General features: G+C 37.7%; 1 protein-coding gene across 1 annotated transcript; it reads right to left on the reverse strand.

The window, feature by feature from the left end:
• Positions 1-50434: 50434 nt before the first annotated feature.
• Positions 50435-56068, reverse strand: LOC126815522 (millepora cytotoxin-1). The gene is made up of 5 exons (XM_050541214.2): positions 56020-56068; positions 54470-54680; positions 53468-53602; positions 50790-50907; positions 50435-50532 (listed from the first exon to the last, which is right to left on the reverse strand). Exons 1-5 carry the CDS (start codon positions 56026-56028, stop codon positions 50490-50492), a joined length of 516 nt encoding a protein of 171 aa, XP_050397171.1. The 5' UTR covers positions 56029-56068; the 3' UTR covers positions 50435-50489.
• Positions 56069-72089: the final 16021 nt, after the last annotated feature.

Genomic DNA, 72089 nt, shown 5'->3' on the forward strand with positions numbered 1-72089 from the left:
TTCTTTATCCTTTTCCTTTTTCGCAATGTCTTTATCAACTTGTGGCTTTTCTTGTAACTTTGAGTTTTGATAAAAAAAAAAAAACAACCTAAAAATCTTTAATTGTGACATTCTAATAACCTGAATACGTATTTACGACGCCATTGTGTTTGATAACCTAAACGTGATTGTAACACTAGCTTTGATTGGTCTTTATTGGTTCATGTTACTAAGTATGGCCAATCACGACACAGAAAACTTAAAGGATAATATTGGTGTCAGTCATTATTACATATGTGATAGAACTGGTTAAATACATTCCAAATATAATTTTGACACAGACATCATTGCTACGGGAGACGTGTAACAAGCACGTGAAGAAACGGGAAGTGACGTCAAACATGACAAACACGAGTTGTCCTATATAACTGGCTGAAGTAACGAGCTATAACAGACAAACGATCGAATTTCATTTCACTCATAATTCCGTTGAAGTTGAAAAGTTATTTTATGGGACGGTGAGAGGGTATCGTACAATTCAAAAATAGAATTGACTGTCACTAGATAAGGGACACGAGAAAAATAGAAAAAGCCCATGCATTCCCCCGTTTTTATTCATTCTGTTCTTAATAAAAACATGGTAATGCACGGACTTTTTCTAATTTGTTAGACAGTAAGAATTCTAAAATGGCCTTATAACAAAGGTGAAGGTAAAGCCGTATTTTCGCATTGCAGATTAATAGGGACGAATAGGTACGTTTAGAGGGCATCGTTAGATCAGACACCGTTTCTAAAAGAGCTATGTGACTTGATTTCACGTCTATTTTGTGCTTTGGTCTACCGGACATTTCACAAAGTCGCTTAGTGTATGTACATAATATTGCCAAGACATGCCGTGATAATAAACTGAGAAAACGTCTATTTTACATACCATTATATTCACTTATTTATATTCACCTATTATTTTGCATTTAAAATGGACCAAATTCTCATGTAATTTTGAATTTGATGTTTTCTTTAATTCAAACATATGTGTGTTAAGTTTCTTTATTCATTCGAATTCTCTGAAAAAAAAACCCAAAAAACAATAAAAATTATCCAGTTCGTTTCGTTTCTTTACTGAAGTAGTGAATACCCATTTTAATCATATACAATACCAGAGTGTGATGAACAGTAAGACGTTTAAACTCCATTTCATTTCATTTTCGGGGGATCACGTGGCTAAGTGGGTAAGACGCTAGCTCGCTAGCCTGGGGGGATCACGTGGCTAAGTGGGTAAGACGCTAGCTCGCTAGCCTGGAGGTCGGGTGTTCGATCCCTGCATTGGCCGAGAAAGTTCATCCAGATTTTCCGGCGTGGTTCTCCCTTGTCAGTGATGCAGGACGGAGGGGCTGACAAGGAAAGCTGTCTAGTCGTTCGGATGGGACGAAAAACCGAGGTCCCGTGTACACATTGGCGTGCACGTAAAAGATCCCTTGGCAGTTGGAATTCGATATAAGAGTAGGCCGTAGTGCCGCTGTCCGGGCCAAATTTCCCTCATTGCACACTGTATGGCGTATGCCCGTCTTCATTAGCCCAGGTTAGGAGCAGAACAGTAGGACGTTAAACTCCATTTCATTTCACTTCGCTAGCCTGGAGGTCGGGTGTTCGATCCCTGCATTGGCCGAGAAAGTTCATCCAGATTTTCCGGCGTGGTTCTCCCTTGTCAGTGATGCAGGATGGAGGGGCTGACAAGGAAAGCTGTCTAGTCGTTCGGATGGGACGAAAAACCGAGGTCCCGTGTACACATTGGCGTGCACGTAAAAGATCCCTTGGCAGTTGGAATTCGATATAAGAGTAGGCCGTAGTGCTGCTGTCCGGGCCAAATTTCCCTCATTGCACACTGTATGGCGTATGCCCGTCTTCATTAGCCCAGGTTAGGAGCAGAACAGTAGGACGTTAAACTCCATTTCATTTCACTTCGCTAGCCTGGAGGTCGGGTGTTCGATCCCTGCATTGGCCGAGAAAGTTCATCCAGATTTTCCGGCGTGGTTCTCCCTTGTCAGTGATGCAGGATGGAGGGGCTGACAAGGAAAGCTGTCTAGTCGTTCGGATGGGACGAAAAACCGAGGTCCCGTGTACACATTGGCGTGCACGTAAAAGATCCCTTGGCAGTTGGAATTCGATATAAGAGTAGGCCGTAGTGCCGCTGTCCGGGCAAAATTTCTCTCATAGCACACTGTATGGCGTATGCCCGTCTTCATTAGCCCAGGTTAGGAGCAGAAAAGTAGGACGTTAAACTCCATTTCATTTCATTCATATCATTTCATTTTCAGTGTGTGATGAACTCCTTGAAACCCATTATAAAATGTTTGAGAGTTGCAAACTCCCCCGACCCGAGCATCGCCAAAATATGGTTTTATAAATCGAGGCCAATAAAAACAAAAATACTAATGAAACTAAAACATAATTCCCAATATGAGTCTAATTGTGATAGTTCCGTTTTAATTTTTAATATTGATTATAGTTAATCTCAAGATTACTAAAACATCTAATCAAAGGAAAGGGTTTGAATATACACTTTCTGCCAGGTTTTGGTGAACATTCACGATTTTGAGGCGGAAGGATAGAGTTGAGAGAGAGATATGGGGTTAAACGTACACTCGACACAAACTAGGTCATTTCGGGACTAAGATAGAGTTAAGGGGTTGGTTACCGCACACAGGGAGCTTCAAGTTTTTGTCCAATCCGACCGACAATTGGCACTGTAACCTATCCTGAATCACTGACAAGGTTAAGCTATTTTAAAAACTTCCGGGGCCTCTTGGTTAGTGGGGGGGTTGGATGGCTGAATGGTTAGCGTGCGCGCGCTGTATCATAAAGTCTGTCATTGAGTCGACTGGCGTGGTTTCGAATCCCCGGTTGTACGTGACAAGGAGTAGGGTCGCCTGTCCAACCTCGTGGGTTTTCTCCGGGTCCTCCGGTTTCCTCCCACTACTAAAGACCCCTACGCGCAAGCGAATTATTGAAATAAAATTAAAACCATATGTTAGTCCCGAAATGACCTAGTTTGTTAGTTATCCAGCATCTTACTCACTGAGACATCGTTACTTCGTAGTACTTTTGCATAGTCACATCTATTTTATAGAATGGTCACCAATTCGATGATTGCATAGTACTACCTACTCAATCTACATCAGATAATTCGACCACTCTTTTAATGGGGATCGAAACTATACTGTCTTCTTTCTGTATATATTAAGAAAATATTGTCAGGTCAACTGGGTTTTAAAAAAATACTATTTTACCGCCTCGAATTATTAATGAAACATCAATCGATCTATTCGTATTTACCAGATCGAACAAAAAGGAGAGGGGTTCACTCTAGTCCGCTGCTGCACTAGTCTGCGGTTGCACTAGTCCGCCGGTGCACTAATCTACAGAACTAGACACTATCCTCTGCCAGGATCACTGTAAATAATCATACTATATATTGAGAGGAAGATGGCCGACATCACGACATTATAACTCGACATTGCAACATTTTAAATGTCGTGGTGTCGGGTGAAATGTTGGATTGTCTTGTTAAAATGTCGTGATGTCGGGTTGTTGGGATGTCCCCTTATAAAGGTCGACATCAGAACGTGCTACCAATCAGCCACAATACCTTCTTTTTTTGATACCCATATTTATAGTATTTTTTAGAACGGCGGATTAGTGCACCCGGAGACCAAGGAGCATTCCCCACAAAACGTCTTTGTTCCTTGAACACCCTACGATCAACGTCTTTGACCAAGTATGCCCGTGGGATGTTAAACATAATTCATTATCCCCCGTCTTTCCACAACAAAGCCTAGGCACTAACGACAATACGACAAAAGTTTCTGAAAACCATTGTTTATTGTGTAGGTTGTTCGATGAAAAACACAAATTTGACATGCATAAATAGGGGAGATAACCCCCTTATGATTGAATAGGGGAGATAACTCCCTTATGATTGTATAAAGACGCGAATGGTAAGGGGAACTATAAATATTTTTAAATAATGTTAGTTTGTTCGAAGTAATATTTAAATAGGGGATATAACTGGCCTTCAATTCTTTAATATACCGGAACATAAATATACATATATCGTCATACAGTACTGACAGGCCAGTTACTGGACTTAGTAAGGGATCCTAACTAGTGACTGCCTTCAATGAACAAATTTTGTAATATTTAAGGAAAATCAGATAAAAAGATCAAAGTAAATGTAATTAAAACTGACATGTCGATAGATGAACAATGCATAAAAGATTAAACAATATAATAAATCAACAAAAACAATAGATGGGATTAACGTCGTTACCAATGACGGCATGAAAGATGGTTATTTTAAGAAGCATTTATGCTAGCGATTGGCTGATTATCACACCATTATAATATACTGGAATTACATAGTGAAAATATATATATATGTAATGCCAATATATAGAGATATGTAAACTTTTGAAAATATTTAGCCTACTGAATTCAACTTGTAGGTATTATATATATATACTAGACATTAAGTGTTGTTTAATGGCCGAGAGCGAGACATTAAGTAATATATTGATACTGCACGAGTGCTGTTTCAATATATTACGCAATGTCTTAAGCGCGAGACCATTAAACAACTTAAGATACAGACACTCGCACATGCTTTGCAATGATATACGTCACACGGGTCCAAAATTTTACTTGTATAAATAATGTACGCTTGGCAAATTGACCGTACCGTTATTTGAAATAACGGTACGCCAACATCAAAGGATGGCGTCACATCTATATTTTAAATATGAAAGAACAGCAGAATGTGGTACTTTGACAGTGGTCGGTGATAATCTTAAGATGCTCATCATGTGCATATACTAAAAGTAAGGGACCTTTGTGACAGACAAAATAAACTAGCCGTTTATCTATACTTAAAGCAATATTTTACTTGCTATCTACATATTCATTAATGATGTCAAGAAAGAGCCAATTATCGAAACAGAATTGGGGATTCAAAAAGAATTCTGATAGAAATATGCAATGATGCGTTATGTGGAAATATTATAACAATTCATATAGAAGTAAGTTAAAAATGTTTATTCTGGCTATTATGTATGGACGAATATATGTAATCTAATAGGACGCCGTAATTCTTTTAGCCAAAATCGAATTTAATAATTCTAGAGTAACGTCTCTTTTGGACATAAACCGTTTGTCGCAATTTTTCTGAAACATTCAGAGAAGTTGCACTGGGGAGACGAGGATCCCTATTTTTTATCGGCATAAATTAGATTGATATTTTATGTAGAGTCACGGTCCTTTCTGCCGAAACCCACCACACACGCTACTTGTAATTCTTGTAAAACGGATTGAAACAAGATTCACATTTCATAATTTAATTAAAAAATGGATAATCGAGACCCTGTTTAGTATCGTAACATTTGTAGCAATTAAAATCTAGACTACATAATTATTATCAAAACTTCAAAAGTTGAGAATGAAGTAATTTAAAGTTTTCATATATTCACTTTTAAGCTATTAAGAACATTCGGATTTTGATCTAAATATTACATAATGCATCTTTAACGCAAAATGACGGTTTTTCCTACTATGGTAGCAGTCTAACAGTTATCCTTCAATTAGCGTAAGTGTAAGAATCGTCTAAAAGTTGTAGACCGGGAGCCCAGGGGGTCAACTTAGCTGAAAAGTGTACCAATTTTCTCCTATATGGTATCAATGTATGTATATCTGGTATCATCAGAATGTAAGTCTGTCGGGTTTCTGGTGGTGGGTGTGGTATTCCACGCCCTAATTGACATGATCCCAAACTAGGCTAGATTAGCTCAAAAGTGTACCGTACGTCTTCAGGTATTACAAAAACACTATGACAGACATTTCTAGTGGTGGGGTACCCCTGACAGAGCTATGTAATTGCCAGACATTTGTAGTGGTGGAGTATCCCTGACAAGAGTTATCTAATATTTAGACCAAAGCTAGGCTAGATTAGCTGAACTCTGTACCACCTAAAACAGCTTTGGAGTTGTTCAGTATCACAACAGGAGTCATGAATGACCACTGCCAGACAGTTTGTGCGGTGGGTTATCCCTAACAGACACGCCCCAAAATGCCACGCCCCAACTAGGCACTGTTCCTGTGTTCTAAAAAAATTAGATTTTTAGCCAGGATGCGTATTATACTAATACCTAGCACGAATGGAAGGCGATAAACTGCGATTGCAAGAAATTGATCCATATGTGCTAGGTATTAATATTCTACGCATCCTGGCACAATTTTTAATTTTTTGGACCACAGGAACAGTGCCGACTAATCTATCCTAGTTGGGGGTCGTGTTATTTTGGACGTGTCTGTTAGGGGCAACCGACCGCCCAAACTGTCTAGCAGTGGTCATTCATGATTCTTGTGGTGGTACTGAACAACTCCAAAGCTGTTATAGGTGGTACAGATTTGAGCTAATGTTTTATTTAATCATCAATGAGCGTTGAGCAGCAGATTGGATTCAAATCCAGTGACAATCCGACACATAAGATAACATCGATAGTTGATTAAGGCCTTTTCATGTTAGTAAATATCTAATTAATAGTTTATATAACATTTCAGGCCTAAAGAAAGATCTGCAATTGACAGATTTAGCTTTTGCATAATGTGCGTTTGACAGTTCTATTTATCTTAGGTATAATGTTGATGTGCTTTAGAAGTGATCACTACCTTAATTTATTGGTTTTTAAAACACCTAACACGTTTTTTTGTTTCAAGATAATATGGCTGGTTTAAGTTATATGTTCAAAACAACATGCTGTTAAAAATAGTCTCCTTCTGCTAAACGACTTGGCAGAAGCCATTGGAATCTAAATATTGGGTAACGTACAAATTTACGTAAGTTGGCCATATATGATGAAACGAAATTTTGGTAAGCTGGGGAAAAAAAATTGGAATTTTTGAAAAGTTGAGAATCTTCAGTCATTTATTGCTTTACCTAGCCTAATTAAAATCGAATTTTTGAAAAAATTCTAATTTTGTTTCACCTACCTACACATGGCCGAGTGACATGCGCTCCATGTTGGCAAAACTTTAAACACTCAATATTGGACCGTAGAGAGTTGATTATGGTTTAAAAAATGTCTAAATAATGACTTCTATAATATTTGAAACTAAAATAAAAACTACTAATAAACAGATTTAGCTCTTACATAATACATCTTTAACTATAGAATTTATTCAATATTTGGCTATCGTTTTTAGAGCCTTCTTAACGCATGGAACCCTTGAAATAGGTCCCGGGGGGTTGGGTGGCGAATGTTTAGCGCGTGCGCGTTGTGTCATAAGGTCTGTCATTGAGTCAGCTGGATTGTACGTGGCAAGGAGTAGGGTTGCCTGTCCAACCTCGTGGGCTTTCTCCTGGTTCTCCCACTGCTCAAGACCTTAACGCGTAAGCGAATTATTGAAATAAAATTAAACCATGTAAGTCCCGAAATGAACTAGTTTGTGTCCAGTGGACGTTAAACCCCATTTCTCCCAAAGTCCCACGAGGAAGTTTATGTACGTTGTGGCTTGATTTTAAATAAATACCTAATATATACTAATTTTAAAAAATATTTGTATTGTTTATAGCATGTTTTGTTTAATGTTTACACATCAATTTCTCTGGAACTGAAAATTCAATAAATATATAATTATTATTTACATTTGTATTCCTGTGAGTGCTTGTGTGTGTAGATATCCCAGTGTACCGCTTTGACCGTCGATTATAATGCAGTTAATGGTCGTTCGTCTTTTTTTTTCTATTAAAACAATAGTCATTGATTTTTGTTTCAATTTAGTGATGTTTAAAGCCCGTGTTTATCTTTATAAAGTATATATTTGTGGCAATCATTTCTTAAAAGCTTTCAACTTGATAATTAGAAATGATGTCGTTATTAGATGTATTAGTAATCCTATCATTAACCAAATCCCGGTAAATATGTTTTGCTTCATTGATTTTTCTATTTATTGGCCTCGATTTATTAAGCCATGCTTTGGCGATGCCCGAAGGAAGTTTTAGATACAATTTACGACTCTCAAACATTTTATAATGGGTTTGAAGGAGTTTATCACACACTGGTATTTGCGAGAATTAATTTTTTTTTCTGTTGGCTTATTTCTAATTTCGCGATTAGATGTATTAGTAATCTCACCATGAGCTAAATTGGATAGTAAAAATCTAAACAGAACTAGACTAATTTGGGGAAATAATTTTAGTTGCATTAGTATTTTTATTTATTGGCCTCGATTTATTAAGCCATACGTTGGCGATGCCCGAGGGAGGTTTTAGATACAATTTGCGACTCTCAAACATTTTATAAGGGGTTTCGCGGAGTTCATCAAACACTGGTATTTGCGATGAGAATAATGGTTTTTTTTTCGTTTGGCCATAGACTTGTATTTATATTTACTGTCTCCATCTCGGTTCTAAGGCTATTTTAGAATCCTTACCGTCTATTTTTCACCTTGATTCTTCTTTGATCGCCAAAAAGTATCATTTCTTGCCACATCCGACACAAATTTATAAAAATCCAACACTATTTTCATGTAAAATTATGCGATACAAAAACAAAAACAACTTCCATTTGAATTGGTCGCCATTACCAAACTCACACTCAGTCAATTTTCCAAATTTAGGAATGGAATTTCATATTAGTTGTATAAAACGCGTAGTAGAGAGCAGAGTCGGCACAATCTACGTTACTAAAGTAACTAGTCCGGACCCAGTTCCTTATAAGTCCGGACCCAGTTCCTCCCACTGCTAAAAGACCCCTACGGGCAAGCGAATTATTGAAATAAAATTAAAAACCATATGTTAGTCCCGAAATGACCTAGTTTGTGTCGAGTGGACGTTAAACCCCATTTCTCTCTCTCTCTCTCTCTCTAGCTACCTTGGCAGGGGAATAGAATGGTTGTTGGAAAGGAGTTTACCTTACTAGTATAGCCTTTAGCAATGCACCGGGTTGATGTTCTTGTTTATGTCCCCGTTTCATATTATGTTCCCGATGTAAATAAATTCTATATTTGCGAACTGATATTCTGTTACAACAAATATTGGTATTTTCGATGATTATTAAAGTTGATTTTTTTCTGTTGCTGTATCTTGATTAGACTATCATACAGAAATAAACCCTTTTTATAGGTCTGTATTGAATATAATATGATACAAACTAAATATGTAGTAGCATAAACACTATTAACTTGAGAGTTTTATTAGAAATAACTTTTATACACTTGTACATTAACTACAATATCTAATGTGTAGTAACAACAAAAACCCAATAACTGGAGTTTTATTAGAAAGAACTTTGATAGTTTTTATGCAACACATCTTCTAACACGTGTATTGCGATAAATAACAAAATTCAAATTAAGTGAATAACTAAGAAACATTTCAACTGTGACAGTACTTCTTAATGCTAGAGTTTATACTACTTTCCTTGTTTTATATTATCTATTCCATATGAAGAGCCCTAGAGAAGAACGATCTAAGTCACGTTTTCAAAGAACCCACAGTTAATGGCGCCGGCAATACTATATACCGGAAAACACAATTTTATACTGAATACCGGAAAACACCGAAAAAACACTAAATACCGGAAACACACTAAATACCGGAAAATACCCTAAATAGGTAACCCGGAGACGACTGGCATCCTAAATAGGTAACCGGGAGCCTGGTCCTCTGTGTGCCTGGGTTAGTGTTAGGGTTAGTTTCCGGTTTATAGTATAGCCCTTCTCCGGGTTACCTATTTAGGGTGGTTTCCGGTATTTAGTGTGTTTTCCGGTATTTAGTGTTTTTCCGGTGTTTTCCGGTATTCAGTATAACATGGTGTTTTCCGGTTGTTTTTCGGTGTTTTCCGGTATATAGCATCGCCCAATGGCGCCATCTGGTAGCAAATGTATAAGCTTTCTGTGGAATAATCTATTTCCGGTAAAAACGATCGGAGCCACATCGAACCAAGGCCCTTCTGAAATGGCCTCCATCGTACCCTTTATTTAACCTTAATTTGCCTGAAAAGATGAAGTCAGTTGTACTGATAATTATGGTTAATTCGTATTAAACATTCTCGTCCAAAAGTCAAAGATGTGACTTAAGGATTTTTAATTTTAAAAATGTCACTCGACTAAACACTGCCTTATCCTTAAAAACATGTTCAAAAACTAACGGTTATCAAATATATTTGATGTGGTGATGTATGTTCGATGCATTATTGTTCTGTTTATCCTGTGGGTTATCTTAACTGAGAAGTGAAAAACGATGGAAACATTTGATAGAGAGGATAAAATACTCTCCAAAATTAATGATTATCTTAACTGAGAAGTGGAAAACGATGAATATAGATTAAAAATACTCTCCAAAATTAATGATTATCTTAACTGAGAAGTGGAAAACGATGAATATAGATTAAAAATACTCTCCAAAATTAACGATTATCAAATAATTATATCTATTGTGGTATTTTCGTTGCACCATTATTCCGTTTAGCGTTGTGGGAAGCGCATTATCGGACCAGGAAAATGGAAAAGGATTTATACATCTGGAACTATACAGCCCAGCCGAGGGAGACAGAAATATTGGCAGTCTTCGATTCCTTAAATATCTACATACTTAGGATGCGTTAAATTTCTTAATTTGATTCTATTATTTATTAAGTAGCTAAGTCACTAACTCAATATCATCCAAAGTCTTACACGTTGAAATCACGAAGTATTTGTCAAATCAAATCAACATTGATGTTGAGATCTTACCGGGAAAAGATAGGCTTCTGATATCCAATATTTAAGACAAAATAAAAATTTTACCATTGGTACACGAAGTGTACCATAGTGCGTATCAGCGTCATTCGTATCAAGTGACCAGAAAGAACGAGGCCAGACATATTCCACAACTCCTGTCAAACGGTGACGCCATATTATATGCGTTGCGAACCAGGGTCAATTTCTAGCTCTTAAATAAAAGCGATTTAGCTCCTTTAAAACATCAAGTGCCCTTCTGGGCATTTTTAGATAGTGTGAAGACTATTTATAATCCAAATTATATATTCAAAGAGGCGAGTTTTGCTGTGGGCCCTACCTGCAGACGTAAGATCGCAGCTTAGATGGCCCGGATTATACACTACCCTAGGCTATAAATGTACCTAAGAGCTACGCCATTACATAGATTCTTTGAACCGTTTATTGGACATCTTAACATGTAATGTGGTGATGTTCTGTTGTTGGAGGTAACCTGTAACGATCCTGGCCCTGTGACATCTTGCGTTGTCATCCTGGAAGATGAAACGGCGGCCATGACGTCGTGCGAACGGCACAACATGGACTGCCAAGATGTTGTCCCGGTAGTACTGGCCTGTAACACGCCCTGCAACAACATGTAAAGCCGTTCTTCCAGCAACAGTGATGCCTCCCCACACCATAACAGAACCACCCCCAAATCGATCATGTCTGATGACGTTAACGTCTTGGAAGCGCTCATTTCGACGACGCCACACCCTCCTACGTCTGTCCAAAAAAATCAACAGTGAACCTTGACTCATCTGAAAACATCACATTGCTCCAGCGTCGATTATCCCAGTGTTGACGATCCCTACACCAACGACGTCTTGCCTGAATGTGATGATCTCTCAAACACGGGATCACGCGAGGACGTCGGGCGCGAAGGTGACCCCTATGCAGTCGATTCCGAATCTTCTGGCCACTCACTCTCACACCAGTGTCTGTTTGAAGACGAGCGCTGATCTGATTTGCTGTGATGACACGATTTCTCAAGGCCAAGGTACGGATAAATCGATCCTGGGCTTGAGTTGTCGACCTGAGCGTGGTCTGTCCTGTACAGATTGTGTATCACGGTATCTGGACCATAGCCTGCTTATGACAGACTGAGAAACATTCATCGTCCGCGCCACAACCGCCTGTGTTGTGCCGATCTGTAGCATGCCAAGGGCACGTAACCTTTCATTTTGGGTAAGCCGACGCATATCAAAATTTGTTTTCTGGTCACTAAAACAATTAAACTGATGTTTCCACCCTGGAATTCAATGCCACAATGACTGTAACATTCAAAGTCAGAGTCGTGCAAATCTTGGGTTGGACCCCCATGATGATCCCAAGCATCACCTGCATTCCATGCGGTAGCTATTGGTGCGTTTGGGCGTCACATGTAACTGGAAATGTTTCTTCTGTTAGGTTCTATAGTGACTTTTTTCGTAGTCATTTGCATATTTTAGTATTATGCCCCCAAAATCAAATATCCCCTACTTTTTTTGAATAGTATATATAGAAGATAGATCTTTGTTTATATTATCTAGTTCATATGTTATAATGTATTGATTGGATACATACTATACTATATATGTATTATAGATCTATGTGTTTATTTAAAAAAAATGTATGGTATTTATTGAATTATATATATATTTATATAAAACATAGTGACATACATCATATTTTTATATTTGTTTAAATTCATCCATTGTATTGACTATCATAGACTGCTTGTCAAGATCGACCGTGATATACTTAGACTATTGTATTTTTGTATCATGTCATGTTTTCTTTTTTTGTTGTCTATAGGATTTTCTATTATATACATGTATACATATATTGAAAATATGTATTACTAGTAAAGTGTATTTTGTACAATTTCAATAAAAATTTGCAGTGAGAAAAAAAAAGTATAACTGTTTAAAATCATCTCAGTAGTTAAAAACGTTAACGTTCAATTCATTCCAAATCTCGGGGTACAAAAGACCTAGTACAAGCGTCAAGTTACGACCAGAAGAAGGGGAAACGTTCATTGGAAGCGTACTGTCTGCGAATACCCTGCTACTGTAAATACTAGAAATGGTCTTATCACTACATACAGAAACATTCATAATCATCCAATCTGATGAAAATACAGATCTATATTTCGTTTGTTTGTTTTTTTTTTAAAACTTTCGATGGCCTACACTACATGAAGATCTGACAAGTTGTACTGAAAGGTCGTGTCAGGGGTCGTACGAGCGGTTTTTGACCCTATGACGTCAGACATTGATTAATCAATCAGCGTTGACGTTTCTCGTGGTTTACCCACGGTTCCGTGCATGGCACACAGACCGTTTCATTTGCTTATCCCTCACTTCAAGCAAAACGCTTCCAGATCCTAGTGTAGTAAAGACATTTAAAACGAAATTTTAAACTATAAAAAACGAAACGAAATAGGGTCTGTGTTTTAATCAGATTGCAAATCATCCATCCAGCTGATCCCGCCAACTTGAAAGTAGATATGTTCCTATCAACTATGATGTCGATATGGATAATCCCAGCGTTCGTGAATTTGCAGGTTATACAACAGGGAAGCGGGTTGATATCAGCATATGGGGCCATGTTTCTACTGATGGCCCAAGAACAACCAACAACGTCGGTGTCTAGCATTCAAAATTAAACAAAGTATACGCCAACAACACTAACATTTACATATTTATAGAAGTACCAAAATCAAAACAGAATTAAGTACAGATTCTACAACTTGGAAATGGTGGTTTGTAAAGACCAAAGAACTTATTAGAATATCGATATGTCATTTCAATTCCCATCTAGTTGGTGTTTAGATATTTTTGTAAAGTTAAATATGTAGATTATTCCAATAAAATAATTGTTAATGTGACATAGACTATAACCCTACTGTTCCCTTAATCTGCCAAAGATCATTGATTGTATCTGAGAACAATACCTGCTGGCAAAATAGGAACAAACAGCGAAGTAATCGATAACTGTGTCTTTATATTCATTTAGCAAGGATTCGAATGAAAGAAGAAACAAACACCAACTAGAGATAAACAGATGCCTTAATTGAAGAAAACAACGGATTCAAAATGCAATGACGATTTGGTCAATTTTTAAATGCAATTAAGTGAACATTACATGTGTAAAATGGTATGTAAAATAGACGCCTTCTCATCACAGTTTCTTTTTACAATATTACGTCTATTGTTATATAATACATAATTCTTATTTATTAAAAAGATATTTTAATACTGGATAACATATTTCCAGGAACACTTCTACATAGGAACATCATTTGGTTGGGTATAGCAACGTCTATCTATAGCTGCTCCCTCTAGGCCTCACAGGACCTCTCCCGAGGTCCGGGCCGAATTCCCGCTAGATCTCTCTCGGTCTGATTCTCAACTAGGCTTTTTATAAGGCGCAGCAATATCTGTCGCGTCAGATAGGCACACCATAGTTAATAGCATTAGTAATCAGAACAATGAAAACTAATTATTAAGAGTCACACATCTTATCTTTAGACAAAAGGTGTCGATACTCCGAGTATACAAGTTTGTTCAACCCACTACATCTTACATAATACTATGTCAACACCCCACACAATACATAATCAACTATCGATGTCATGGCTAGCCTGCAATATTTACTGGATTAGGATACGATTTGCTGCTCAAATTTCATTCATTATTAAATCATGAAATGAATAATCGAGACTATGTTTTTATCGTACCGACTTTAGTAATGATGATCGAGGCTAGTGGATCAATTTGACTGAAATTTTCAGCAAATTCCCTTTACATTTTCTAGTTTTTAACTATTATAGCGAGAACTGCCAGCTCTTTATCTAATCTCCCATAATGTATCTTTAAGTAGTTTAACCACCTCCGTGTCATCAAGTAAGACACAAACATGTTAAGATGTCCAATAAACGGTTCAAAGAATCTATGTAATGGCGTAGCTCTTAGGTACATTTATAGTCTAGGGTAGTGTATAATCCGGGCCATCTAAGCTGCGATCTTACGTCTGCAGGTAGGGCCCACAGCAAAACTCGCCTCTTTGAATATATAATTTGGATTATAAATAGTCTTCACACTATCTAAAAATGCCCAGAAGGGCACTTGATGTTTTAAAGGAGCTAAATCGCTTTTATTTAAGAGCTAGAAATTGACCCTGGTTCGCAACGCATATAATATGGCGTCACCGTTTGACAGGAGTTGTGGAATGTCTGGCCTCGTTCTTTCTGGTCACTTGATACGAATGACGCTGATACGCACTATGGTACACTTCGTGTACCAATGGTAAAATGTTTATTTTGTCTTAAATATTGGATATCAGAAGCCTATCTTTTCCCGGTAAGATCTCAACATCAATGTTTATTTGATTTGACAGATACTTCGTGATTTCAACGTGTAAGACTTTGGATGATATTGAGTTAGTGACTTAGCTACTTTAAAATAATAGAATCAAATTAAGAAATTTAACGCATCCTAAGCATGTAGATATTTAAGGAATCGAAGACTGCCAATATTTCTGTCTCCCTCGGCTGGGCTGTATAGTTCCAGATGTATAAATCCTTTACCATTTTCCTGGTCCGATAATGCGCTTCCTACAACGCTAAACGGAATAATGGTGCAACGAAAATACCACAATAGATATAATTATTTGATAATCGTTAATTTTGGAGAGTATTTTTAATCTATATTCATCGTTTTCCACTTCTCAGTTAAGATAATCATTAATTTTGGAGAGTATTTTTAATCTATATTCATCGTTTTCCACTACTCAGTTAAGATAATCATTAATTTTGGAGAGTATTTTATCCTCTATCAAATGTTTCCATCGTTTTTCACTTCTCAGTTAAGATAACCCACAGGATAAACAGAACAATAATGCATCGAACATACATCACCACATCAAATATATTTGATAACCGTTAGTTTTTGAACATGTTTTTAAGGATTAGGCAGTGTTTAGTCGAGTGACATTTTTAAAATTAAAAATCCTTAATCCGTCTCGTTATTCTTATTTATTGCTGTTAGTGATGTCCTGTAAACTGATGAAACAAGTGTAGCTATGCTATATCAAGTGCTCATGCCTAAAAGCTGGAATTGGTACTTACTGGCCTAGGATTCTGAAATCCAAGTCCATACTATTGCTCCATTTAGCCCCACGAGTCTGGTTAAGCTTACCCTTTCTAGAATATCCGATACCACTTCTTGTTTCAGTGTACAACGCGAACAAACTTTTCTTATCCTTTTGGTCGTCTACATTAGTATGAATGTTCTACAGCAGCAAGTATAACATCTAAACTCGCCATGAACAGGTGCACATGATCCCGAAAATGTTTTAAACTTTTTTACAAGACAATTCTAAAATATAATCCATAGGCATTGTTATTGTACGAACAGACATGTACTTCACTGTAACTGTGACGTTATATGACCATTGAAACCTCGGCCCTTGTCCGACAACAGTTCCAGCACCCACCACCATTTTGTTATTTGCCCAGTGAAAGTAAAATGGCTTGAATCTGTTACAGTCTGGAAGTAACGCGGCTTCAGTTGTATTGCTCTTGGGACCGTCTCTGTGCTTACCCCGTATTACTGTTCTAATTCCATATGCTCCAAAGTTTACTTGATAAACCAAGCTTGACGTATTCGTCGATTGAAAAAAACCAACCATTCCACCTCGACAAGTTTTAATGAAAACAATTTTAGATTCTTGATTTTCAACATCGTAAAACGTCCCATCATACGCTGACTGTTCTGGTAGATGTAAAATTTCATTTGTGGTTAAATGAACTAAATAGACCAAGATAAGGATTTGTAAACTTTTACCCATCTCCATTTCCTGTGTTATAGATGTCACTAAAATTATGTGATCAAACCCAAGATTATCTTTGTTCCACCAGGATTAATAGTATATACACGGTGTTCATCCTATTGTTCAGAAAGACAATATTTATCGATTTACGACTGGGAAAGGATTATGAAATGATATGATGGTTAATGGACTACATGTTAAACGACGAAAGTTCTAAAACAAAACAAAAATGGGCAGGTTGTTTACGATAAACGATAAAAGTCTGAAACAAAACACAGGGATTCAGTTTTGTCTTTAAGAGTGGCTAGGTTTATTAGATAACACTAGATAACCAAATATACTAAGCAGCAAACGAAACGTCAGGTTGGTATATTACTCTGAATAGACGCATTGCATAAAACTTGCCAAACGTTTATTGTATACTATTCCAAAAAAGTAGGGGATATTTGATTTTTAAGTGTTATTAAAGTCACCTAATGAAACTGACGAAGAAACAAATGACAAAATGAAATGAAGTTCACATTCATCGATTTATTCCAAATGATCATTAGACTAAGTAAGGCACAGACTGACCATTATAAGGGTAAAATGATACCCGGGGTCAAACAGCAAAGTTACCACAGCATCACAACCAAGTCAGTAACGGGTAAATCCTCCTCTGTTTGCCAAACAAGCATTGATCCGACGTGGCATACTCCTAATGAGACGTCTAAGGTCATTTTGGTCCAGATTGTCCCATTCCTGTTGCAACGCAGCAGCAAGTTCTTGGACATTGGCAGGACGTTGTTGACGTTGACGTAACCTCTGTCCAAGCATGTCCCAGACATGCTCGATGGGGGAGAGGTCGGGACTCAGTGCTGGCCAAGGTAATGTGGTGATGTTCTGTTGTTGGAGGTAACCTGTAACGATCATGGCCCTGTGACATCTTGCGTTGTCATCCTGGAAGATGAAACGCCGGCCATGACGTCGTGCGAACGGCACAACATGGACTGCCAAGATGTTGTCCCGGTAGTACTGGCCTGTAACACGCCCTGAAACAACATGTAAAGCCGTTCTTCCAGCAACAGTGATGCCTCCCCACACCATAACAGAACCACCCCCAAATCGATCATGTCTGATGACGTTAACGTCTTGGAAGCGCTCGTTTGGACGACGCCACACCCTTCTTCTACGTCTGTCCAAAAAATCAACAGTGAACCTTGACTCATCTGAAAACATCACATTGGTCCAGCGTCGATTATCCTAGTGTTGACGATCCCTACACCAACGACGTCTTGCCTGAATGTGATGATCTCTCAAACAAGGGATCACGCGAGGACGTCGGACGCGAAGGTGACCCCTATGCAGTCGATTCCGAATCGTCTGGCCACTCACTCTCACACCAGTGTCTGTTTGAAGACGAGCGCTGATCTGATTTGCTGTGATGACACGATTTCTCAAGGCCAAGGTACGGATAAATCGATCCTGGGCTTGAGTTGTCGCCCTTGGTCGACCTGAGCGTGGTCTGTCCTGTACAGATTGTGTATCACGGTATCTGGACCATAGCCTGCTTATGACAGACTGAGAAACATCCATCGTCCGCGCCACAACCGCCTGTGTTGTGCCGATCTGTAGCATGCCAAGGGCACGTAACCTTTCATTTTGGGTAAGCCGACACATATCAAATTTTGTTTTCTGGTCACTAAAACAATTAAACTGATGTTTCCACCCAGAGTCGTGCAAATCTTGGGTTGGACCCCCATAATGATCCCAAGCATCACCTGCATTCCATGCGGTAGCTATTGGTGCGTTTGGGCGTCACATGTAACTGGAAATGTTTCTTCTGTTAGGTTCTATAGTGACTTTTTTCGTAGTCATTTGCATATTTTAGTATTATGTCCCCAAAATCAAATATCCCCTACTTTTTTTGAATAGTATATAATACATCGGAAATAACACAATAAAAATACCTTTAATAATCGTTAGATGTATCTGTACCAATTTTAGGGGTGTTCCCACTTTGCCGGTAGGCTTTGATGTCAAATTTTGCCGCTAATCCAGGGTTAATCCTAGAACAATGGTGTTATATACTCAGCCAAATTAAAAACTTGACACTGATGAATTTCAACGATTTTTTTTTTCTGCTAAGGCAAATAAATTTTAAAGTGTTTCTAACGATATTAAGTAGTAAGAAGCCTTTAATTTCATAAAATTGTAAAGTCATGTGGATCACGTGACTTTTGAGCATATAAAGATGAAAAACCTGAAACACGTGCAAACACGAACTCGTGAATTCAATCGGTGTAAGTTTGCTTAAACTGAACACGCACACGTAACTTGAACTGGAAAAACAAATTAAAATTGTTATTTTCATCTTTGTTAGAAAATGCCGCGCCTTTCAAATGTAGAACGTCTACGTGCTATAGGTAGGCTCTGTGCTGGTCAGTCTGTGGTCACTGTTGCAAGAGCCTTTAATTGTTCACGCCAGACAATAATTAGTCTTAGAATGAGAGTGCTTCAAACTGGAACTATTGCCGACCGCCAAAGGGCGGGGGCGCCACGTGTGACGTCACTCCAGGAAGATCAAGCAATACGATTACGTCATCTTAGAAACAGATTTGCCACTGCAACCTCCACAAGTAGAGAGATGTTTGGTGGAAGGGTAACTGCACAAACTGTTCTAAATCGCTTGCAGGCTGCTGGTCTTCGAGCTCGGAGGCCCTATAATGGACCAATATTGACACCTCCACCGACTTGTGTGGGCCACAAGACATAAGATTTACTCAAAGACAGTGGAATTCGGTTGTCTTTTAGTGACGAATCTCGATTCACTTCGAGATTTGCCGATGGCAGGGTCCGAGTGTACCGCAGACGAGGTGAACGTTACGCTCAAGTATGCGTCAGAGAAGTTGACCGATTTGGTGGCGGCAGCGTCATGGTTTGGGGTTCTTTTCGTGCACATGGACGTTCTCCTCTTGTTGTTGTCCAAGGGAACTTAAATGCTGTCCAGTACAGGGATCAGATTTTGCAACCTGATCTTCTTCCGTGTATGCAGAGACATGGGCCTGGACTAACGTTTCAACAAGACAATGCTCGACCCCATACAGCAATTGCTACCCAGAATTTTTTAAGAAATGCCGGTGTCCAAGTCCTGGATTAGCCGTCGCTTTGCCCCGACCTTAATCCTATTGAACACATCTGGGACGAACTGGGTCGACGTGTTCGTCAGCAAGTGAATCCACCACTGACGTTGCAGGACCTTTAACATTCTCTTGCTGAGCAGTGGCGACGTCTTCCTCGGGTAGTGTTTACTAATGTTCTGAGATCCATGAGAAGACGTTGTGTGGCAGTACGAGACGCTAGAGGAGGCCACAACCGTTACTAAACACTTTATTCCGATTGTTTTCCAAGTCTGTGAATTTCATTTTGGGGGGTACTGTGACATCACGAACGTTATCAATGTCAAGGACTTTCGGCGAGACGTATTCTTGCTTTCTGTTGATGTCAAGGTCGTCTGTGCACAACATAACACTAAAATAGTTGCCTTAAACAAAATATTAAAAATCTAGTCCCAAAAATCCCGAGTGTCAAGTTTTTAATTTGGCTGAGTATATAAACAATAGTCCACATCTTTTTTAAGAATAAAACTGTATTGATTTTTAACAAATTTAACTCTATTAAACAACCTTAAATAATTGCACATATAAAAATGTATTGATTTTAACAAATTTAAATGTTTTGTTGAACATTTTTAATGGACGGCATTTGGTCTGCTTGAATTTATTCGGTACTTGTAACCATTGTGTATTAAATTTCGGCCACCTCGATTATTGGAGGTAAAGCAATTATTAACCTGAAAGTTTGACATTTTAAAATAAATATAATTTCGACACAGATCGACTTTATATTAATATAGTGAATTGAATTATTGTTTGAAGGCATAACGCCAGCATGAACTGTGTTCAAAATATCATTAATTAGTTGGTTAATAAATTTTAAGAAGGATTAAGAGCTCATTAACGCCGAACACTAGTGAACAGTTCTTGGGTGACTTCTTTTAAACAAGAGTATAGTTTTAATATCAATTAAAGAATTAAGTCTGCCGGCATAGTGGGAACACACCCAATTGTATAAATCGTTTTACATTTCTCAGTAAAGATAACCAACACGTTTAAAACAGAACAGTAATACACCGAACATGTAATTACCAAAACATCTATATGATTTAACTGTGAGTTTTGGAGAGTATTTTACTCTCTACAGTGGCACGGCCTTCTCTGTACGGTTTTGTGGAGAGAGATATAAGCACCATGGGTCTTTCTGTCAGACGGGGAAAGCGGACAACAATAGAATTTAGTAAAGATAACCAACATGTGTTAAACAGAACAGTAATACACCAAACATATAATTACCAAAACAAATATCTTATTTAACTGTAAGTTTTGGAGAGTATTTTACGCTCTACAGTGACACGGCCTTCTCAGTACGGTTTTGTGGAGGGGCTGTAATTAATTTATCTGTCTTGGCTTGATTGGCATGTATTTTTGTCACGCAAACTGAAGAAAACGATAGTGAAATATTTCCAACAAATTTAGGAACTGCTCAGCTGGGTATTGTATCTAATTAATTAATCGTCTAGACCCAATTGGCATGTATTTCTGTCTTTAGAGAAGTCCTGCGAACTGACGAAACCCATACTAAAATATTACCAACAAATTCAGAAACTACTCCGCTGAGTTGCCCTGGGATTATAATACTCCAAGTCCGCACTAATGCTTCATTTAACCCCAAATAGTAGTTGGCTATGCTTGCCTGTTCTAAAATATCCACTTCTTATCGAGCCTCTTAGTTTTCACAGCTAACAAACTTTTCTTGTACTTTTGTGTAGTAATAATTGAATGGTAAGTTAAGCAATAATTAACATTTAAACATTTTATGAAGAGGTGCACAAATTATTGAATCCCGAATAAAACTTACAGAATACACTTAAACTTTTTTACACGACAATTCTAAAATATAATCCATAGGACAGGTTATTGTACGAACTGACATGTACCTCACTGTAACTGTGACGTTATTTGACCATTGCAATCTCGCCCCTTGTCCGACAACAGTTCCAGCACCCACCACCATCTTGTTATTTGCCCAGTGAAAGTAAAATGGCTTGAATCTGTTCTCTTCTGGAAGTAACTCGGGATCAGTTGAATTGCTCTTGGGGCCATCTGTATGCTGTCCCCGTATTACTGTTCTAATTCTATATGCTCCAAAGTTTACTTCATAAACCAAGCTCGACGTATTCGTCGATTCGAAAAAACCAAAAATTCCACCTTGACAAGTTTTCATAAACACAACTTTAGATTCTTGATTTTCGACATTGTAGAACACCCCATATGCTGACTGTTTGGGTATATGTAAAATTTCATTTGTGGTCAAATGAACTAAATAGACCAAGGTAAAGATTTGGAAACCTTTACTCAGCAACATTTCTTATTTTGTGGATAGATGTCTTATTCTGTGATTAAACTCAAGAACAACTTTGTTCCACCGTGGATCGATAATAGCCACGTTTTTTATGTTATTATTCAGAAAGACATTTATTGATCTTCGACCGGAAAAGGAATATAAAATATAATGTCATATGCATCAGTAACCAAGCTTACAATAATAACACAAACCATTATTATTCAAAATACCCTACTGCTACTTGGATTGATAGATGTCATCGTTATAGGTTTAGTGTTTAGGTGCCAGACCCGACTACCATAGAAAGTCGGTAATAGCAATGCTGGATGAATTCACTGAAACCACTCTGGTATCAGAAATCGGCAAAATATTACACCAGCTGAAACAAGAAGTTGGCATGGACGTCACATAGGCAAGGGACAGAACCATTTATAATTAAATGCTAATGGTAAACTACAGTAAACCAATTTACCCCACTCCAAAGGATGCATTTATGAATTAACTTGTTCTTGCAACGAATAATAGGTATGAGAAATGAAGCACACCTTACAATATAAACCCTTGCAGCAAATCACTACCAGACGAAAACACCTTGACGTCATCTATATAAAGCGACAGTGCGTATTTGATATAAATTTGATTAGACTTTCTAACAGTAAGCTCGTCGTTATGACCCTGGGACAACCTTTTATTTCACCTTCTCCCCGTATTGTGCATAGCAAGTGACAACATGATTTAGTCCATTTGCTTCAATCAGTAGCATTAGAAAACGGTTTTTCGAGTCTTGGAGACAGCAAATTCCCACAACTCATGTTGATAACCGCATCTGGTTGCAGGTTGTCTGTTTACGAACGAGTAATGTTTAATCTAAAGTTGGGAGGATATGAATTTGAGCATACTTTCTTCATACCTTCTTACTAGCTGATATACAAAATGACTATGTAGATTGTCTCCTTGAGTATGTGTGTGATGTACTTCATAGCAAACAGAAAATGGCAGTCCGGGGACAGTCGATTCAATGTCTCGGTTGCATAACCACTAACATGGATATTTGTTGCAAAGTAGTCATACATGCGAAATAGTTGCTAGAGGCTGCTTAATAGGTACCGTACGATTCCTATTCAAGCTGTTAGCGTAATTGAATCACTCGAAAATTTTATTAGTAAATATGCCTTGCAGATAGAAAAGGTATTAGTTGACTCGTGCCGTTTACGTTAATGAATCTAAGCGATAAAGCACGTACCTTGTACATCCATGCGGTAGTTGGTAAGTTTGACTTCATACTACCAGTGCCGATGCAGAGGTTTCAAATGAAAAAGAGACAGTGGATGTGTTACTAGAGATCCTGTGTAAATCTAAACAATACTCCGACTGACGCTCAAAACGGACTTCTACTGAAATATAGACATGTTTTCAAGTCGGCAGATCATCTAGGGTTGACTCATACAGCCCAACACTGCATTGATATCGGTGCAGGGCTGGGACCATTACACTGTCAATGTAATTAATGACATTACCATTATTTTTTTTTAATGTATCATTACAATTAATTACTTTCTTATTCTTAGTCTTGCGATTACGATTACTGTGCAAGAAGACTATTGTCTTTTAATCGAACCGATTGGCTGAATATTAGCACTAATCTTTGATTATAATACACATCTGTTCAGAAATCCACTTTTTACGCTATATGTCTTAAAAGGGTAATAAATAAAAAGTAATAAAAAAAATGTTTATTGCCTTCCCACATGATATTTTGAATGTAATTAATTACCACAATGGGTTAAAGATCTTTGCTGGTGTTCATATATTACAGAAATATGTCAAAGGTTATAGTGAAATAGCCAGGCCACTGGACAATTTAACTGAAAAGGCTGTCAAATTTGTTTAGACGGATGAGAGTAAAGACTCTTTACAGAAATTGAAGGAAACATTGGTCACTTCAGTTGTGATCTCATACCCACTGAAACCGATATGTGTAACTTAGATTGTTACGCCAGTGGACATAGACGGATGAAGATTTTTTACAGAAATTGAAGGAAGCGTTGGTCTAGTCAGCGGTGTTCTCCCATGCCACTGAAACCGATACATGGTCATAGCGCAGGTGGCGTCCTCAGTGTAGGGAAGAAAGAGTAATATCATACTAAATCATCTTTTAGGGGCATTTAGTAACTGGATAGACCAAGAAACTATAACACGTCTTTCAGAGACATTTAGTAACTGGATAGACCAATAAACTATAACACGTCTTTTAGAGGCATTTAGTAACTGGATAGACCAATAAGCTATATAACACATACTTATGGTAGAACAATTACTGATTTATTTAGGCAAAGTTTCGAAGAGTATTCTCTCAACGTGTTCGTGCAAGTACAGTGGCATAAGTATGTGTTATAGTTTATTACAGTGGCATTGTTGTTATTGCTTGTCTATATACAACATAATTGCCCTACACATTTGTTACTGTACTTGCTTGAAAACGTTGAGAGAATACTCTTCGAAACGTCGCCTAAATAAATCAGTAATATCCGTTCGTTCATAAGTATGTGTTATAGTTTATCATACCAAATCCTTTTCGAAGTGTGAAAAGAAATATTGTATAACAAGTAGGGAATTTTTAGCTATAGTACTTGCTGTTCCATCATTATCTTTATGGAAGACTTAGCTCATTTTGGCATATACAAGTGAAGCACTATTCGGCCATGTGGAACTTGCTTACACCGGAAAAAAATATTTTGTATCAGAAATGGGTGGGGAGTAACGATGCTGTTACTTGGTTGATAGTTCTCCCATGATCATTAAGAATTATGGATAGACCAGTTACTAGACAGTCCTACTGGATGTCGTCTAGGACCCTTGAGATATGAATGAAACCACCATCGGTAGCATGCTTAGATCTTTTTTTGATAGTCACCAAAGGGATTGGGGTGAGTATATCCAAATGTTGAAGATGTCGTACCGAACGTCAGTATACGGGACGACCGGTGTCTCCCTCGATGAAATGATGTTGGGAAGAAGCATGAAGTTACCTATAGATGGAGTGTTTGGAGGGTTATCTCCACAGGGAGAGCAGGAATTTAGAGGGACAATAACACTCTTGCTGGCTTGACAGCTCCAGAAAATAAATAATAGCCTTATTCTAAGTACTAGATGTTTAAATGTCCCACCTGTTGTGTAAATTATCCATTACATCCCATTTTACATGTCCAGAGGGTTCGAAAATATTTTTAAATCCAAGTCACATTTGAAAAGGTTTACGTTAGGCTTTTCAAATCATTTAATTGAATTTTTCCAATTTTTTAAATTAGGTGTGTTAAGATGAAATTTGTATCACCAATTAATTGGAATATTGTAAAATAGTACAATTTGTTGACCAGAATAAAGATTGGGACATATTATTCAGTTACAACAAGAGTGGTATTGAGCCTTTAAAGCAAATTTCACTTAGAAACTGATTCATATAAGATATTGTTTGTACTTGGTTTTATTTTATTTGTATAAGCGGCAACTCGTCATGTAAAAAGAATGTACGACGTAACGACGGTCAGACAAATTTGAAATTTAGAGTCAAAACGGAAACAATTGAATGTAAATCAGTTTATATTATTATATGCGTTGCGACCCATTTGGGTTAATTTCTAGGTCCCAAATATTAGCGATTTAGCTCCTTTAAAATCCTATTCAATACGGCAGTTCGTTCCTGGTCGAAATATATTGGTTGCCCATACTTGTATCAACAGTACCTCGAGAATAAAAATCACCCAATCCTTGCATCTGCATCCCGGTCATAAGATTTAAACGTTTTTTTTTTTACCTCGGCGGACTACTCTCCCCAGTAGTTATCTCAGCTGATCGTAAGGACAATTCTTGTCACACTGAACATCCCGAATGGTTCTCCATCGCATGCTGAGCATTGGTACTCAAAGCCAGATTCCTGATCCAGCCTCTTTACCTGGAACTTCCTTTTTAACTTCGTACTCGTTTTGTATATATATAATCTAAAAAAAAGAACGAAGCAATCATAACGAATTTGAATCCTGTAAAAAAACTAAATGCCACTGATCCAGAATATGCCTCTTTACCTGGAACTTCCTTGTTAACTTCGTACTCGTTTTATATATATAATCTAAAAAAAAGAATGAAGCAATCATAACGAATTTGAATCCTGTAAAAAAACTAAATGCCACTGATTTTATTTTTCTCAACCCATAATGTTTGATTATTTCCTTTTTAGCGTCGCATCTTGTCATGATGAACTACTTTACTGGAACTATCTGGTCGATTTTTCACTCAAAAAAGATCGGTCAGTTTTTCAATAACATCTTACGACACAGTCTGCATTTCTTAGAATTATTACGTATCCAAATTGCATCCCCATCCACAAAGTTATGTCCAGCGAAATACCGAATGTCAATTTCCAGCTTCTGGTTATTCCAGTCTATTGAGCATGCTCTCCAGATAAGATTATGGCGTCTCCGTTTGACATGAGTTGTTGAATGTGTTAAGCCTCGTTGTTTCTGGTCACTTGTTACAATGACACTGAAACGCACTATGGTACACGATTCGTGTACCGATGGTAAAATGTTTATTTTGTCTTAAATAGTGGATATCAGAAGCCTACTTTATCCCGATAAGATTACAACATCAATGTTGATTTGAATTGACAAATAATTCGGGTTATCAACGTGTAAGACTTTGGATGATATTGAGTTAGAGACTTAGCTACTTTAAACCATCGCAAACTTACAGAACAAATACCTTCTTCATCTAAATTGGCCAGTATACCTGATTCTATTTCTAATTTTGAATTGCCGAAATTAAAGAAATAGTCAACAGTCTTAGTTTGGGATTCCGACCGAACTTTTACCGAGCAGGTTTCACAAATTCCGTTCTGTTTCAGCAGATCCGAACCTAATTATCCGCGTGTCCATCATCATAACCACAGGTTTGTTATAATAAAATCGATATACATCGCCTTGGGGATGACTCAAAAACATAAACAAAATACGTTAAAATTTGTCCGCCATTATGACACTCGCGCTCGTGGCCGAATCGGAAAATTCTACTTGAAAATGCAGGGCGATGAATTATTATAAATTTACGTCAGATGTGGCGAGAAGTGAATCCTTTGGCATACAAAGAAGAGTCCCGTCCTAAAATAGACGGTAAGAATATCAAACCCAAGTCACTGAATATTTTCAATAAGAGCATTACAATTTTATCATAGAAAGTTCACCGGCCAATTTGTACAGCTATACTGGCGCAATTAAAGATACATTTTGTAAGAGCTAAATCGGCCTATTTCAGATCTTTATTTTGGCTTTAAGTGTTATATGAACTATTATTTAGACATTTATTCACATGACAAGCCTATTATAAACTCTCTAGACATCGGATGATGGAGATTTAAACACGATTTAATTTCAAAATGTCATCCAGTAGACGTGGTACAAGGGTTAATCAGCGAACTGGATGTATGAGATGTGTTGTTGACGTTTGGGAAAGTAGGACGAGGGCAAATGTGTAGGGAGTGAAGTGCTGTAAAGGGATAGTTAGATGTATTATGAATGGTTAGAGTGGCTGTGGTGTTACGGTGAAATACTATGCCGCCACCGTAACACCACAGCTTTATGATTTGTTAGACAGGAGTGATGTAATGGGTGTCAACAACTGGGTATGCTGGCAACGTAGCCGTGAAATATATATTGTGGGGCGGAAACGGAAAAATAAACAATGTTGACAGTATGTGCCAGGCATGAGGCTGCGCAGACCGAGCGGCAGCTCGATAGGGAGTGTGTGGGAGGGTCACCCTCATGAAAAAATTTTTTTTTTAAATTTCAGTTTTCTGTAAGCAGTGAAAACACTATTTTGGCATTGTTTGCGGGGTTAAACCTAAAAATCACATTAATACACCTATTGCACGATATTGTGAAACTAGCTGACGAAGACAGCTCGGGCGGCGATTGTTCGACTCGGGGCTGCTCTGTCAGTATCTAACAAACGCATTTAGTTCGCGTACAACTTTTAAAAACCGAATGTCAGTATGGTATTTCTCACATAATTGGTTATCGCAAAAACAGAGTAAACTGAAAGCGAGTAATCTCGACTCAAACCTATAGTCTATAGCCTACTTACTACACCCGTCACTAGGCTTCCTATATTATTGTTTGTGGACGGTTTACTACTCAGTGATAAGCCTGCGCCGCAAAAAGAGGTCTCGCCTTTTATTATTAGTATAATAACTTCCTCATGTGCGGCAGGTTAGTTTGCTTCTAAAAACACTGTTTTCCGTTCCAAAAAATACAAAAGTAATTTTCTACCAGATGACCATTGTTCTTTTCACCGAGACTAGATAATTTCTCTCGGTGTAAGGATATAGCTATGGATAAGTTCATACAAGGTCAATAAATCCGCGGTCACCTCGGGTCACACTGTTGAGAAAATAAACCGATGGGTTTGTTTAGTAGCAAATCGAGCGTGAATCAACTGAGTTTGTACTGAAAAATTTTTGAGTGATATGTTTGAACTGTCTTCACACATTCGATTTATAATTAGCGATACACAGGTACAGTGGCAAGTGTTGTACTTCACAGACTGGTTACCTCCGAACTACCTCCGCACGAAATCTCCGATTTGGGTACTTGTTAAAAGAAAAAGAAATAGTACCTGTGCGCATGCCAGTAAAAAAAACCTAAGAGTTCGCGCATAAAAATGCCCGAACGTACCAGGCGCCAGGTCATCTAGCGAGTAATAAGTACCGTTGCTACGTTAATAAACAAATCTATGCCATAGCTTGCCTAAACTTCAACAGTGATGACTTCGCTCAGATTAAAGTTATTTGAATGAAATTTTCATTTTGCATTTACATTTGTTAACAATTACAGCAAAAACGGATGTTTCTTAAATGAAAATAACATTTCTTACACAAATGATCGATCTGTAGAATAAACGATGAATTACTGTCAAGTAAAATACGAAGGGTTTTAACTACAGGATTTGACTGGTTAGTTCGTTTCCGTTCTTGAACTTGGCGAATTAAGCTTAATTATTCCCTCCGCGTTGGTGGGAATATAGATTTCCACACCCAGATCCTATGGTAAGCACATTAGTAACATACAACAAAGACGAATTAAAAGTTCCATTATTCTCTTTCGGATTTGTTGGAAGACAAAATACACATGAATATTTATACTGAATGGTAAGTCCGGTAATCTGATCTTTTATGAATCTGAAATAACAAACTTATGGTCGAGAAAAACAAATACACAGTTCGAAAAGGGATAATAATATGTTTTTGAACAATACCGTCTTCATTAGCCTAGTATAGGAGCAGAACAGTAGGACATTAAACCCCATTTCATTTCATATCTGAACAATAGGGTTAAAAACAGGTAGGCCAATACTGGACCACAGATTTTCTTGATTTTGATCATGGAATTTTAGTTACATCTTTAAGACAAGGCATGGGGCTGGGTTTCCAAGTCATTGTCTTGTTCATTTAATCACAAATTGGATTTCACATCTACCAGATGAAGGTGGATTTTTTTTTCAATCGAAGATTACGACGTGTGTAGTGATGCGGGACGGATGGTCTGACAAGGCACAACGTACATTCGTTCTCATGGCACGAAAACCCGTGGTTCCGTGTACACATTGGCGTGCACGTAAAAGAACTCTTGGCAGCCGAAGTGGAACGTTAAAACCTATTTCATTTCATTTTCCCTAAACTTCTTCCTTTACCGCTGAAATAAAGTGGAAAGTCCAAGGCGGGACACTAAATGGGACCACGATTATATTGTTGATTACCATCCGATGGGTAGGGTCGCCTGTTCAACCTTGTGGGTTTTCTCCGGGACCTCTGGTTTCCTCCCAATGCTAAAAACCCCTACGTGCAAGGGAATTATGGAAATAAAACTGAACCATGTTAGTCTCGATATGACCTAGTTTGTGTCGAGTGGACGTTAAACCCCATTTCTCTCTCTCATAAAGATCAGTTTAAGTAGATGATTTACAAAAATAACCATTGCAGTTACCATTGCCCTTTCTTGTCAACATGACCATTTATTGTAACTTGAGTATTTTGGGGTTGTTCACTTTTAACTATTCCAAACTATTATCCGGTTCGAAATACTAGCAAAAAATGATTCAGCATAATGGTTCTTGTCATACTTATTCATTCGAAGAGAAAATTTGCTCCACAAAATATAGAAGTGCAAAAGTATAATTACTCACCGGAATAACTAAGAAAAAAATGCAGGCTATATTTATCGACACCAATCAGTTCAAACAGTAGGACGTTAAACCCCAATTTCATTTCATTCCCAATCTGTTATCCAGAGATTGTTATACAATTTGATCTACAACAAGAATTGTTTATGTTGGAGATAGTTAACCCGTATCTTATCACGCTGTACAGGCAAATCTGCAATTCCAATGTTAGTCTCATTAGCAACTCAGACCTATAGTCCAGTCAATCTGGGGTTAGACCCAAAAATTTATTACCTTGCGTCCTGTAAGTCTCTGCTCTGCATACCCCAGGGTGATTCACGTTGCATGGAGTCATGGTGATTCCTATAAATTGTAAATACTGGATCCTAGCTGCAGTTACTAAAGGCTAAAGGAACTTGCTCTGATCATAATGTGTTAGCTGGGTGAATTGGTCAGGCATCGGTCTGTGTTTATATTTCTATATTTGCCCAGCATGTACCAGGACATCTCTGTGTATTGGTAGACAGTTTTGGAGACTTCATGGAGGGGATCAATCAGTTCCATAGGATTTGTTTTTGCCATAGGGATTAATTATAACGTTCGCTTCTACCGAGGCGAAATCACATACAAGTGATCTTTGTTTATTTTAGTACATTCAGAGAATGCACAGGGCTCTTTCATGCCCTGATATAGTCTTGATTTTACAGAGTAGGGGTAGATAGCCACGGGTATCCAATCCAAAGAGTGTAATTAAAATTACTTTTTTTTTAAATTATCGCTGTTAACATTGATGTACAGACTGTCCTACTTAATTTAAATAAAAGTTTATATCTGTTTTGAAACGTTTGGATGTCAGGGTTTCCGCGGCTTCGTCAAACATTTTTTCAAGGATATTCAAGAATAAATATACGTCAAATTCAAGGATTTTCAAGGACATATTTTAGCCTAAAGTTACAATTTTTCATCTTAAAAATTAACCAAAACATTACCAACTATCGTTATCTCATATTTAAAAGGAATTGAAGACATTTGAAACAAAATTAAGGATCTCAACTGAAATTTAAGGATATTTTCCTATTTCCGCGAAATTCAAGGATATTCAAGACCTTGAAAATGAAATTTTAAATTTAAGGATATTCAAGGACCGCGGGAACCCTGGATGTATTGGTTTCTCACAGTTCTTAGGCCCTATCATTAAACCTCTACACGTCACGGCTTTGATGGAAAATGACATCCTTCGAAGAACTGAGAGAAGCCATGGCGTTCGTTTCACCATTCCTACAAGTATTTGTGGCTTTACGGTATTCACCTTGCGGTAGTTTCCAGCATGTGAGTGTTGAATCCACCAGAGCCAGCTGGTAGCTTTATACATCGTGTAACAGACGTACGTATGAGGAAGAATCACGTCGAGCACAATGATATTTCTACGAAATTTGGGTTTCCAAATGTGGATGACTTCAATTAACGTATTCGGGCAGCTCGGAAAATTGAGCCCGATCTTATAAATTGGAAGCATTTCTACTCAATAAATGTCCGTGTTATGTGCAACAGTGAGACGATCTTCGCCAATATAGTGGTCAGGAAGCGCGCATGGTTCCCGAATTCTGAAAGAAAGTGATATTGGTCGACAGTTTGAACTGAGAGCCCATTATGGTATAATCCTCGGTGACAGTGCAAGGTTTGGAAACTAAACACCAAGTTTCATTATTCTCCATCAACGTTGTCTTGTCCCGAAGAATTGACCAATGAAATTGTCTAGCCCTGCTTAGCTTTAGCGGAAAATATTAATCATTGAACTCAGTCAACACATGCACCTAAATATTTTACCTAAATTAAAAGCAGAGTTTTTCTGTTCCAAAGTCTTGGCCAATCAAATTGCTTATGGCTACTTACCAATTCGCATCATTAAGCTTAGTGATATAGTGCATCTATAATTAGTTTCGTTACTCTCATCCAATTAGAACCAAAGTTATCGTGTTCCAAAGTCTCAACCAATGACATGGCTTATCTCTGCTTAGCAGCAATGAATAATGCACCTGATCAAACACTCGCATGTCTCGAAAAGACAGACAGGCGGATAAAATTGGTGACCTCTCTAGAGGTTGCACAATCAGGAGCCATAATAATTTTAAAAACCAAAAGTGTAGAATGGAATAACCAGCCGCAAACGATTGTCGTTCAATGTTGACAGTTCCCGTATTTTACCGGACATAATTAAATAGAAATTGCAATGCAAATGTGAAAGAGGATTTCATTAATATATTTTCACAGAAGGTTCCAAAGAACAGAGAGAGCCATGCGCCCTTTACAGAAATTCGATAAAATAAATTCAATATTTTGAAATGTGCAGAACGCTAAAAAATTACCATATCAATCAAGTGTATACTTCTTATTTCAGAGTGAGCAGAGCAATATGATGCATCTAAATTACCACAACCGATATACATGAATTTGATAATATTTAATTCTAGCAAATATATCAAGCCCTTTCAATTTCATGGAAACCAACACAGTGCAACAGAAACACATTGAAAATAACAAATATATATTAGTATTTTGATGTCTTTCTTTAGTTTAGTTTATATATACTCAATATCATCCACAGTCTATATATAATCACTATCATCAACAGTCTATGACATTGCAAACACGGCTGATTTAAATCAACGCTAATCTTGCCGAGAAAAGATGGGCTTCAGATGAGCTTCAAACATTTAAGACAAAATGAAAATTTTAAAATTGGCACAGGAATCGCGTGTCAGAATGCTTTCGAGCACAATTTGTAATGAAGCGAAACAGTTCGCGTAATTCGATGAACATAACTGATAAGAAATTACAGTTCGCGTAATTCGATGAACATAACTGATAAGAAATTACAGTAAGAACAGAATTTCAATCAAGTGTATATACATTCATATTACATTATTATATGCGTTTCTATCCATTTCTAGATGCCAAAGACTACAGATTTATCTCCGTTATACTCTTGTCCATGGAGGCTATGGACCTAGGTTCATTGTGGTGGATGTGGTGTAATTTCTTAATCCAACTCGCCTTGATTGCTATTTATTACGATAGTTGATTCACCAAACTATTCAGGACTCCTTCATTCCATTTCACGCACACCTCACTAAAAACTAGCTCATATACTTGATACTTCATGAGTTTGGGATTTTGAAATAAAGTCCATCGTATCGCACTTGTTTCAGTTTACACACTAACAAATCATTCTTTTACTTTTCTATTGTAACAATTGAATGGTTGTAACACTTGACGTCACTGGGTTATCTATATTAGTAAGAGTGTCCATGAGCAGTAATTAACATTACAGATATACATCTATGAACAGGTGCACAATAATAGTGAATTCCAAATAAAAATATAATAACAAATTTAAACTTTTCTACAAGACAATTCTAAAATATAATCGTAGGGTGACCCACCATAAATAAATATCTCCATATATCTCGACAATTTCGCCACAATATTTATATATATGCCAAGCCTCAAATCAGTTTCACACAATTATAGTCACTAAATAAACGATCATGTTGTACTTAATAAGCTATGACCATTAATCATCTATAAATAATAGACTGAAAACTGGTTCCATGTGTCGTCCATAACATCCAGACACTTTTGAGTAAAAGATAGGTTACGTGCCCTTGTTTTGAAATTAGTCTCGCTTAACCATCCTATCGACCATTCTAGGGCTGATTGACAGGTCGGGATAATCAAGACTACTTTTTTACGAAACATAACAGAAAGCTAGAACAAGAAATTGAATTTAGAAATGAGCACGTTAGCTAGCTCAACAATTGTTTTAAGAAGCTTGTAAAAGTAAAATGAAACTACTGCTAGTATCATGTTCCTGTCTAACCCGAGTGTTTCTGAGATATTATTTGTACGAAACCAAAAGATGCCGCCCTTAACGGTACAGTTAATGATAAAGCGATTTAAAAAATGAAACGAACGTAATTTCTAAATCTGCTGTAATAACCAAGAAGCTTAATTTTACTGCTATTCAAAATCGTCAACAATAATTTTTTTACGGCTGTAATAGTTGATAGATTTGTAGAGAATTGCACGTGCCATGGCTATTTATAGTATCATACTGTCAGAAAGTTGGCCTCGACACGGCGAATGTGCACGCTTCAGTGGTAGTCTCGAACTATCAGCGGTTGACTGTATTTCTGTAGGTGCGTGGGTCACCCTACCATGGGACAGACTTTTGTGCTAACTGACATGTACCTCACTGTTACTGCATTGTTACTAGAGAATTGAAAGCTCGGCTCTTGTCCGACAACAGCTCCAGCACCAACCACCATAGTATTATTTGCCCAGTGAAAGTAAAATAATTTGAATCGCTTCTCTTCTGGAAGTAATTCGGGGTCAGTTGTAATACTCGTGGGGCTATTTTCATCACGACCCCAGATCACTGTTTTAATTTGATATGATCCAAAGTTTACTTCATAAACTACACTCGAAGTATTCATCCATTCGAAAAAACCAAAAACTCCACCTTGGCAAGTCTTCAGAAACACAACTTTAGATTCTTGATTTTCGACATTGTAAAACGTCTCATATGCTGACCTTTTCGGTAGATGTAAAATTTCATTTTTGGTTAAATGAACTAAAAAGACCAAGATAAAGATTTGGAAACCTTTACTCAGCTCCATTTCTTGTTTTATAGATATCTTTTTTTAATCCTTATAAGACATATAGAAATAGATTTCACGAAAAATAAAACACACTTATATGGATATACTACTTCTGAATTTATTAACATGCTACGTTTCGATACACATACAGATATCGTTTTCAAGCAAATAATGATAATCAACAATAAATGTGGTACAATATATAGGTAACAAGTGGAAACCATTTAACAGAATAATCAATACTATCAACAACGCATTATCAAGATCAAAGAAATTATATGAATTAACATGATAAAAGAATAACACTAATAATACAAAAGGAAGAGATTAGAGGATAATTGACTACTAATAATACAAAAGGAAGTTGACTACTAATAATACAAAAGGAAGAGATTAGAGGATAATTGACTACATGAAACCGTAACATCAAGACGCTAACTATATGAAACCATAACTATAAGATGAGATGAAAGTCAGAGATAGAAACAATCATCACAAGTGAAACCTTAACTACAAGATGAAATAAAGGGGGGGGGGGGTCATACACTTACTGATTAAGAATTAAATAAGTCAACCCAAAGATTTGGGAGGAAATGTCCTGAGTCTCTGTTTAATTTTGGCTTATGTTTTTGAATTTCCAAAGCCTCGCGAAGAACTCTGCTTTTCCATGTTGATAGGTTTCTAGCTAGTATTTCTGTACTTTCCCATTTGATTTGGTGCTGTGGGTTTTGGTGGATATGTTCTGCTAGCGCTGATTTGTTTTGTTCTTGTTTTTTAACTGCTGTCTGATGCTCTTTAGTTCTGATTGAAATTGGACGGGATGTTTCGCCCACATAGGCCATATTACACTCACAATTTATTTTGTATATGACTCCCTTTGGGTCCTCTTTTGGTTTTAGTATTCTACCATCAGCTTTTAACATAGTTTTAAGTGTGGTTCCGCTACTGAACACTACCTCTGCACCGATTTGCTCTGTTAAAATTCTTTTTATTTCGTGGCTAGCTGGTCCTATAAATGGGATGGAGATAAAAAGCGGGCTAGTTCTTCTGATGGCAGTGGGTGGTTTGCAGGTATGAGTCAGTGTTTTCTTCATGGTGGCATTAACCGTATTAGCAGGGTAGTTATTGAATTCTGTAAGGACATGGTTGATATGCTGTAATTCATTATCGAGGAGGTCTTCATCACATATTAATTTTGCGCGTCTCGTTAAGGTGCTAATAATTCCTGTTTTTACTTTGGTTGGGTGATTTGAACTATTATGTATGTATTGGTCAGTGTGGGTTGGCTTGCGGTAAACAGTGGTTTTTAGGTAATCTGCGGAGTTGTTTACTAATACATCAAGGAATGGTAATTGGTTGTCTTTTTCTAATTCTACTGTAAATTTCATTCGAGGGTGGATACTGTTGAGGTGTTCAAGAAGGTGTTGTGGATTCTGACCTAGTTCCAAAATGGCAAATACATCATCAACTTTTCTAATCCATGTTTTAGGTAGGATGGGTGAAGTCTTTAAGGCAGCTTCTTCGAAATGGGTCATATATACTTCTGTTATGAGAGGGCTTATGGGAGATCCCATGGGTAGTCCATGAATCTGTTCATAAATTTCTGATTGCCATGAGAAATATGAGGAATTGATACATTGCTCTGTAAGTTGAATGATACTGTCTATTTTGAGGTTTGTGGATAGTTCTTGGTAAATAGATTCTATTTTCTGCCTTAGCACTTGTATTGCTTCATCCCGTGGTATATTCGTAAACAAGTCAACAACATCATAACTAACTAACTGACCATTCACATTATTTTGTTTAAGTCTATGACAGAATTCTGATGAATCTTTGATGTAGGAACTAGCACTAGTAGCAATAGGTGATAACAGTTTAGAAATATACTGTGCTGTATTATAGTACACTGATCCACGAGAACATGTTAACAGTCTAATTTTGATAGGGTCTTTGTGGATTTTAACTTGTACTCTAGCATAAGGTGGCGTTGGATGGGATATATTTAATTTCTCATAAAGGTGTTTATCTATTTCATTGTTGTCGCGAAGGGTTTTTAATGTAGATTTAAGTTGTCTGTCTAGTTTGGCCGTAGGGTCCTTTTTTAGTTGTTTGTAGGTTGAGCTGTCTGACAAGGTGTTGTTAACTAATTCATTCAGGTTACTGGTGTCTATTAGTACTGTGGCTTTACCTTTGTCAGCTGCTACTATCGATATGTCTTTTTTTCCTTTAATTCTTTGATTGCCCGGGTTTCCTCTTTGGTTAGGTTAGGTTTGGTTATAGCTGGTTTCTCTAGAATCTTTTTTGATTTGGTGTCTGATGTAATTTATTTTACCATTCGGGGCTAGCTGTTGAAGACCTTTTTCTATATTCACGATGAACGTTTCTGTTGGTGGTTTGCTACTGGATGGTATAAATTTAAGTCCTTTCGATAGGAGGTGTATCTGATCATCTGTAAGGGTGTGGGATGAGAGGTTGATTACTGTTTTCTTTAGGTATTCTTTCTTGCTTTTATCTGAGGTTTTGGGTTTACCCGCTTTACTGTCTTCTACTTGAAGATGGTTGAACTTCTTTGTCTGTCTCTGTTTTGTTTCTAATCTAATTTTTTCCGTTGCTTTCTGATTTAAATTTGTAAAATTAGTATAATCCGATGGTGTTATTTAATTCTTAATCAGTAAGTGTATGACCCCCCCCCCCCTTTATTTCATCTTGTAGTTAAGGTTTCACTTGTGATGATTGTTTCTATCTCTGACTTTCATCTCATCTTATAGTTATGGTTTCATATAGTTAGCGTCTTGATGTTACGGTTTCATGTAGTCAATTATCCTCTAATCTCTTCCTTTTGTATTATTAGTAGTCAACTTCCTTTTGTATTATTAGTAGTCAATTATCCTCTAATCTCTTCCTTTTGTATTATTAGTGTTATTCTTTCATCATGTTAATTCATATAACTTCTTTGATCTTGATAATGCGTTGTTGATAGTATTGATTATTCTGTTAAATGGTTTCCACTTGTTACCTATATATTGTACAACATTTATTGTTGATTATCATTATTTGCTTGAAAACGATATCTGTATGTGTATCGAAACGTAGCATGTTAATAAATTCAGAAGTAGTATATCCATATAAGTGTGTTTTATTTTTAGATATCTTATTCTATGATTAAACTCAAAACCATCTTTGTTCCAACGTGGATCGATAATATATACGTTATGGATGCTATTGTCCAGAAAGATAATATTTATTGATTGTCAACCGGGAAAGGAATATATGATTTTGAATTTATCTATATTAATGATAAAGGAGGATAGTTCTGAAACCAAAGAAAAGAAAAACACGCAGCTTGTATGATAAACCAGTTAATCTTGAAAGGGCATTTAGCAATCGGAAACACATTAACAGAACGCAGATTGTATGGGATACAATCACTAGTTTTATTCTAAAAGCAGCACGACGTTTTGACAAGTATTCTCATGTCGTTATCAAGCTTGATAATGTCGTGCTTTTAGAATAAAACATGTGATTGTATCCCATAAAAACTGTGTTCTGTTGATAAACCTATGTACTCGTTCCCCGTACGCCCTGTCTAAAATGATTTGCGTAAATAAATGAAATGAAATAGGGTTTACCGTCCTACTGCTCTACTCCGAATTGAGCTAATGAAGACGGGCATACTCCATAGTATGCTATGATGGAAATTTTGCCCGGACAGCGGCACTACGGCTTACTCTTATATCGAATTCCAACTGTCAAGGGATTTTTTACGTGCACGCCAATATACCTGCTTTGATTGATATGTTCTTTTTTTAAAATAAAGAGTATGAAATATGACAAGATGCAAAGAGGGCTAGGCGTTGGGTTTGTTTTGCCAAATTTACAGACAAAATGTTAAGAAAAAAGTGGGTGTGACACTGCCCCAGGGGGTCGGGGCATGCACCAAAATAAATAGTTGCTGTCTGCATAGTATAAGGAATAAATATGCAAAGTTCTAAAATGATCCATTCAGAATTGTAGCTTGTTGACGATACATACAAACATTGGGCGTGGCTCTGCCCCGGGGGGGGGGGGTGGATATGGAACAATATAAATAAGTACCACCCTGTTATTGAAATGATTGATATGCTGAATTTGAACAAAATCTGTTAACCTGTAGAGTATTTACCGATAAAAACTATCTAAACAGTGGGTGTGGTGCCACACCCCTGGTGGTCGGTAAATGCACCAAAATAAATAGTTCTTTTCCTTACAGTATAAGAAATAAATATGCCAATTTCCTAGATGATCCTTAGTCCCGAAATGACCTAGTTTGTGTCGAGTGGACGTTAAACCCCATTTTCTCTCTCTCCAAGATGATCCATTTAGAATTCCAGCTTGTAGACAAAAAACACAAAAATTGGCCTTGGCTCTGTTCCTGTGGGTTGGACATGGGTCAATAGATATATACTAATCAGCAAACCAAACGTCGGGTTGGTATGTTACTCTGAATAGACCCGTGATTCTCAACCAGCGTGCCGCGGCACACAGGTGTTTCGCGTGATCTCCCTAAGTGTGCCGCTGAATTATTAACCGTACACCTTTAACTGAGTATTCGCTGGTGTCTATTTTTAAGTTCATAGCTGTGTTTTATTTAGTTTGGGACTGTATGCCGTCTGACTAGCCATGTTTTTATTTTGCAAAATTCAAATATTTTTCATATATATTTAGCCAGGTGTGCCGCTATGTTTTCACGTGTTCCAATGTGTGCCGTTGGCTAAAAAAGGTTGAGAACCACTGGAATAGACGCATTGCATGTAGATGAAAAGTGCCGCTATTTCTAAACTCTATTACATCAAAGGATTATGAAAAGATATAAATTATACCTCAGTTTATATATTTTATGCATTTGACTTTTTACGGAAGAAATGCGGAAATAATTGGGGAAATACGGCCGACTGAGTCCCTTTGCTAGTTACGCCTAATCGAGGACACGCATGGTGTAAGTTGGGAACGCTGCCAAACGAGGTCATTTGCTCTATACTATCATACTGTGGACTTTCCACTTCCCCCCTTTGATGTCACATGGGAAAAATACAATTTAACTTTTTAAAATTGACATATGGCACAATATCGAAATAGAACAGTCTTTTATTAATGTGATCAACCGAGGACGCACATTATGTTTTATTACCGACAAATGGGGACTTTGTGTATGGTGAACATCAACAACCAAGTACACACACACTCACATCCGAGGACGTTATTAGTGTATAATATAAATTGAATGGGTTCAATATTCTGTATCCGAGAACAGACCCCCTTTGACCACAGGAGTAGCTCATTGAAAGAATAATTTTTTTATTGATTAACCCACTTAAACTTCTAATTTTCGAAACCAATCTATGTGAGGTCTTACAATCTGTATGTGAACAATCGAATACATGAGAAAAATTGTTTCTAGGAATCCGGATCTCCAACAATTTAAGGAACCCCTATAATTACATAATTCATCATCATTAAAAGGACAATAACACTCTTGCTGGCTTGACAGTTCCAGAAAATAAAAAATAGCCTTATTCTAAGTACTAGATGTGTTAGTGTCCTACCTGTTGTATAAATTATCCATTAAATCCTATTTTACTTGTCCAGAGGGTTCAAAAATATTTTTAAATCCAAGTCACATTTGAAAAGCTTTACGTCAGGCTTTTCAAATCATTTAGTTGAATTTTTCCATTTTTTTAAATTAGTTGTGTTAAGATGAAATTTGTATCATCAATTAATTGGAATATTGTAAAATAGTACAATTTGTTGACCAGAATAAAGATTGGGACATATTATTCAGTTACAACAAGAGTGGTATTGAACCTCTAACATTATCATCTTCAGTTTGTAATGGGCTGAACACGATTGGAGAAACAGAAGAAAGGGTGGGGGTACAGGAGAAAAAATTAAACACTGGTTAACTCTATTATTACAATTATTTATTTGGTAAATGAAACCGGGAGACAGTGAAAACGGGGGAGGGGCGACGAAAGAGCACAGCAAGTGTAGGTGTAGGTGGGGACTGTACATACTCTCTAATGCTCGTTTGTTGTAATATTACAACAAACGATAGCCCCAAAATGGATCCTCATTTAAGTATTTACAAGCTGTTACTAACTTTTAAAGACACTAACGTGAATATTCAATATATGACCATGAATTTCCAAGGCAACTAACTCAAATTGTAAGAAATATTTTACATGTTAGCGGTTATTATTTCTTAATCGAATAGTTAAGTGGTTTGGGGAACATTGTGGGGTTTGAACGTACAACAGACCCCGCGATCAAACGCCGCAAAATAATTTTGTAGAGGATAATCAAAGAATATTTACTCAGACTTCAATATGTACGGTAAATGTGCAGTAAGTAACGACAGATACATTCTAAAATGGGCCCTCTCTCGATCAAGTAACGTTTCAAACATGGCTTCTAAAAATAGATTGTTAAAACTTGGGATACTTCCTCTCGAATACAATGTTTTGAATAAGTTTGAATATGTTTTTAGCCCAAATATATGATCACATCATACAGATTGTATATGGGAAGGGATCTTAATTCGTTAATAACATAAACTCTGTTATTAATTTAAACGAACTTAAATTATTAAGATATTGATTTAACTTGACATTTTTCTCATTTGCGTCTTTGTATCCAGTATTGTTTTTGCTCTTGTTTTGTTGTGATGGGTGGAACATGTGCCCTACTGTGTTCAATATGCCTCGATTCTATTGAATACTAAAACGTTTCTTAATTGACTTCTGAGAATGACCCCCAAACAACCCCGAGGAATTGCCGTGAATCATCAGTGATGGCTCCCAATAATCGGGAAAGCTCTGGGGTACCTTCGACAATAATCAACATCATCGGGTGAATATTCATGTCGGGAGATCTGTCTCTTGCTTTGTGGCATATAGGCGGCAGTTGTATAATATATTAAAATAAATGTATTTGGTGTATTATATATCTTCAATATGTGTAGTTTCAGAATCCAGATGATGGCACTCTTGGGGAAATTAAAATATTTAAAATGACAATTTAATTGGGAAAGATTTTCTCGGACCTCGGTATGAAGGCGGTTTCTGTAAGAATTTAGCCCTTTGAATCTAATGATCATGGGTATTCCTCCTAAAGTGACGGTTAATTCCGCTAGGGGACCGAATTCACAATGACGGCTCGTTTTATTAGGTAAACTCATAATATTCCCTAATACGGTGTGTAATAATGAAATATAGATTTTCGTTGCCAATTTCTTTGGCCACTTAAAGGGATTAAAATAAAAAAAATTACCTGCCATATTGTTTTGACTGGTTAAAGTCAGTTCATCTGCTATCACCTCACATTACTCCCTAGCTAACACTTTAGGTCGTTTTAATTGCTAACGAGACTTTATTTGATGCTTATACAGCTCCCAGTGTCATTGAATTGGTCATTTTACAGCGTTATTTATTGCAATATTCGTTGGACATTCTAGAGGGTGGAATGGTTATCCGATGTATGTTTACAACCCAAAGATCTTAGTTCCTTTCGCATATCGGACCTTAACTTCTTGGATTATGGCCCTTTGACTGTACGAACAATCGCCTTTTTAGCTTGTGGTCCCTCTAGAGGTCGCAATTCTTATTCGATTTTAAAAACTGTTAAAATATATCAACGTTACACGGTTGAGTCGAATGTCGTGTAAATCAGAACGACACTGGCCGCTCTTCCTACGCAAATAATGTAAAAACAAAAGTATGTAATACCAAGATTGTAGACCCTCTAGAGATCACACTATGACTGGATTAATCGCCTTGAATCAGTTGTTTCGGATAGCTTTACGTAAAGAAAGGGTTTTAAGCGACATGAGGACGTTGCGTGCTGAAAAATACAGAGGGGGAGATGGCCGCGGGTATCCAATCTAAAGAGTGTACTTAAAATTACTAAAAAAAATTAAATTATCGCTATTAACATTGGTGTACAGGCTGCCCTACTTAATTTGAATAAAAGTTTTTAAATGTTTAGATGTATGGGTTTCTCACAGTTCTGAATACCAAGCCCCATCTCAAGTCTTGGGGTTACCATGACGGCTTTGGTGGAAAATTACATCCTTCGTAGAACTGAGAGAAGCCATGGCGTTCCGCCATTCCTGCAAGTACTTGTGGCTTTACGGTATTATCCTTGCGGCAGTTTCTAGATCCAGCATGTAAGTGCAGATACCCTTTTAATTCACCAGAGCACATCGTGTAACAGAATTCACGTAGTAAAATTCCTGTAGAGCACTATGACATTTCTACGAAATTTGGGTTTCCAAATATGGATGGCTTCAATGTACGTACGTATTCTGGCAGCTCATAAAAATGAGCCCGATCTTATCAATAGGAAGAATTTCTACTCAAAAAATGTCCATGCGATGTGCAACAGTGAGGCGAAGGTCAGGAAGCGCTCACGATTCCCGATTTCTGAAAGAAAGTGATATTGGTCAACAGTTTAAACTGAGAGCCCATTATGGTATAATCCTCGGTGACAATGCAAGGTTTTCTGACTAAACACCAAGTTTCACCACTCTCCATCAACGTTATCTTGTCCCAAAGCATCGGCCAATGAAATTGTCTAGATCTGCTTAGCTTTAGCGGAAAATATTAATCATTGAACTCAGTCAAGACATGCACCCAAATATTCTACCTCAATTAAAAGCAGAGTTATGTTCCAAAGTCTTGACCAATCAAATTGCTAATCGCTACTTAGCATAAGCGGAAAAGATTCATTATCAACTTTAGTCAAGGTATTGATATGATGCACCTATGAGTTTCATCACTCTCACCAAATTAGAACCAAAGTTATCGTGTTCCAAAGTGTCAACCAATCAAATTGCTTATATATGCTTAGCATCAGTGAAAAATGCACCTGCTCAGATAGACGGATAACATTTGTGACGTCTAGAAGGTGCACAATCACGGTCCATACTATTTTATTTTTGAATGGAATAATCAGCCGCAAACGATTTTCCTTCAATGTAGACTGTTCCTGAATGTTACCTGCCATAATTAAATATAATTTACAATGCCAATTTGAAAGAGGATGTAAACCACTTTATATACATTAATATTCCAAAGAATAGAGCCCTAAATTGGGTAAAGTGTGCAGAACGCTTAAAATTACCATATCAATCACGTGTATACATCTTATTTCAAGTGTATACATCATTTCATTAAAATAACTCCCACACAGTGAGCATACCAGTGATACATCTAAATTAACACAAGCGATATACATGAATTTAAATAATATTTAATCAAGTACATTCCATTTCACGAAAACCTTCACAGTGCAACACAGAACAGTAATAAATTGAAAATAACATATATATATATATATATATATATATATATATAATCAAGGCCATTAAAAACGCATTGCCCAGTTCATGAAATATTTATAGTAAACGTTTTCTTGGGCTTTCCTATCTGATGGCACATAGGTGAAACTTGTGATGGGTCTCTTTTTGTGGAGTTCTGGCTTTGAACCTTATATCAGTTCTCCGTAATGAACTTTGTTCCTGCAAAAGCAACACGATTTTAAGCTGTCCCATGCCACAGATTTTGCACGTGCATTACATGCACTCTGACCGTTTACAAACAGATAAAAAATTAAACACTCATCACTTCGGAAAAATGCCAAGTAAACACAGCAACAGAGCTAGTGGCATGCTGGATCAGGAGGCTTTAGAGGTAGCCGTCGCAAGACACTTCAACGTCCACCCATCGACCATTGCTAGCCTCAGACAACGCTTTCACGCCACTGGAAGAGTCGCCGATCGACCCCGACCTGTAACACCACCTGTAACAACCGCTGCTCAAGATCGCCACATCCGACTACAACATTGCGCAACAGGTTCCCGTCAGATCGGCCCTCGAAACAGTCTGGCTGCTCTTGGGTTGCGCTGCCGTCGACCTTACCAAGGTTAAATCCTTTTGCATAGTCATCGACTTGCCAGACAGAAATGGGCCGCAAATCAGGGGTATCTACACAACGCACCATGGCAAAATGTCATCTTCTCGGATGAATCCCGATTCAACCTCTGTTTTCCTGATGGACGTCGACATGATCCCGATCGAACACCTTTGGGATGAACTTGGACGACGGGTTCGAACTCAAGCCGTGCCACCACGAACTGTTGCAGAGTTGGCACAGGCACTCCAGAATCATTGGCAAAGAATCCCACAGCGTGTAGTGATACATCTGTGCCAGTTCATGCCAAGGCGACTTCAGGCATGTATAAGAGGTCAGGGTGGACATACCCGATATTGACTTCAGCTGACCCCTGCTTTGTTTCATGGTTCTCTGACGACGTTTCGGTTTTGTGCATTTGTAGTGAATTCTTTCATAAATTTTAATTATCCAGATGCTTGTTATTTCGATTTGGCCAATTGTTATGTACATTTGTTAAAAGTTGTTGCAGTAAATAAACTTTGACTTTGGCATTGCATTTTTAATGGCTTTGGGTGTATTTGGTAATCATTAGTTTTTAATGATTACGCACAGTGACATTGCAAACACAACTAATTTAGATCAACATTAATGTTGTTATCTTACCGTGAAAAGATGGGACTCTAGCATCTAATATTTAAGACAAAACGAAAATTTACACAGGAGTCGCGTGCCAGAATGCTTTCGAGCCCCATATATAATGAAGCGGAACAGTTCGCGTAATTCGCTGAACATAACTGATAAGACATTACAGTAAGAACAGAATTTAAATCAAGTCTATATACATTCATATTAGGCCTATATTATGATATGCGTTGCTATCCATTTGTGTCCAATTCTAGATGCCAAAGACAACAGATGTATCTCCCTCATACTCTTGTCCATGGACGCCATGGACCTAGTTTCATTGTGGTGTAATTTCTTCATCCACCTCGTCTTGATTGCTATTTATAACGATAGTTGATTCACCAAACTATTCAGGACTCCCTTCATTCCAATTCACGCGCCCCTCACTAAAAACTAGCTCATATACTGATACTTCGTTAGCTTAGGATTTTGAAATCCAAGTCCATCGTATCGCCCTTGTTTCAGTTTACACACTAACAAATCTTTCTGGTACTTTTTTTATTGTAACAATTGAACACTTGACGTCACTGGGTTATCTGCACTAGAAAGAGTGTTCTACGATCCATGTATGATGACCGATGGTAAGTTTAGCAGTAATTAACATTTTAAATATATATCTATGAACAGGTGCACAATAATATTAAATCCCAAATAAAAATAAAAGAATACACTTAAACTTTGCTACAAGACAGTTCTAAAATATAATGTATAGGACAGGCTCTTGTGCTAACTGACATGTATCTCACTGTTACTGCATTGTTACTAGAGAATTGAAACCTCGGCCCTTCTCCGACAACAGTTCCAGCACCAACCACCATAGTATTATTTGCCCAGTGAAAGTAAAATAATTTAAATCGATTCTCTTCTGGAAGTAACTCGGGATCAGTTGTAATACTCTTGGGTCCATTTTCATCACGACCCCAGATCAATGTTTTAATTTGATAATATCCAAAGTTCACTTCATACACCACACTCGACGTATTCATCCATTCGAAAAAACCAAAAACTCCACCTTGGCAAGTCTTCAGAAACACAACTTTAGATTCTTGATTTTTGACATTGTAAAACTTCCCATATGCTGACTGTTTCGGTAGATGTAAAATTTCATTTCTGGTTAAATGAACTAAAAGGACCAAGGTAAAGATTTGGAAATCTTTACCCAGCAACATTTCTTGTTTTATGGATATTTTATTCTATGATTAAACTCAAAATATTTTTGTTCCAACGTGAATCGATAATATATAAATTTTTAATGGTGAAAGACAATATTTATTGATTCTTATTGATTTTAAAATTTTACCTTAACAAAAAAACATTTTTATGACGTCACTTTAAAAACATATAGGTCAAATATCAGAATTGTAATTTCGCAGATTGATTGTGAATGATTTCCAGAAATATAAAGATATTGAAAATCGGAAAAGAATTGTACGAGATTTTGAAGATTGACATTCATTTTCAAAATGATGGCACTTCAGGTGAAATTTAACGTGTAAAGGGTACTCCAAAAATTTAATAGACAACTCGTATTGACTTATATGTTCAAATCGGGTAAAATTAAAGAAGCTGAAAATCTCTCTTCGCGCTAAAATGGGAGATATTCGGAAATTAGGTCATACGCATGCGTGGTAGAGACCACATTCTGTAAGACAAAACTTGTAAATTACGTTTAACTACCAACTGGTGAAAACTGCATTAAAATTGATTGAAAAAGGAAAAAAAATTCCTTTGGCATCTAATATTGTTCTATTTTCGTCTATGACGTCACTTCCTGTTATCATTTTTAAGGTTTTAGTTATTCATTCACCTTTTGAACTAAATAGCTTTCAGATCTCATAATGTTTAAATCTGTAGAATACGTACTTTTTCCGAAAACGCGAGCGATAAAACCCCCAAAACAAGTCAACAGTGGGGCTGATGTTCCCCGCCGAAATCCCCCCCCCCCCCACCAAAAAATAAAATAAATAAAAAGCTGATACAAATTGAATGCACGTGTATCTTTTAGGCCAATCTAATTGCTCATCGAACTTCGTCAGGGTATTGATATAATTAATCTATTTGGGAGTTCCATCGCTCACAGGGAATTAGAACCAATCTTATCGTATTCCTTGGTCTCAACCAATCAAATTGCTTATCTCTGTTTGAACAACAAGACGGAGACTTATTCTGTTCCAAAGTCTCGATCAATCAGATTGAAGTCTCCACTTTGCCTAAGCAGAACATGTTCAACATCGAACTTTGTTAAGTAAGGTATTGATGTAATGAAATTATACACGAAGTTTCACCACTATCACTCAATTAGAATCAAGTTATCGACCAATCAAATTGCTTATCACTCTGCTTGCCCGAAGCCGACAATGCTCATTATCGAACTCAGTACTTATCCAGTTTTACAGTCTAATAAAACATTTCACAGTCCTTGATTTTCAGTTTATTGAATTAATATATTTACGATTCCCCTCGGCAAGTTTTACAATCTACAGGTTTTACATTTAAGGCTTCCCTTGCATCAGCGATCACTTGTTCACTCATACCCTACCCCACCCCTCCCATAGATACATACATACAGACACACTTTTCTTTAAACTAATGTTTATCTATAACTCGGGTTAATTGGTCTCCCATTAATAGTATTAATACATTGATATTTAAAAATAATAGGATTCCCCTCCTTTTAATCCCTGTAAGGGTTTCCGTTGTGAAGGTTTAGTTGTAAATGGGTCCCTAATCAAAGCCAAATATCTTAACTCAATATCATCCAATATCTGTAAGAATCCCGATTAACGTGCCAACTTCACGTTGCCCTAGGTTTTATGGATTTTTGTATTCGAATTCCTGGAGATAATTCTGTTGGTTGTTTATCATTTCATTCTTGTGATCTTGCATTAAGCCATTTATTAAGCCCGCAGTTATAATCTATGGTTGTCTATGATCGTTTATGAACAAGTATTGTAAGGCCGTGTTTATGAACAAGTATTGTATGTAAGGCCGCGTTTATGAACAAGTATTGTAAGGCTATATGTTTATGAACAAGTGCATGTATTGTAAGGTTGGACATCTATAATTGTCTAATAATTGTGTGATCAACTACTGTTAAAACTTTGAATTGTAACGATACAATATCCTACCTTTGAGATTAAAGTACGACTTTGTAATTAAAATTACCCCCACCCTCTCCCCAATGCACAAATACAACAATGAATAAACATTGAGTGTAGATGTGTTTATGTTAATACGAATATACAAATCCCGATATGACAATTTATAGAGTGCGATTGTTGTCTCAACATTGACTCGCGTTTTCAAATCCATGTCGTAGAAGGAAGTGCGAGACTCCCGGTTGCTTGTCTTGCTTCTATAACGCCTACTTTCACTAGGAGAGCCCAAGCTAATTCCTGTATATTTAGAATATGATTTTCCAATATCACCAGCTTATGGAGTGTATGTGTCTCAGCTAGTTCGGTACGCTAGAGCTTGTTCGTTTTATTCTGATTTTTTAAGTCATTTGTCATCTAAACTTCAACTACAGGGATACTTTCCCATTAAACTTATAAAAACCTTTAAAAAGTTTTATGGCCGTCATATTGACTTGATTAGTAAATATAACATGTCTCTTTTGGCTATTATTCAAAATATTTTTAATTGACGCGTATACTATCTTCCTGATTATGTATACTACATCTGCTAACACTGTTTATCACGTGCATTTTGCATACGGATATTCCATTGGCCAATTACTCTATTTTACCGAATTTTCGTCTAATGGTTTGGATGTAGCTATGGCGGGTTTGGCGCCAGGCATGGGAAGGTTACTCTTCCGGACTCCTGTTACTACTGTTTGCCGTGTATTTTTTTACACGGTGAACTTTCCATTTGCTGATTACACTATTTTGTCTATACCGTTTTTTAGGACTTTGAATTTTGTCTAATGATTTGTATTGTTCGTACTTGGTTTTATATTATTTTGCAATCTTCCCATTTATGGCCTTAGGCCGAGTCTCTCGAACAATATGGATCATTTTTAGACATTGCTCGCTCTCACTGTCGTCTTGCGAGTGGCTTTGGTGTTTTACATCTAAGTCCATACCAGATCCATCTGCCAAACTGCGGTCATAGTCTCCATTTTGTTACCCAATAGATCAGCATTAGAACAAGAGAAATACATAACAATGAGAGTCAGTTAAAACTACCGGATTAATATATTCTTAAATACGACATAGTGGGTCAGTTAAAACTAACGAGTTAATATATTCCTACATACGCTTGGGTGGGTCAGAAAATGGAACTGTACTAAGATATAGTATTATATCACCGTACATGTATTAGTATTATAAGAGTTCCAACAGCTAACAGATAAATGAAATAATACTTGTTGCTCGTCCATACTATCATTATGTATTGGTAATGGGCGTATTTTGTTGCTTTCCTCTAAACTCCGTGTATATCACATTATACGATTCCCATACTATAAATTCATCCAGATTTTCCGGCGTGATTCCCCGTTGTCAGTGGTGCAGAACAGAGGGCCTGACAAGGACAGCTGTCTAGTCTTTCGGATGATACGAAAAACCGAGGTCCCATGTATACATTGGAATGCACGTAAAAGATCCCTTGGCAGTTGGAATTCGATAGAAGAGTAGGCGATAGTGCCGCTGCCCGGGCAACATTTCTCTCATAGCACACTGTATGGCGTATGCCCGTCTTCATTAGCCCAGTATAGGAGCAGAACAGTAGGATGTTAAACCCCATTTCATTTCATTTCTTTTCCATACTATAAGTATTTATTATTAATTGGTGTCATTCACAGGGCTGTGTATGCTGCCTCTTTCCTGAACACCATGTATCACATTATAGGATTCCCATACTCCCTTTACATTAAACCACGATAACAAATAAAACAACAACAAATCTAAAATGCATCTTTATTGATCAATCTCTTAAAAAGAGTCTTGCGCATGCAAATCATCATTTCGGAAGGTCGCATTCATTGAATTTAAAACGTCGATCTCTGAAACCAAACAGAAAAAATGATGATAAGGACTTGTCCAAATAGTATGAACGAAGATGGACCAACTGATATATGATATAATTAATATTGTGAGATAATAATATTGTGGTATAATATAGTACTTTATTATAATATTGTGAGGTAATAATATTGTGAGGTAAATAATATTGTGAGATAATATAGTACTTTCTTATTATAATATTGTGATATAAATAATATTGTGAGATAATAACATTGTGACATGATATAGTACTTACTCATAATGATTATTGTGCACGCTGTATATCCCATTTAGGTATCTATTGGCTGCAATTGTATAATCAAGGCGGCCATCATAACTATTTTCAAACTTTGTCCATAAACATGAAGCAGGCGCTGAAATACAAATTATATACATCGTATAGCATCATTCTATCGGTAATAAAATATTTTCAAACACACCAGATTAAGTGTCGCCTGTAGCAAGGGTCTGGCCAACAACATAACCACTATCGTAATATTCATTTTCTGTTTCCTAGATTTCTGAACGTTCACGAAACGTCATCGTAACACGTAGTTCACCGGTCTATTGTTCATCCTGACAATTGATTTTATCTGATGTTGTTTTATTTTATGTCGCTGTGAACGGTATTGTCGCCATTTTATGATTTTTTGGGACGGTTGGTTAAAGCCTTTCACACTTATCACTATTGAGGCCAAAGTGGCTCAGCGAGTAAGGTGCTTGTTCACTAATTAGAGGTTCGAGTCCGGTGTTATTCGAGACGTTTACTCAGGATTTTCCAGAATAGTTTCTGGGCGCAAGGATTGCCAAGAAACAACGTTTGATCATTCGGATTAGGACGACAAAACGGAGTCCTTGGTATTTAGAAGTCGATACGGAAACAGCATAATAACACATGTTATTAGACCGGGTGGTGCCAAAAACGACGTGATTAAATGTATCAAACTATCATATATATATATCCGTAGTATTACTTTGTTTATGCTTTTGAAAAAAAATATTAGGTCGAGGCCATAAAATTGGATGAACCTTCTTGGCGAATGCCGGGAACGAGCGAACCAGCCTCTTAAACGTTGTGCCACCGCGGCTCTCGATAATGACAATAAATAGTAGAGGATGTTGTAAAATGACATAAATAGTAGAGGATGTTGTATAATGACATACATAGTTGAGGATGTTGTATAATGACATACATAGTTGAGGATGTTGTATAATGACAATAAATAGTAGAAAATGTTGTATAATGACATAAATAGTAGAGGATGTTGTATAATGACATACATAGTTGAGGATGTTGTATAATGACAATAAATAGTAGAAGATGTTGTATAAGAACATTGAGGTTTTGCATTTTGTATATATACTATTCAAAAAAAGTAGGGGATATTTGATTTTTAAGTGTTATTAAAGTCACCTAATGAAACTGACGAAGAAACAAATGACAAAATGAAATGAAGTTCACATTCATCGATTTATTCCAAATGATCGTTAGACTAAGTAAGGCACAGACTGACCATTATAAGGGTAAAATGATACCCGGGGTCAAACAGCAAAGGTACCACAGCATCACAACCAAGTCAGTAACGGGTAAATCCTCCTCTGTTTGCCAAACAAGCATTGATCCGACGTGACATACTCCTAATGAGACGTCTATGGTCATTTTGGTCCAGATTGTCCCATTCCTGTTGCAACGCAGCAGCAAGTTCTTGGACATTGGCAGGACGTTGTTGACGTTGACGTAACCTCTGTCCAAGCATGTCCCAGACATGCTCGATGGGGGAGAGGTCGGGACTCAGTGCTGGCCAAGGTAATGTGGTGATGTTCTGTTGTTGGAGGTAACCTGTAACGATCCTGGCCCTGTGACATCTTGCGTTGTCATCCTGGAAGATGAAACGGCGGCCATGACGTCGTGCGAACGGCACAACATGGACTGCCAAGATGTTGTCCTGGTAGTACTGGCCTGTAACACGCCCTGCAACAACATGTAAAGCCGTTCTTCCAGCAACAGTGATGCCTCCCCACACCATAACAGAACCACCCCCAAATCGATCATGTCTGATGACGTTAACGTCTTGGAAGCGCTCGTTTCGACGACGCCACACCCTCCTACGTCTGTCCAAAAAATCAACAGTGAACCTTGACTCATCTGAAAACATCACATTGCTCCAGCGTCGATTATCCCAGTGTTGACGATCCCTACACCAACGACGTCTTGCCTGAATGTGATGATCTCTCAAACAAGGGATCACGCGAGGACGTCGGGCGCGAAGGTGACCCCTATGCAGTCGATTCCGAATCGTCTGGCCACTCACTCTCACACCAGTGTCTGTTTGAAGACGAGCGCTGATCTGATTTGCTGTGATGACACGATTTCTCAAGGCCAAGGTACGGATAAATCGATCCTGGGCTTGAGTTGTCGCCCTTGGTCGACCTGAGCGTGGTCTGTCCTGTACAGATTGTGTATCACGGTATCTGGACCATAGCCTGCTTATGACAGACTGAGAAACATTCATCGTCCTCGCCACAGCCGCCTTTGTTGTGCCGATCTGTAGCATGCCAAGGGCACGTAACCTTTCATTTTGGGTAAGCCGACGCATATCAAAATTTGTTTTCTGGTCACTAAAACAATTAAACTGATGTTTCCACCCTGGAATTCAATGCCACAATGACTGTAACATTCAAAGTCAGAGTCGTGCAAATCTTGGGTTGGACCCCCATGATGATCCCAAGCATCACCTGCATTCCATGCGGTAGCTATTGGTGCGTTTGGGCGTCACATGTAACTGGAAATGTTTCTTCTGTTAGGTTCTATAGTGACTTTTTTCGTAGTCATTTGCATATTTTAGTAGTATGCCCCCAAAATCAAATATCCCCTACCTTTTTTGAATAGTATAGGTTGTATAATATATTGAAAATTTTTCTACTGATACGTACGTTTGATCACATCACAGCATTTGATGTCGAACACTCTATCCTCATAATAGTTGTTATGGATACTCCTGATACCGGTTATTGCACCCCCTGATGGACATTTAAAGTTCATCACATGATCATATGTATTAACTTTGTCTGAAATAAAACAATAATGATAATAATTAGAACTGTGATGCAGTGCTGACGGATTTCAACCGTGTTCGTTAACCTTTTACTCACATCACGTGATATCCCTTGCCAATGGACCAGTTTCATGGATTTCCATAGAAACATGGACTCCAAATAATCGTTGATCAAGACATATTACTGAGTGAAAACCTAACAAAGTGATTAATTTACAAAGCAATGGACTAGATTATAAATTAGTTTGTGAGCTTTGTTTGAAAGTATATCTACCACTGCATACTATTCGATGAATGAAATTAGTAAACAAGAACATGAGAGTCGTTGGTAATATACTTGGTTATTTTTACAGTAAAACGCTGGAGCCTCCATCGCGTCAACAAGGTTTTCGACAAAGGGTTAGGGGTAGAGGGTGGGAGGAGTTGGGTGGTAACTCTGAAAGGGAAAGTCGCAGAATGCTAAATATCGATAGCTGTTGGTCCTATCTCTTACACAATCCTCGAAACTAACTTTGAAAAAAAACTTTTAGAAAATATATCGCGTACACAAGGTTTCGCCAAAAGGGATAACTTATATTTTCCAATAATTTAATTGTACTTACCTTCTTAATGTCTAACGATATAAATGTTGGGAATGTAATAATGGTTAATAGAGGTACATTTTAAAACTCTAGTCTGACAGCTGAAGATGAATATTAAGTGAACAGTCTCTTACAGATCTCTATGGTAATTTGAGGAAAGAACGAAATTGTCTTTTGAGTAAAAGTGAGAGAGAGAGGGGGTCCATAACGTTACATAAATATTAATTTTGGAAATAATGTAGCACAGAGATTTCATTTATCTAAATTCTAAAGCCTTGGTCTAAAATAAGCTTACTTACTGGTCCATTTACATGAATTCGATGTGGCCAAAGCACATGAGTAGGCGCACTGGAAATCCCATTGTCTGTCCTCGTAATAATTATTATGTTGACTGGATATTTTAGTAAGCACTTGTCCGAGGGGACATTCATACGATACTGGCTGATCAAATTTGTTTACCCAACAGTTACAACATTCTAATATTAAACTCAGCACAAACAATATCTTTACCTACAGATACAAAATACACACGTGTTACCTAAAAACAATATCTTTACCTACAGATACAAAACATACACATGTTATCTAACAACAATATCTTTACCTACAAATACAATATACACAAGTGTTATCTCACAACAATATCTTTACCTACAGATACAAAACACACGTGTTACCTAACAACAATATCTTTACCTACAAATACAAGATACACACATGTGTTATCTCACAACAATATTTATACCTACAGATACAAAACACACGTGTTATCTAACAACAATATCTACAAATACAAAGACCACAATATTTTTACCTACATATACAGACACCAACAATGTCTTTACCTACGAGAATGATATTATTTATATCTATCTTATTTTGGTCTTAAATGATTAATTGTGCATCTTTCATATACAACGGTAAACAGAACTGAGCCCTGACTTAAACTAATGGAATGAGTTTTAACTTATTACTTGTCTTCAGCAACCTGTCTTTTGTCATGTAGTATGCTATGGTAGCAATTTTACCCGGCCAGTGGTCTTTCCGACTAATTCAAACAACCAAAAAGAAAACACTTTTACGGGCACCTCGGTTTTTAGTATCATACGAACTCCATTGTTCCTTGCCAGGAGAAACCACGCTGAAAAATCCCCAAGAACTTTCTGCATCAACACAGGGGGTGAGACATTTCAGTAAACACCCGGGAGTGGGCATCCCCAGTCAACACCCGGGAGTGGGCCACCCCAGTCAACATATGAGAGATGTTCACATGATAGCATGCGACAAATCTACCAATTCATTGCTAAGATACGTCATACCGGCATCAGTTTCTGTACGAGTAATACGAATCTATATCCTATAAGATACGTCATACCGGCGTCAGTTCCTGTACGAGTAGTACGAATTTATACCTTATAACATACGTCATACCGGCATCAGTTCCTGTACGAGTAATACGAATCTATATCCTATAAGATACGTCATACCGGCGTCAGTTCCTGTACGAGTAGTACGAATTTATACCTTATAACATACGTCATACCGGCATCAGTTCCTGTACGAGTAATACGAATCTATATCCTATAACATACGTCATACCGGCGTCAGTTCCTGTACGAGTAGTACACATTTATAGCCTATAAGAAACGTCATACCGGCATCAGTTCCTGTACGAGTAGTACGAATTGATATCCTATAAAGGTTTTCAATCAGTTAACGTGAGTTTGTGAAAATATGTTCTAATCTAAGTAATCGCGATTTTTAGAATTAGCGGAGTTTATGATTATTATATGACATATCAATTGAATTGCACATATTTACAATCTATCAACTATCTCAAAGTACTTACGGCTTCCATAATTGCAAGATCTCGTGAACGACTTTTGTTCTGAACACGTTCTCTCAGGATTCTGAATTATCCAAATTCACGAACAGTTTATATAGGCAAGTTCATTGCAACATTAAAATGTCATAAAGCAATAAATAAATTATCTGTAAAATAAAAGCCGTTATCGTATTCCATGAATTATTAATTTTAATGGTTACAATTCTAACAAAATATTGTGTATGCAGCATTATTTAGACATTTATTCAATTGGCAATTCCTTAACCAACTCTATAGGCCGTGGGATGGCCAAGATATTGAATGGATTAGAGAATGGGAGTAGATATTATTAGACGGTAATATTGATGCCACTCACGGAGGGAGGAACTGACAATAGTCTTGGGAAATCGAGACAATTTAGGCCATTTCTTGCCAGAACTTCAAACATTTCATAACTTCGCTCAGAATGAAGTAATTAGACTGACACAAGCTGGGTCATTTCGGGACTAAATATGTTTCAATATTATTTCAATAATTCACTTGCTCGTAGGGCTCTTGAGCGCCTGGAGGAAACCGGGGGATCAGTAAAAACTCACTAGACTAGACAGGCGACCCTACTTTTTGTCACGCACAAGCGGGAAATCATCAACCACCACCAGGCTTTCACCAACCACCAACAGGCTTTCACCAACCGCCACCATGTTGTCACCATCAACCACCAGGCTTTCACCAACCACCACCAGGATTCCACCAACCACCACCTGGATTTTGCTACCAGTGCCACCCAAATCGACAATTAAACCAGCACTAGCACCAACCACCTCGGGAGAATCCATGTGACGTGAAGACCTTGACCATAATATAGAGCAAGAAGAATGGAACACCCACCAGATGTTTCACTTGGAAGATCCAAGACCTGAACAAGTTCGGGAAGCCGTTCATGAAGACGCCTACCATAGCCACCACCATTAAATTTGAAATGGGTCAAGGATGTCGCATCTTCCTTGCCGACACACTAACGAGCCATGCTAGTGGGGAAACTTGAAGTCAAGTCACTTTACCAAAGATGATGTGTGACAAAGTGATCTTTATACTTTTCATTAAAGTGAACGATCATTTAGGTGCATAGAACTTCATGAACTCTGGTAGATTTGATAATATTTGATATTGACGTTTCACCTCTGTATAAACTTGGTTAAGGCACGGACTCCCTACGATCTTATTAAACATCTAAGTAATTCAATATATCCTTTACAAGCTACACATGATATGTGTATAGCACTAGGCAGAACTTCAAAGAGAATGTAGTAGTGGTCAGTGTTATGACCTGACAATGACATCCAAGGCAATATGCAATGTAATTACAGACAGCATAATTAAATTGATAAATAATCAATACCATATATGGTGATGACTCTTGTCCCTAATTGTTGAACGCTTTATAGGCAGGCGTTTACTGACAGTAAGTGAGACTTGGAATAGAGCTCCTCCCGATTTATGTCTATTTCATGTTCTTAATAAAGGTCGTGTAAAATACGCTGATCTTCTGTTATCTGTAAGGTAGTTACAGATGTACAAGAGTACTCTAGCCACGCCCTAGATTGGGCCAAGAAGTCCTACGGCAAGCGACTTCGGGAATGTGCGAACACAAAGTTCCATCGCCTCTTGTTCACGGTCCCTAAAACTGCCCCACCAATGCACATTAGACACAACCTTCTCTGGGACACACCAAAACGAAGCACACCCAACAAGAAAAAGTTATCCCCCGTGGAAGGCCCATGCATTGACACTCCTTCGAGGCGTACAGCTAGATCAACCAGTTCGCCCCGGGTTGTGTCTGGCAAACCTACTTCCTCGGGATCTATATCGCCACTGAACGCACTTGTCATCCATAAAGAGAGCCACAAATTCATTCTGCTTTCTTCTGAAACAAAAATACCAGAATACCACAAGCGACACCGAAGGAATATGGAAGACCAAACAGCTCTTTATTCAGTGTTCTTAGTCCTTATTTCTTATTTCTTCATTTGTTGTCGTATTTCGACATTTGTATACTAAAATTAACATTTGTATCTTAAAATCAATAATTGTTTTACATATCAGACATTTGTCATATCAGATTTGTAAAATGCATTTCAATATAAATCTAAAATTTATTTTAGAAAATCAAAAATTAGCCTACATTTACATTTTATCAGAGAATTACAACGAAGAACAAATCTGGAACAACAAATTTCTAAATTCAAAACTCCAAAAACATTTCTTCAATAACATTTCTCCAAAAACATTTCTCCAAAAACATTTCTGGAAATCCATCGAACCGGAATATTATGACGACATGAGCGGAAATCAACCATGCATACAATAAGTCACCATACAATAAAGGAGAATCGAACAAGCATATATACAATAAGAAAAGTCGCTCGATGACTGCGACTCTAGTGAAACCACGTGCGTAGTATGGCTAATCAGGGGTCGGGGGGAGGGGCCTTCGAGAAAGAAAATAAATTGAAATGAAATGAAAATGAAATGAAATGTGGTTTTATGGCACGTCAGCTCCAACCGGGCTATATTGCGCCAAACATATGGTGAAAATTACGAGACAGGCTAAATTATATCACAGAAAACCATTATATGCATAAATAAAAACAATATCACAGTTAATAAAATTAAAAATAAAATACAACTTTTATGCATATAAATATTAAATACAAAAATGACATGATATATATATATATATATATATACAATTAAAATTTATTATAAAAACCTGTCTCCTTTAAAAAGTCTAACACTTTACCATATAAACCCGGTTGGGCAAACATGTGATGTAGTGACTGACAACGGTAAAATTGCGATCTTATATCTTTGAGATGCTTGCACTCAATCAAAATGTGCTTAACTGTCAAAGGAACATGACAGTGTTCACATTCTGGTTGAGGCTCTCGCTTTAAAATGAAAATATGAGTTAAAAAAGAATGACCAATACGAGAGCGACACAAAACAACTTCATCCCTCCTGTTGGTTCTATAGGAGCTTGGCCAGTCTCCTAAGAGAGGCTTAATGTGATGAAGTTTATTTGTGCCTGCAAGATCCCAAGACCGTTGCCAGCGGTCATAAATAAAAAAGTTAATAGAAGATTTAAAATCTGTGAAAGGTAAAAGAAATTGTGATATGGGAAGATCTAAAGCAGACTTGGCAGCTAAGTCTGCTTGATCGTTCCCTTTAATATCAACATGACTGGGGAGCCAGCAAAGGACAATGTCCTTGCTGTTAAACTCGTGTGATAGTAGCAGACGATAAATGTCTGCTACTAATGGGTGTACAAGCTGCTTATTGTTTATTGCCTGCAAAGAGGACAAAGAATCAGTAAATATAACGTGTTTTAAATTAGAAGATGATTGAATGAACTCCAATGCCTGAAAGATGGCCTGGAGCTCAGCAGTAAATATGGAAGCAGCAGGTGGAAGTCTGACAGACATGGTTCCAGATGGCGTGACTGTAGCAGAAGCTACCCGATCACCATCTTTGGAACCATCTGTGTAAATGGGAGCATAATCACCATATTTAGACCTCAGCTCTCGAAAGAGAGTCTGAAAAACCGTGGAACTAGTATCTCTCTTTTTGTTTTTCGTTAGATCTAAATCGATCTTTGGAGCCGATATAGTCCAGGGTGGAGTACTAAACAAAGGGGTATTCGCAATACTGTCATGACTGATCCCAGCCTCTGACAAAAGGGGTTGGGTGCGAATACCGAATGATGGAATAACGTTAGTTTTCAGTAAATACAGATGTTCGTGAAATGGTCTAAATATGGTGTTATAAGAAATATGATGAGGCAGAGATGCAATTTTTGTAGCATACTGCAGTGCAAGTTTATCACGTCTGTCGTGCAATGAGGACTCGTGCGCCTCGACGTATAAACTCTGCACTGGAGATGTTCGAAATGCTCCTAAACTGATTCTAAGTCCTTGGTTGTGTATGGTGTCAAGCTCTTTGAGATAAGACTCGCGAGCTGACCCATACACAATACACCCATAATCGAGTTTAGATCTTATAAATGCTCGATATAATCTGAGCAGGACCTTACGGTCTGCTCCCCAGTCAGTGTTTGATAAGACTCTCAAAATGTTGAGGGCTTTCAGACATTTCTTCTTGAGGGTTTTGATATGTGGGATAAATGATAATTTCTTATCAAATATCAAACCCAAAAATTTTGTTTCATCTACAATTGGAATGGGGCTTCTATCCAGTGTAAGTTCCGGATCAGGATGTAAACCTCTTCGTTGACAAAAGTGCATACAAACAGTCTTGGATTTCGAAAATCGAAATCCATTGTCAGTTGCCCATCGTTGAATAGAATTCAAGCAAAGCTGCAACTGACGTTCGATTGTTGGCATACTTGTCGATCCGTAACACATCTGAAAGTCATCAACATAAAGAGAGCCGTCGACCCCACGTTTAAGGCACGATGGTATGGTATTTATCTTGATGGAAAAAAGAGTGGGAGATAGTATACTTCCCTGAGGGACTCCCATTTCCTGGGGAAATGGATCAGAGAATGTTGATCCCAAGCGTACCTTAAACGACCTATCTTCTAAGAAATTTTTAATGAAGACAGGTAAGCGACCCCTCAGACCGAGGTTATGCAGGTCGCGCATGATACCATATTTCCATGTGGTATCATAAGCTTTCTCCAGATCAAAAAATATAGCAACTAAATGTTGTTTCTGGATGAAAGCATCCCTGACAAACGTTTCAAATCGAACGAGATGATCAAGAGTGCTCCTTTGGGACCGAAATCCACATTGGAGGTCTGTAATGAGGTTGTTGGACTCAAGGTACCAAACAAGCCTTCGATTGATCAATCTCTCCATGGTTTTGCAAATGCAGCTAGTCAAAGCGATCGGACGATAATTGGTAGGATTCGTAGGGTTTTACCCGGTTTAGGGATGGGAATTATTGTGGCTTCACGCCATGAAGGAGGAAAATTCCCATCAACCCAAATCCGGTTATAAAGATCTAATAATATTAAAAGTGTAGAAAAAGGTAAATGTTTTAATATCTGGTAATGAATTTCATCTGGACCAGTTGCATATCCCGAGCCCTTTTAAGAGAATCACGGAGTTCAGCAATAGAAAACTTTTCATTATAACATTCATCATTACGGGACTTGAAATTAAGTCGCCTTTTCTCCTGTTGATGTTTAATGCCCCGAAAGGCATCCGAGGAGAAATTGGATGATGAATTGAATGAAATTGTACTGGCCAGAGAATTAGCAATATCAGGAAATGTTGTTAAGGTGGTATTGTCAACATTTAGTTGGTTAACTGATAATGCACTACTTTTACCTTTAATTCTACGAATCATATCCCATAAGGATTTAGAAGTGGTGCGGGAATTGATCCTTGAGACATAACCTTGCCATGAAGATTTCTTTGCTTGGCGTATGGTTCTCCGAGCCTTCCCCCGGACCATTTGGTATGCTGCAATATTCTCCATGGAAGGGTGATTCTCAAGGCGTCTTAAGATACGATCACGCTCTCTAAGAGCGGATTTGCAATCGTTATTATACCATGGTTTATTGAAACGTTTGGGCCCAGTCGTGGTCTTCGGAATCGCCTGCTCAGCTACATCCTGAAGAATTGAAGTGAATAAAGCCATGGGTTCATCTGCGTCTTCTTACTCTTTTGCATCAAAAGAGAAGAGACACAAAGATTCAAAAAGAGCCCAATCAGCCTTATGCAACTTCCACCTCTGCGGTCTTTCAACCGGAGAGGGACCATTATTATCTATCAAGATGGGAAAATGGTCACTACCACACAGATCTCAATTTACTCTCCATGTAAAATCCTGAAACAGGACCGGAGAGCAAATGGTTAGATCAAGAGAAGAAAAAGAAGCTGTGGCAGGATGTAGATATGTAGGCGAGTCATCATTTAATAAACACAAATTATTAATGTTAATGAAGTCCGCTATTTGTTTACCTCTGTTGTTATCATCTGGACTACCCCAGAGGGAATGATGACCATTGAAATCTCCCGTAATTATAAACGGGAGGGGAAGTTGTGCAACAAGGTCATCAAGATCTCTGGGGTTCAGATGTAAACTAGGTGGTAAATATACAGAGCAGAGTGTGATAGGAATATGTAGAGTCACCCTTACTGCAACTGTCTGTAAAGGCGAGTTGAGGGCGACTTTTCTCTGCGGAATATTTCCATTAAGGAAAATGGAAACACCACCGTGCGCTCTACCATCATCGTTAGGAAAATGATGGTAGGCAACAAAATGTCTGAGTGTTAAGACATCTGAATTCTTTAAAAAAAGTTTCTTGTAAACAAATAGCTAAGGGATTAAATTTTTGAATTAAGATTTGAACTTCATTAAAATTTGGTTTAAGACCACGACAATTCCATTGAATAATGGAATTAGCCATTTTCAGGGAGGTTTAACAGGACTTCTATGATGTTGTTTGGGGTCGTGTATTTCTACAACAACATCCATTAGAGTGTCCTGTATCCCGAACCTGTTAAAGGTTTGGACAGGATCCTCATCACCCTTCCGACTTCAGAAGGAATTTAATTTTGAATTTTGAGGAACGCCTTTACCAGTACGTTCCTTGTTGGTTTTTGGTGGATTTCCACCTTTTGCTGGAGGAGTGGGGGGCACAATCTCCTCTATCTCAGACACTCCAGACTTTTTAACAGTCTGGGTGCTGAGAGAATTATTTGCAGGTTTCGGAGGAATTGGAGGTTTTTCTTGCGATGAGGATTCTGTCTGAGCTGGCCAGACAACAGGTGTTTGGCAAGCAATGGAAGCGGTCTTCGGTTTGACTGCGTTTGCAAAGGACATTGCAAACGTTGGGGTTACAGCCTCAACCAACTTCCTTGCTTCTGGATATGAAATATTTTTCTCTGTTTTCACCTGTTGTACTTGTTTTTCTTTTTTCCATATCGGGCACTCTCGGGAATATGCAAAATGAGGCCCTTTGCAGTTAATGCAATGGTGATCGAGCTGACAAGATGTACTTTCGTGACCATCCTGTCCGCATCGAGCACACATCGCTTTCCCCTTACACACGTTTTTACTATGTCCAAAGCGTTGGCAATTAAAACAACGCAATGGATTTGGAATATAAGGGGTAACTGGAATGGAAAGAAAACCAGCTTTGATTACCCTAGGAATATCTGGCTTATCAAAGGTCAGGATATAGGTGTTTGTTCGAATAATGATACCATTACGTCGGATGGAAATACGTTTGACGTAAGTAACACCTTGTGAGGAGAGATTTTCAAGCATCTCTTCCTCACTGCTGCCTTCTAAATCCTGAGACCGAATAACACCTCTTGAAGAATTAAGAGAGTTATGCGGTGCAACTTTGATGGGAATGTTGGCTAAAGTCTTAGATTTTAATAAAGATGAAGCATGTGATTCTTTAGCACATTCCACTAGCAGAGTACCATTTCTCATTTTCTTGACGCGTTTAGGCTCACCAGCCAAGCCGGCAAGACCTTTAGCAATCAGAAAAGGAGAAGTTTTACTTAAATTTATATCGTTGGTACTCTGTATAACCAGAAACCTAGGCCAAGTTCGGGATGTTTTATTTGGTAAAATATTTGTTTCCAAATCCTCGGTCGACGTTCTTTTTAACGTACGAGTCTTTTTGATTTGGGAAGCCATGAGTGTATTTTAAAAGATTCATCCCTGCCTGCTCTCCAACCACCAAAGGGTTACAATATCCATGCAGGCTGCTGCGCGGATATCCAGCGCATACGCCCTAAGAGGACAGACAGGGATATACCTAGACAAAGTAAAGATTAAACATTTTTACTTTATCCAGTTGACCCAAGCCGCTGCTTTAGAGTAGGCACTCGGGACGCAAAGGTAGGGGTATTTAATGTAAAAAAAACACGACCTTAATAAGACATTCTCGATATCTGTTCATATACATCTCGAAAGGATGTTTATAGTTTGTTGCAAAAATGTTAATTATTTTCTTGCACATTTGTATTTACATACCTTGAAAACAGAACAAATTTGAAATGGCACTAACATGTACTAAATGGGGGGGGGGGGGATTTAACATCAAAATTCGGACCATAACACAAAATACAAGATATCGGGATGCATACCATTAAAGAGATCCGAATACATTTTCAAAATTGTAAAATATTTTCTTACATATTCACATTTACGTACCTTGTTAAAGCAGTTATATTTTGGATCGTCTGAACTCTTATTTAGTGAGGGGGGGGGGGGTATATATTTAAAAATCAAAATACGCGTCGTTATACGAAATTCCAGTTATCGTATAATGCTCCACCGGAAACTATTTGTCTTTCGCTCTATGAATAAACTAGTATTAGCTATTTTACTGTTTTTGGAGGTTATATTTTTGATTTACTAAAATAAATTTAGTATCTTTATATTAAAATAAAATTAGATTAAACAAAAATATATTTTACAAATCCGATATGACAAATGTTAATTTTAAGATACAAATGTTAATTTTAGTGTACAAATGTCGAAATGCGATCACAAATGAAGAAATAAGAAATAGGGACTATAAATCAAGAACTAAGAATTAAAAAAAATGAATGAAGAGCTGTTTGGTCTTCCATAAAGGTAAACCATCAGCGCCACCAACACCAAAGAACAGCGAAATCAGCTTTGTATATCGAATGAATGAAATGAAATAGAGTTTAACGTCCTACTGTTCTGCCCGAACTGGGCTAATGAAGACGGGCATACACCATACAGTTTGCTATGAGGGAAATTTTGCCCGGACAGCGGCACTACGGCCTAATCTTATATCGAATTCCAACTGCCAAGGTATCTTTTACGTGCACGCCATGTGTACACGGGACCTCGACTTTTCGTCCCATCCGAACGACTAGACAGCTGTCCTTGTCAGGTCCTCCTTCCTGCATCACTGACAAGGGGGGGAAACTACGCCGGAAAATCTGGATGAACTTTCTCGGCCAATGCAGGGATCTAACACCCGACCTCCAGGCTAGCGAGCCAGCGTCTTACCCACCGCTTTGTATATCAATCTCAAGGTATTGTATTGTATATATTTTTAATAAAACTAGGAAATATCAATAGGATACTATGCCTTTTGACTATCAAACTTCACTCGATTGTCGATTTATCTTGGACAAATTTGTAATGTGATTTATTCAAACATTAAAATGATTTACCAGCTGCATGATGAATATTTATTTGTATTGGTCGTTAGATAAACTTTAATGGCGATTTATGTAACGTTTTTTAAGTAAGCCAGCAGTTTATGCATATTGCCTCATCACCCGACACGATAATAATAGGTCATTGTCTAGATTATCGGCTCTTTTACATTATCATAAACAAATGTTTTTAAATTTCAGTGAATTCTGTGTCATTACAGGCCCGGGACTGTACAGCCCAGTAGACGCTTACGGCTAGCCCCCGGATCCATTCACTTTATTGATATTGTGCGTTTGTGTGTGATTTCTGCGTAATATGTCATGTCCGTATATTTGTTTTTGTGTAAATTATGTGTGGTGCAGTCCCCCTGCACTTATTATTAGGAACAATGAAACTGGATAATTTTGTATGGTGGCTGAAAGCGTCCATTTAGATCGGCGGGTTTCTAGATACAATGCGAGAGTCGCCGTTAAGCCAGCACGACGAAAAAGGCGCCGATCGGCGACTTTTTCGTCGTACTACCTTATCGGCGACCCGCGACTTTCACAACACGAGAGTCGCCGTTAAGCCACGCGCCGAAAAAATCGGCGCCTTTTTCGGCGACTTACTTAACGGCGACTCTCGCCTCGGAAGTTTATAGTTAGTTACATGCGCAATGGCTACATTTTACGCACACAGATCACCAAATATTTCTACGCCGTAATGTAGGGCGAAAGTTATTTTTAGTCTTTCTCTCCCTTTCCCTTTTCCTCCTTTTGAATGGCGATTTTTGGTGTAGAATCGAAGAAAGGGGTTTTCATAATACATTTTCTGCCAGGTTTTGGTGAATATTCATGATTTTGAGAGGTCGGTTAGGTTGAAATGTAGGGCCGAAAATTGCATGTTTACTTGTCCCTACTTCCAGCTTGTGTATTTCAAGTTTTTCATGGTAAACCTCATACATGCTTTTGTGCAAGAGTTTGCCACATGTTGCTCCATCTGTGGCAGAAAGTAGGCTAGCCTACAAGTCCTAACTCATCCAAAAGCTCCTCCATTTTATATACATGTAAAATGTAGCCATTCGGCGCCTTTTTCGGCGACTTGCTTAACGGCGACTATCGTGTTGTGAAAGTCGCGGGTCGCCGATAAGGTAGTACGACGAAAAAGGCGCCGATCTAGGAACCATTTCAATTGATTTGATTGATAAAATCTCTAACCTACGCTATATTTCATTTCCACAGTTAAGTATAATGATTCAGCTAGAAATCACATTGTTAAATTACCTAATTGTGGTCCATCGCTATATCAAGAATTCGTTTGAAATAAATTTTGCCAAATGTTGATGTTAATACGAATATACGAATCCCCGAATATGACAATCTATTGAGTGCGATTGTCTTCTAAACATTGACTCGCGTTTTCAAATCCATGTCGTAGAAGAAAGTGCGAGACTCCCGGTTGCTTGTCTTTCTTCTTTAACGCCTACTTTCACTAGGAGAGTCCAAGCTAATTCCTGTATATTTAGAATATGATTTTCCAATATAACAGCTTATGGAGTGTGTGTGACTCAGCTAGTTCGATACGCGAGAGCGTGTGCCTTTTATTCTGATTTTTAAAGTCATTTGTCATCTAAGCCTCAACTACAGGGATACTTCCCCATTAAACTTATAAAAACTTTTAAAAAGTTTTATGGCCGTCATATTGATTTGATTAGTAAATATAACATGTCTCTTTCGGCTATTATTCTAGATATATTTAGCTGACGTGCATAGGCCTACTATCTTCCTGATTATGTATACTACATCTGTTGACACTGTTCGTCACGTGCATTTTGCATACAGATAGTCCACTGGCCAATTACGCTATTTTACCGAGATTTCGTCTAATAGTTTAGATGCAGCTATGGTGGGTGTGGCGCCAGGCAGGGTAAGCTTACTCGTCCGGACAGCTGCTACAACTGTTTGTCGTGTATTTGTTTACACGGTGAACAGTCCATTTGCTGAATACACTATTTTGTCTATACCGTTTTTAGGACTTCAAATTTTGTTTAAAGGAGCTAAATTGCTAACATTTGAGACCTAGAAATTGACAAAAGTGGGTCGCAACGCATATAATACTGTAATATGAATGTATATAAACTGATTTACATTTAATGGTTTCCGTTTTTACTCCAATTTCAAATCAGTTATGTTCGGCAAAATAAGTCAGCAATCTCAATCGAGTGCAAATTTCTAGCGTCTAGTTATTCTAGTCTACATAACTCCATTTGATTTGGTGCAATGTGTCTAGCCTCGTCCCTCGAGTCTCTCAATACAACTGGGGCTGAAGCGATTATGGTACACGATTCGTGTACCAATGTTAAAAAAATTATTTTATCTTAAATATCGGATATCAGAAGCTCATCTTTTCCCGGTAAGTTTACATCATCAATGTTGATTTAAATTGACCAATAATTCGTGTTTTCGATGTCGAAGATTTTGGAGGATTTTGAGTTACGGACTTAGGTCCTTTAATGATTTGGATTGTTCGTTCTTGGTTTTATATTATTTTGCAATCTTCCCATTTATGGCCTTAGGCCGACTCTCTCGGACAATATGGATCATTTTTAGACATTGCTCGCTCTCACTGTCGTCTTGCGAGAGGCTTTGGTGTTTTACATCTAAGTCCATACCAGATCCATCTGCCAAACTGCGGTCATAGTCGCCATCTTGTTACCCAATAGATCAGCATAAGAACAAGAGAAATACATAACAATGAGAGTCAGTTAAAACTACCGGATTAATATATTTTTAAATACGACATAGTGGTTCAGTTAAAACTAACGAGTTATGTCGTATAAAAATGTCGTAATGTTGCATAAAAATTGCGTATTGTCGGGTTAAAATGTCGTGATGTCGGGTTGGCGTGGTGTTATCGCCATATTCCTCTCAATACTACGATTATATACACTGATCCTGGTTTTGGTCAAGAAACTTCCCCGGGATTTTACAGCGTGGTTTCTCCCTATCGGTAATACATTGTCTAGTTGTGTAGATGGGACAAAAAAACAAACATGTATTGTCGGGTTAAAATATCGTGATGTCGGGTTATCGTAGTGTCGGCTTATAATGTCGTGTTCTCTACCACAACATCATGGCATGATACCAATCAGTCGCCATATGTCTGCCACTGCATACTATTCGATGAATGAAGTTAGTAAATAGGAACATCGAGAGTCGTTGATAATATACTTGGTTATTTATACATTATAAAGTTTTACAGGCATATTAATAGATTTAAACAGGTGTTGCCGCTTCCGTTATTGGTTCAATGGTCGACACATCACTGTCTTGGCCATAATGATTGGATAATTTAAACATCACATCTCATGTTATTACGCCTTTATGTCCAAGCTTGCAAATCTTTAATACAAACTTCTGCAGACCCCAATCCATTATTGTTTACTTAATTGCCAACAGCCATTGCCATGTTCTATTCAGCTTGGAGCAATACAAAATGGAAATAATTAATTATACGTTTGGTTAATTTAGGAATATTTAGCGAGTAAAGGAAGGCATTTGAAAGACCGACATTAGACGGGTGTCATGAAAGCCCATGTCAGAATGTCACCACACTACAGATAATAACTTTTTTAAAGATCTAAAAATTATAATAATAGCGTATCTTCCAATAAATGCGTTTACGTGAAAATTATTCAAGGTTCTCATTAATTTATCTAATTATTTTAAAACTTAAAGGCGCCCTCTCGGAACATTTTGAGATATCATGATGAGTAGGAGTTTCTTAAGAGTTAACGTCTACTTCCAACGAGGAGTTGAGATCCGACGACGACGAGTAGGCTGCAACGAGTGTGATATCGCAGACAGTGGTCTCATTTTAGTTCATTTAGCGCATGCTGAGTGATATTTCCTGTTAAAGGAAACCGGCTAGATCAATTTTCGTCAAGGTCGCGGAGTTGTAAATAAGGTTAGGGCACGTGATTGTGGTGAGATTGTAGGTTAGGGTAAGCGTTAGAGCTAGTTCCAGCTTTAGGTTAAGTGCTAGCCCTATTTACATCTCGTGACCTTTGACCAAACTCAAAGTTGTCCTTATCAAATAGATCTGACCGACTAAACACATGAGGTTGAGAAGGCTGCGATCCAAATATGACCAAGCTAATGCTCCGACGCCGTAACAGCTCATTTCAGCTGTGGTATTTTCTGATATTTTGTGTCGTATAAAAGGAGTCTTGATTTCGGGAAATGCAAGTCAAGTCTGGAAGAGCTTCCGTTCCGTTCATTTGACATGCCGTGGAGGGTTATTTGAACGAATGTACATCTCATGAAGATTTACATGTAAACGTCACATTCCGTGTCAAAACACACCCTCAAAATTGAAAAAGTAAACCGTTTATTTTCCTTTAATAAGGGTTATAAGCTCATGTTGACTGACAAAGCTAATATTCCAAATTCAGCTTGATCGCTATAATGGTACCAAAGTTTATTTATGGTCCATTGAAATTTGGCTATTTTAGCCGAATGGTCGTTTCTCCTCCTATTCAAACGAACGTAGCTCATTAACCGATTGGTAAAATTGCTGACTTGGGTATTGTTGGGAAGGCGATTCCAGAGGCATTCCAACTTCCTACATAATATTTAACAATCGTGTGTAATTGAAGGCTGATGAAATTATGGCATTTCCTTTGACCGCGACCTTGAGGCGGGCATGGATTTGCGATGAAAAACAAATTGAGCTGAAGTGTACTGCTGTAAAGAACAAGAGTTATAGATCAAAGTCGTGTATCGTCGGATTCCATTATTTATCTTTACTGAATTAAAGTCAATGAAAATTCCGGAATTATTTTAGGATAAACCCTAATGTATTGGAATAAAGGAAGGTAGATCTCGCTCCTGTATATAGCAGAGTAACAGAACAAGATTCTGTCTAGTTTTGAGTGAATTATGTCTCTCTGTGCGTCAGAGACAAGGAAATTTCTGTTTTCCGGATTGGATTTTAATTTAATTAAACATTTAAATTTCCTAGCGCAAATCTGGAATTTCCACTATTCCAATTGACCTAAACATGATCAGCTGAACAATAGAATCTAACCTCTAAATTCGGGACGATTTATTGCGAACTGATATCATGCCTTTCCATATTAGCATAAAGATGTTAGCATACCATCTATACACTACAGGATCTGTATTACTTTAGTAAAATGTAAAATAAAAACGGCCTACTTTTTGCATGAACTGCACTTATGAAAGCGGGCATACGCCATGAAATATGGGGATCGAAACTATGCTGTTTACTTATTGAGACACCAATCGACCTGTTCGTATTTACCAGATCGAACAAAAAGTCTTGTTTCCTTGAACACCCTATGACCAACTTCATTGACCAAGTATGCTTGTAGGATGTTACACATATTTCATTTCAATAGATTCATTCATGACATCTGTTCGTTTCAGGGGCAAATGTAGAAAAATGATCTGGGGGAGGGGTGTGATGGTATGTGTGTGTTGAAAGTCTGAAGTTGATTTCCTTGCATCGGAGGTCATTTAAAATATATATAGGCACCCTCCCTGGTCACTCCTGTATAGGGTCCGCATTAGCAGAGGGGGATAATTGATTTTTACTCAAATAAATTCTTGATTTTCCTTGATATTTTCATGAGCTATTGAACGACTTTATAAAATTGAGACTCCGTGACCAGAATTGGCGTAATACTATTTACGATGTCGTAGTAGCAAATCACTGTCAAGTAAAACGTCTTAGGTTTTTTTTGGCATTCTCATAACTTTTAGCAATTTACAGTGGGGAATCAATTACTGGTAACTGCCAAGTGTAGACCCTAACATTAATATCAAAAATAATACGACCACAGTTCCCGAAAACCATTGTCTATTTTGTAGATTGTTTCACATAAATGTGTACCGTATGATATGATTATTAAAAAAGTTTTAGATTGCTCGTAGTTACATTTTCTTCGAACATGCATTAATAGGGGGAGTAACTCACCTAAGAATGCATAACGATGTGGCCATATATCACCGGTAAGAAACGAACGATATATGTTTTAAAGACGTTTTAGATTGCTCGTAGTTGGATGGCGTGGTTTCGAATTCCCGGTTGTACGCGACAAGGAGTAGGGTCGCCTGTCCAGCTTTGTGGGTTTTCTCCGGGTCCCCCGGTTTCCTCCCACTGCTAAAAGACCTCTATGCGCAAGCGAATTATTGAAATAAAATTAAACCATGTTAGTCCCGTAGTGGCCTGGTGTGTGTCGAGTGGACGTTAAACCCCATTTCTCTCTCTACATGTATTATAGGGGAGGTAACTCACCTACGAATGCATAACGATGTGGCCATATATCACCATTGACTTTATTGTTAATTCTCATCTCTTAGACCGACTCTAAATTGTCGTGGGGCTGGACGCTTTCTACCACAGATGTAGCAGCATGTGGCAACCACTTGCTGAAAAGCATGGTATAAGGTTCATCACGGTAAACTTGAGATACAAAAACTGGAAGTAGCATATATACAAAGTAACCAATCCCTTAACTCTATACTTACACCTCAAAATCATGAATGTTCACCAAAATCTGATAGAAAATGTATATTCAAACCCTTTCCTTCGATTCTACACCAAAAAGCCAACAAAAATCGGCATCCAACTGCGGGATGGGGCGAAGGCGAGAAGGGAAATGGAGGCGTAGGAAAAATGGCTATACTGCTGTTAATGGTCGTTTATCTTTTGTCTATTAAAATGACAGTCGTCATTGATTTTTTTGCTGATTTATTCTTATTTATAACCATAATTTATCTCTGTAAATTATTATTCTTTAAAAGCCATCATCTTGTAGGCTAGAAAACCTGTCGTTGTTACATGTATTAGTAATCTTGAGATTAACTAAACTCATTAGTAAAAATTTAAACAGAACTACCGCA

Source organism: Patella vulgata, chromosome 1 (assembly GCF_932274485.2).
Source record: "Patella vulgata chromosome 1, xgPatVulg1.2, whole genome shotgun sequence".
Taxonomy (NCBI): Eukaryota; Metazoa; Mollusca; class Gastropoda; family Patellidae; genus Patella; species Patella vulgata.

Excerpts from the sequence above, each read along its gene's own strand:
- LOC126815522 (XM_050541214.2), bottom strand. Across the intron at positions 50,908-53,467 it reads ATGCTGTGATGTGATCAAAC|CGCCTGCTTCATGTTTATGG; the intron begins GTACGTATCAGT and ends TTTGTATTTCAG. Across the intron at positions 50,533-50,789 it reads GTGCACAATAATCATTATGA|AGATCGACGTTTTAAATTCA; the intron begins GTAAGTACTATA and ends GTTTGGTTTCAG.